General features: G+C 47.1%; 4 protein-coding genes across 4 annotated transcripts; 2 read left to right on the forward strand and 2 right to left on the reverse strand.

Annotated features, from left to right (window-relative positions):
* Positions 1-2,131: 2,131 nt before the first annotated feature.
* On the reverse strand, positions 2,132-3,070 carry LOC102570005 (olfactory receptor 1052-like). The gene has a single exon (XM_006263041.2). The coding sequence runs from the start codon at positions 3,068-3,070 to the stop codon at positions 2,132-2,134; it is 939 nt and encodes a 312-aa protein (XP_006263103.2).
* Positions 3,071-9,167: 6,097 nt separating this feature from the next.
* LOC102569770 (olfactory receptor 5AP2-like) lies at positions 9,168-11,898 on the forward strand. The gene is given in 2 exon segments (XM_014604866.3): positions 9,168-9,195; positions 10,988-11,898. Coding segments are annotated over 2 exon segments (936 nt in total). The 5' UTR covers positions 9,168-9,170.
* A 10,737-nt stretch (positions 11,899-22,635) lies between these two features.
* LOC102569541 (olfactory receptor 8U3-like) lies at positions 22,636-32,751 on the reverse strand. The gene is made up of 2 exons (XM_006263040.2): positions 32,730-32,751; positions 22,636-23,546 (listed from the first exon to the last, which is right to left on the reverse strand). Coding segments are annotated over exons 1-2 (912 nt in total). The 5' UTR covers positions 32,731-32,751.
* A 20,430-nt stretch (positions 32,752-53,181) lies between these two features.
* LOC132248276 (olfactory receptor 5AR1-like) lies at positions 53,182-54,134 on the forward strand. The gene is given in 2 exon segments (XM_059721318.1): positions 53,182-53,899; positions 53,902-54,134. Coding segments are annotated over 2 exon segments (951 nt in total).
* Positions 54,135-72,089: the final 17,955 nt, after the last annotated feature.

Genomic DNA, 72,089 nt, shown 5'->3' on the forward strand with positions numbered 1-72,089 from the left:
ATGGAGAGGCCTGCTGAGGGGTGGGTGGAGGCATCACCAGCTCAGCATCCCAGCTAGGCAGGAGCCCCTCAACCCCTGACCCCAGCCAGTGCAGGCCTGGTGCCATGGGAGCAAAGTTCCTGGCCAACAGGAAGAGAAGTGGGGAGAGTTGGTCCAGAGCAGCCATGGCAGCTGCTGCCATAAGCCAGACCTGGCCCAGGCTGGGTAGGGAATCAGGGAAACAGGCTGCCTGTGACAAGTGCCAAAAAGACTTCCTGCACCTGTGGAGGGTGTGGGGACAGAGGGCTCAGCCCGTGGCTGCCTATGGCAGGGCTTTCCCGGCCACCTTACCATGGTCACTAGGCATCTGTGTGTAAACAGCTTCTGATCTGACACCAGGCACCCCACAGCTCTTCAGTACATTGCATGATATCTTTGAAATCTTACAAACTCTCACAAAGAGCCTCTCTGCCTTTGCTCTCTAGGTCCAGCAGATGCATGTTGGGGAGAGGCACCAGACACTACCAGGAATGCACCTTCAGAGACACTGCCACTGTAGGCTGGTGGCCTCCAAATATGCCGCTTCTGCTAATATTGCAATCAAGACTGCACCCTCCTGCTGAACCATGTTATAGGAGCAGCACCCTCCTGCTGAACCATGGTATAGGAGCAGCTTATGGGCCTGGTGTGCCTAGGATGTCATGCACGAGTAATAAAGGGACCAAGAGGACTTTGCCTTCCAAGACAGGGTCCTTGCCCTAGAGGAGAGGTGCATTGCCCTAGTCAAGAGGATGCTGGACATACAGGAGAAGCAGGCTGCCATTGTGGCACAGGCAGTGGAAGCCATGGAGCTGGACCACTTGGTGCTGAACAGTACCCTGGTCCTGGAAGTCACCTTCATGCTGCCTGCCATCCAGCCCCTATCCCTGGCCCTGCCTTCCATTTGGTAGCTGCCTGCTGCCCAGCCCAAGTCTCCAATCCTGCTTACCATCTGGCAGCCATCTGGCAGCCACCCACCACCTGACTGCTAGCCCCAGCCCTGCCTCCAGTCCCACCTGTTGACTAGCAGCCCCCTGTGGTCCCATGCAAAGCTCCCCAGTGGGCTTTTGGAGTAGGTCCAGTGACACCAGCTGTGACCATGGGCCCCTGCCCCTGCTTCTGACTTGGGTCCCCCAGCCACTGGGCTGCCCACTTGGGCTGCCACTCACCACTTATTTGCCCACCATGTGGTCCCTGAATGGGAGATGACCCCAGCTGGACTCAGCCCCATGAAGGAGGAGGGGGATCAGGCTGGACAGTGCCCACCCTCACTCCTGACCATTCCCTGGGCTCCTGGTCTAACCTCAATATCCCCACCCACAGAATTCTGAATCCTGTTTTCTGACCCTGTTGGACCTCCTTGGAGGTTACTGTGCAGTATAGCTCAGTTTTGGACAATGGAGAACCAAAAGAGTCTAAGGGAGAGGGAGAAGAATGCTTGCACTTAAGGATGCATATAAATCATCCCACATGAGTTTGGGTACATGGTTTAGGTGCAAAAGAGAAAGGAAGTTCACACATCCCTTTCACTATGAATGTGTCATATTACATTGCCATGGAGAAGAGATGCATGAGGGCTTATACAGACCCTTGTATTAGAGGGAATGATGTTCATAGCAATTGATTTGTAGGTCTCCCACTATATCTATCACTCTATTATCTGAATACCATATATTCATCAATAGATTTTAAACTAAAAATTTACCCCAAAAGGAGAAAAGTTATAAATAACAACAACAAAAAATGCACAGGGTGAGAAAAGGGTAACTTTTTTTAGAATTACCCATTTGACTTATATATCACAGTTCCAATTTCTAAACTGTCTTGATCACTCAGCTGCATTTGAAAATTTTACAAAGCAACTCCCCCAAATTCCATTAGAACAGTGATCTCCCCAAGTCCCAGTCTAGTATTTAGGCAAATCACCATCTTTCTTACACTTATTTATTTAAGAGATTTATATCCTGCCGTATCCAAAAGTGTCAATCTCTAAATCACTAAAATATATAAATAGCTGACTCTCTCCAGTACTGTTTAGTTTGTGAAACTTGCTGAGCTCAAGGCTTAAGGTGCAAAACTGTAGCCATCACCAACTGAATACATACAACTGTGGTCACCAAAGGAAAAAAAATCTGCCTATCTGCTTTCTCATGGCATTCTTCACCTCCTTGTTCCTCAGGCTGTAGATCAATGGGTTCAGCATGGGGATGACAATAGTGTAAAACACAGAGACCAGCTTGTCTTGCTCCACTGCATCCATCCCTCCAGGCTGGACATAGATGAAGGTCAGTGTCCCATAGTAGAGCACAACGGCTGCCAGGTGGGAGGCACAAGTGGAGAAGGTTTTGTGTCTGCCTGTGGATGATCTCATCTTTAGGATAGTTGTAACAATATAGGCATAAGAAATGAGCACAATCATTCCATTCCCTACCACCACAAAAGATGAGAAGACATAGAGTACCACTTGGGACGTGTAGTTGTTTGAGCAAGAGAGATGCAGCAACTGAGGAATGTCACAAAAGTAAGAGCTGATTTCATTAGGGCCACAGAATGAGAGTCTGAAGGTGCAGCTGGTATGGACAAGGGCATTTACCAAGGCCATGAGATAGGAGACAGCCACAAGCTGAACACAAAATCTCTTGGTCATGGCAACTGTATAGAGCAGAGGCTTGCAGATTGCCATGAAACGATCATACGCCATCACTGCCAAGATATAACACTCAACCGTAGCATAGAGTGTAAAGAACAACATTTGGACGGCACAGGCTGGGTAAGAAATGGTTTTGCCTTTTACAAGGAAATTGTACAGCATTCTGGGGGTAATGCTGGAGCTATAGCAAATATCGATAAAGGATAGGTTGTTGAGGAAGAAATACATGGGAGACTGAAGGACTGGGTCAACATTAATCAGCACAATTATGCCAAGATTGCCCATCAGCATGAGTAGATAAATCAACAAGAAGAGGATGAAGAGAGATATCTCTAGATCAGGGCAATCAGTGAATCCCAAGAGAATGAACTCAGACACCTGGGTTCTATTCTCTGCTCTCATCTTTCCAGCAGAGTTCATCTGTGAAGATAGGGAAGAAAGACTAAATTTTAAGAAGAATTGATTGTCATAAATAGGTGCAATGTGAAAAAGATGACCTATATAAAAGGATATAGATAGTTATATTTGGGCTAGATTCACATTATAGGAGTCATTTTTTTTTTTTTTGATCTCACTAGTCAATAACAGTCTTTTGTTCAATATAGCTGTTCAAAATGACTTTATTTCAGGATTATCACTGCTATGTTCAAATTTCGAGCAGAAAAGCAAAACTGTTAACTAAAAATATTATTTTACAATAAACATAATAAAAATAATTGATTGATTGATTAAATTATTCTTTTTGCAAATATAAAGTAATAGCCCTGTCCCATTTTAGTTACTAAATGACTGCTATGAACCTGTTGCTTCTAACATCCATATTATTGTACTAGTTCCAATTATATTAACACATAGATCTATGCACCATGAAAGAATTCATTTCTGGAGCAGTCGGGTAACTAGGATGGACTAAGGAGAATATGAATTCCAGGCATCGGTTTAGAAGGTGTGCCAGAATGGCAATGCCTGGGGAGCCTGTACAGAGACAGTAGCAGCCAGGGACCATAAATTTCCATATTGAACTAATGGCTCTCACCTCAAACCCCTGTTCTCTGGTACTCAGTCCCTTCCCACTCCACTTTACCAGTGCTTGACAGCATCTCTGACTAGGGCACTGAAATTTTTATTTAACCTTCTGTTCTGCAGAATATGAATCATCATTTAAAAATAAGTAGCATCTCTTAACCCCTTAGAAAATCTTTGCACTGTGAAACAAATATAGCAAATGCCAAAAATAGAAGCAACCCAAACCAGACCAAAACAGATACTTCCTTCTTGGTTGGTTAAAACCTTGGAACAAAACTCTAAAAGAATACTTTTTTATGGGCCCAGCCACTTCCTTAGCAACTGTCTGTTGTCTGGTTACAAAACTATCTGAACAGTACCTGACACCATGGAAGGGAAAATGAAGATCGTGGGATTTTGAAAGCCATCACTCTGTTTGCATCCCACTGATGGGAATTTCATGCCAAAACACTATAAATGTACACTTGGTGAATAAAAGTGATGCCTACATAAGTTATAAAGTGTTGCTGTGCCTCCAGACCAAATGCATAAATCCTTTAAATGTATTTTGCTATATTTAGGAGTCATGTCACAGAAGATATAAATTAAATTAGTATATGCACTTGGGGGTTTTGTTTTACTTTGGATACCAGGACATCCTGGGGATTGACAAGACATTTGTTTCATCCTCATGCCTCATGCCATGGAATGCACAAGGTTACATGTGGAATTGGGCTTTCTATTTATTTAAATCTACACTGTCATGATAAAATGTAGCAGTAGGACAATGGCATTTGGAATTTATTCCTATTCAGGTTGCTTAGGGATGTGTGTCAACCTATTCTGAGTTTTCCAGTATGGTAAGGAGTGGTGGAAGGTTTTCTAATTTACTGGATACTTGATGGGAAGCATCTGAATTGTCAAGATTCTTCCTGTTACATTGTTTATTACAACAGCACCAAGGTTATTCATTACTTATGTAAAGCATAAGAAGGTTTATGCATGACTCAGGAGTATCATTTATTTGTAAACATTATTCCCAGCAAATAACTGTTTGCAATTCAATCTATATTATCTAGCACACAGCACACTATGTAATTTAATCATGTCTTTTTTTTTTCCATTATGATTTTTATTCCATATTTCTTCTATGTCTTGTGTGCACTACAATGGGAACAGTTTCTAAGAAAAAACAATTTACCAGAACTATGAGCCAATGGTGTGCTCTTATTTTTAAAAAAAGGCCTAACCATATACAGGGTTGTATTAACAGGAATATCATTTGCAAATCTAGAGAAGTAATTCTTCCACTGTATTTGGCACTAGAATTCTGGTTCCTGGAATAAAGGGTCCTGTTTTGGGCCTCAAATTTCATATGGGGAAAGATTAGAAAGAGTCCAGTGGAGAGCAACACAAATGATTTTAGAGGCCTGGGAAGCCATACTTATGAGGAAAGGCTGAAAGATCTAGAGTTATTTAGTCTGAAGAAGAGAAGAGTGAGGAAGAACCTGATAACAGTCTTCAAATACATGAAAGGTGATTATAAAAAAGACTAGCCAATTGCCCGTCAAGAATGACAGGGGGGAGGGAGAGGAGGCTGGGATGGAGTGCCGCCACCTAACATCCCATGCTGCCGCTGTTCAGCTTCTTGCAGGGAGTGGGTTGGAGGAGCTGAGGCCAGCACTGCTGGGCAGGGGGGACAAATTTGCATCCGAGTGGCGGGAACTCTTTTGCACCGGGGTTTTCCTCTGCAGCAGAAAACTACACCGTGCAAAGAAGCTGCAATTTGGCGGGAAATAATTCAGTGGTGCCAAAGCACACACAAAACAAAAATCACAACTTTGGGTTGTGACAGCTGAGTAGATGGGCCACACCTGGGACTGGTCAAAAGGAAGCATGAGTCCATGCTTTTCTGCACCTAGGAGGTTGCTGAAGTGTAGTTCATAGGCTCGTCTGTGAAGAGTGGTTTGTAAATTCAAACAAGCCTTGAAACTCACTAACCTCATCACCAAAAGCCAGTTGGATATGTTGGAAAGCACATTTTTCAAATGCCCTGTTGGAAAATACGTAGGAGACACCAACGAACAACTATGCACCAGGATGAGCGCACATCAAAAATCTATCAAAAACAAGAACACCCAACTACCTTTCTCCAGTCTCTCAGCCCTGATTGTCAAAGGGGATTTACAAACCACTTTTCACAGATGGGCCTATGAATTTCACTTCATCAACCTCCTGGATACAGAAACTCATGGACTCAATATAGACATTGGAATTATGAGACACTACAACCTGCTGGACATCTGATTCCCCAGGAACCTCTCTGCTTTTACCTGCTACATCCCCCTTCCCCGCCACCCCAGCTTGTCCCTCACCCCCTGACACCTCCATTTCCATTTTCACTGACTAGCTTTCTTGCCTGCATTGCATGCCAGCCTCTGACTTCTTTACTATTCCTTCCATCCAGGAAGAGAAGACACACCAACTGCAGATGCTCCCTCAGCCTGATGAAGGGGTTTTCAACCCTAAAGCATGCTAAGATATATTTCTCCACCTATTCAGTTGGTCTACTAAAAGATAATGGATTGACCCAAAGAACCTGCCTGCCTGGTGTCTGATTCCACAGCTCCATACCTTCCCTGCACTGTGGCCCATGTCTTGCAGATGGCATCCCAGGCAGCTAAGCTGAGTTCACCTGGAGCCTGACAATTCCACTGCAACCAGCAAGCCTCAGGCCTCTAAAAGATCTTAGGGGTCTGGGCTTTCCCCAGCCAGGAATGTGCATGTGTGTGGTTGCTGGAGGTTATAAGGTGCCCCCTACCCGCCTTTCATCAGGGAGGTCCTCAATCCTGGCATATCCTGGGGGCTGCCATGCTGCTGGCAATCCCACCAGGCCTCCCAACCCTGGTTGGGTGTAGTTTTAGGTTAGACCTGGGGCCTCCTCCTTCCCCACAGTTCCATCTCATACCTCCCAGTTCATTCTAGCATGGGAGCTCAGCAGGAACATAGTCTTCCCCTGCTGACTGGTGATGCAGTGACTGCCACCTCCAGCTCTGAGAGCAGAGCATTAAATGGTTCAGAAACCAGAAGCCAAAAGGAAATAGATGCGGACGGAGTGAGGAGGGTGGCACTCACTCCATCTGCACCTGGAGCTTGGGGAACCCCAGCAGCAGGAGGTTCCCCTTGAGGAACACCACTTGCTCCACCAAACCAGAATCCAAGCAGGTATGGTGGGGTGTCACTACATCCCCAGCAACGCTGAACATCCATTTGCTTGGAACACTGTTTGATGGACAGGACAGGTGTTCCCAGGCAACCATGGCCAGATCGTGCCAAATTTGGCTGTGGCTTGCCCAGTAGGCCAAGAGGTCACACGGAACCAGCTCCACATCCTTGGTGAGATAGGCAGCCATCAAGGCCTGGGTGCTACTTGCCTGATGTTGGGGTCTGGTGCCTCTGGACCCCACCATGGAAGCCATGCCCTTGGCCCATGTTGGCAGCGCCATGGTGGAGGAGGAGACTGGCTGGTGGATGGCTAAGCTGGGGCGGGTGGGGCAGCCATGGGGGGTGGGGGCTGTGGCATCGAGGAGAGGTTGAGGGCTTGTGCAGAGTCCCCCATGCAGCTTGGGGCAGTGGGGGAGCAGCAAGGATGGCTCTCCTGCCTGGCAGCACCCGTTAAGTTAGGGCTTTTTTCTCCCAAGTGCCAAGAGCTGGGGCAGGCGGGGCAGCCATTGCTGGGCTGGGAGAGTGGGTGGGGGATGGGCCTGTCCGATTTGGAGATTCAGAGATTCAGCAGCAGCTGAATCTCCAAAACAGATTTGGCTAAGTCAATTTGGGACAGTGATTCAAATCACTGAATCGAATCATTGTCCCCCGAATCAGCTGAATCTGAATCTGAAGTGAATACTAGCCACTTTGCACAGGCCTACTGGAGGACACAGCTCAGTAAGCTGACAAAAGACACAGCTGACAAAGCTCATTTCAAACAATGCTTTTATGCTCCTTCTCTGTTCCTCTGCCAGAGTACTGGGATTGGAAGGGACCTCAGGGAAGGATCACAGTCACTGGCCTACACATATCAATATCAGAGCAGTCTTTCACCCCTCTTCCCCCTCCCTCTCCTTAGTTTCTATTTCCCTGCAGGCCCGGCTTTGAAACTCAAAACTCTTTGAAATTTTCAGAACATTTTGAATGCCCTTGTTTCATTTTGAAATTCTTTTGAAGCCTTGTGTCTTGTTTCAGTTTCAGTGTTTTTAGCTCGAAATGCATCGAAACACCTTTGAAATGAAATGTCCATCAAAATTCTGCACACCCCTAACACAAATATGTTGATGGATATATATGCTGGTTCCACAGAATTATGTTGGTGTGGTGAAACTGCTTTGTCATTTCAAGGTTGTTCCCTGTGCAGTGTGACTTGGTTTTTGCTTCAGTAATGGAATGAGCTGATACTTTGGAATACTCATGTTCTACTACCATTTAGGCAGGCCTTCACTGACTGTTCCTGATCACCTTGATCTCCTTTGGCTGCTTAAACTAAAAAAGTCATTCTTTCATTCTCTGAGGAAATTATACTGTACCCAGCAATTATACTAGATATTGATTAAGTAAAACACATAATTTTTTTTCCCCCTCTGTTTGAATCTGATTTCTTTGGAACATGCTGATTGAGTTAAATTTAAATAATCTATGGGGGCATCACTTCTGTGGAAATTTTAAATTAAAAACCATCCAGGAAGTCTGTTTTGGTAAAGTTAATTTTTGTTCATTTATTTGTTTTCATATGACAACCTATTGTATTACAAGAGGATAGTATAATAGTTGTTGGAATTTTGATAGATGTTTATAATATTAAAGCATAAAAGTCTAGACCAGGAAGTAAAAATTAAATATTCCAGCCTATCAAACAAAACAGTTTCAGTTTTACTGAAGCAAAGGTTTCAATAAGGTGGAAACAAAATATCATTTAGATTTTTCTGTAACAGAAGTTTATAATTGCATTGCCTAGCATGTTTTAAAATTAGATTGTTTGCTCCCACTGGCAACCAAAATACAAACCTGAAATTTCAGAATCTCTTACAGAACAAATATTCTGGGTTGTTACAAGCTCCATTATCTCAACATTAGTTTGTATGTCATATATCAATGTATATGACTTCATATAGTTTTCCTTCTCCAAAAAAGGCTGCAGTTGAGGTAGAAAAATAAAATGTTCTCTCTCCCACTACCCCATTCCATGTTATAGCCAAGGAATTCCATGTCAGGAGATACCAGAAACCCCAAATGTGGTGTACAGTGGTAAAGGTCTGCCTGAATCCCCTAAAAATTCTGGAAGTCATGGAACAGCTGGGGACCGATGTGCCATGAGAGATGGAGTGCAGGACTGCAGAAGACCATGCAATTTAGGCATGCAGTGTTTTCACAAAGGCTTAGCGATGCAGGCTTAGTGATGGAGGAACCATCTGGACTTAGGGCACTGAGTTCTTTGTTGAGGATAATGGCTGTCAGCAATATGTCTGTAGGTAAGGTCTGAGGTACTTTGTCAAAGCTGTGTATGGACCATGGCTAGAATCAGCCTAGCCCTCTTACTTCAGGATCCTGGAAAGAGGTATGTAAATGCTTAATGCAAGGTCCATTAATTGTCCTACTGGAATCATAGGGGTTGCTTATATAACTAAAGTTGAGCATGTGCAAGATTTCATTGGACTGAACTGTGGGTACTTCTAGCCTATAGATGCAATATATACAAGGTAACAGGTCATAGATGTCTATTGGTCGAGCTGTGAAACAGCAGGAATGGCAGAGTGTACCACGGTGGTTCAGCACCAATGATATATAGGCAACATGTGATATGTCCTCAAAATAGAGCTGCAGGAAATACAAAAGCACACTGAAACTAGTTATGTATGGAAAGGCCTACAAAGCATAAGCTATGGGATGATTCTATTTAATACAATGAGCACACGAGGAAAATAAATAACAACTGTGCTCCAAAATACTTATCCATAGAGAGGAGAAAAATAAATTACTTTATTTTATTTCAATTGGAGTCGTGGGACTCTTCACCAGTACTAAAATAACCAATCACATATAACACATGCATCTACTTTGTACACACAGCATTGACATAGTCCATGAGGAAATGAGTGCTTTTTAGCATAGGTAGGTTCCACAATACTAAGTCTTTTCAGAGTAAACATTTTCATGTTTATACAGGGAAATTTTCACTTAGGTCAGAATGAGTCCTATGCACTGCCTATGTTCTTTCACATTGGACTTAAGTGCTGCTTGGATCTCTATCAAGGCATTATGTATAATAAGGCTGCTTGAGAATTCTGCATTGATTTTTTTTTTAACTAGTGGAAAATTGAGTTTTTTATTAAATGATTTTTTTTTTTGCAGAAAGTGTCTGCTTTCCTTAAAAAGTCATTTTATTTCAGAAAAGAGAAAACCTGAGGTTACAGCATTTTAACCTGTACTTTTGTGCATTAGTTTTTCAAATGTAAATATTCCAATTAGATTAATTTTCAGCCAAAAAAATGTGTGTGGAATGTAGGGTGTTGTTTTTATTTGTATTATTCCATTCCATTGTTTTGTTTTGTTTTAATTAAAATCAACAAAATATTTCCTGGCAAGGGATAAATTTCATCTCATCCAGGGACTTGTCTCTGAGTGGTGCACAGTTCTTGTTCTCCTACAGAGTCCTTCTGATGAAGGAGCAAGGGAAAGATGCCTTGAAAAAGTAGCCAATGGCCTTAGAGAAAGCCTGAGCAATCAACATTTTCTTTCTCATCCTCACTGCAGATTTCTTCCTTTTGTTCTTTGATGCAAGCTACCAAGAATTGCAAAAAGAACAGGAGAAATAAAGCAGGAGACTGAGAAGATCCATGGGGTTAAGAGAGGTGAATGCTTCTGGCTTGGGTTTTGGGACGGTTAAAGTAGAAAGAAAGAATGATGGATTGCAAATAGATCAAGTGCTTAAACACCTTGAAAGAGGGAAATTCATTCAGTGCTTAAACTTGGTGTAAGCATATGTAAAGGGATGATATTGAGAAAGGGATTACTGAAGCTGACTTTCAGGGAAAGTTTCCGAAGAGAGATTCGTAAACCTGTGAAACTGTTTCTCAAGGGCAGCACTGAAGACTGATGATTTCTGATTTTGGTGCATGTTTTAAAACTATACTAAGGATCTATTCATTCCTAGTTAGAGACATGTATTTGAAGTACTGACAGGCCAGTGGCAGTTCTGCTCTGATTATGTCTCCACAGGAAGCAGGAATGCTGAAGAAATGGCTGATGGAAATCTTACCAGAGTGACTGAGTACATTTTCCTAGGACTAACAGATTCTCCTGAACTGCAGGTTCCTCTCTTTGTGATCTTCTTAGTGATCTACCTTATCACCCTCACAGGAAATCTTGGGATGGTTGTGTTAATCAAAACTGATCCCCGACTTCATACGCCCATGTATTTCTTCCTCAGCTACCTGTCTCTTACTGATTTCTGCTACTCCTCTGCCATTGCTCCCAAGATGCTATTGTGTTTCTTATCTCAAAGCAAAGTCATTTCTTTCAATAGTTGTGGAGCCCAATTTTTTTTCTTTAGCTCCTCTGTGGGTATAGAGTGCCTCCTGTTGGCCGTGATGGCATATGACCGATATGTGGCTATCTGTAACCCATTGCTGTACACAGTTGTCATGTCCCAAAGAGTATGTCTCCAGCTGGTGGTTGGATCTTTTCTGGCTGGATTTGTAAACTGAACAATCCACACCATTTCAATATTTCAGTTGTCCTTCTGTGCCTCCAATGTTATAAACCATTTCTTTTGTGATGTCCCTCCTCTGCTGAAGCTCTCCTGTGCAGACACTTTTGTCAATGAGGTTGTGATATTCACCTTTGCTAGCTTAATTGAAATGAGTTGCCTCATTGCCATTCTCATCTCCTATGTTTACATCGTCTCTGCCATCCTGAGGACCCACTCTGCCAAAGCCAGGCACAAAACCTTCTCCACCTGTGGCTCCCACCTCACAGCTGTCATTGTGTTCTTTGGGACAACTCTCTTTATATATCTGCAGCCCAGCTCCAACCACCACATGGATCCGGACAAAGTAGTCTCTGTATTCTACACAGAAGTGATTCCCATGCTGAACCCTCTGATCTACAGCCTGAGGAACAAGGAGGTGAAAGACTCCCTGAGAAGAGGGTTTGGCATAAAAATATTTAGTTAATGAAATAATTTGAAACATTCATTTTAAGAACTGGCACCCTGGGGCTGAGGCAAGTCAGTAGCGCTGAACTGGCAGAGGAGAATAGGAGGCTAATTTATTTATGTAATGTATGCATTAATTAAACATGTAATTAAATAAAACATCTACATAATATTTATATGGAGGAAGAAGGATTGATAAATAATGTTAGGGAAAAACCTATTTCTTGCATTGGATATCTTATAGCTATAGTGTGTGAGATTGTGTGGGGTGGATTTTTGGTGCATAGTTGCTTGTGAATGAATGAGATCAGAGCTGATAACTCAGGAGACCCTTCTAGCCCAGTTCAAAAATACCTTGTGCTTCAGAGCACAACATTGGCCTTCTTCCAATCTTTGGGCACTTCACCAGAGCACCAGAAGTTCTCAAAGATCTGTCCCAAGAGCTGGGCTATGATGCTAGCCAGCTCCTTGAGTACCCTGGGGTGTAGATTGTCAGGGCCAGCTGACTTGAAGGTGTCCAGCTGCACAAGGTGTTCCTTCATGAGTTCAGCATTGATGGAGGGCAGGGTATCTCCCTCACCCAGGCCTCCCTGTCCTGTAATGGGCAGGGACGCCCCATGGGACTGATGAAAGACCGCCGCAAAGTACCCATTTAATAAGTTGGCTTTTTCCTGGGCGTCGGTTGTCACTTGTCCCCTCTGGTTTAGTAGGGGTCCAATATGCCCTTGCTTTTTCTCCAGCTCCCCACATATCTAAAAAAGGACTTTTTATTGTCCTTGATACTTGTAGCTAGCTGGAGTTCTGTCACAGCCTTGGCTTTCCTGGTTTGCTCCCTGCAGGTCTGGACCAGTGCAGAATATTCCTCCTTGGAGGTGGATCCCGTCCTCCATCCTTTGTAGGCCTTTTTTTTAGCCGCGGGAGGTCTGCTAGTTCCCTGGAGAGCCAAAGGGGCTGCTGTGCCCTTTTGCTGCCTTTCCCCTGAGATGGAATGGCATTAGTTTGTGCATCTAGGATCGCTCCCTTGAGGAGCAACCACTCTTCCTCAACTCCTCTCCCCTTGGGGTCATGGTCCCTTAGGGCCTCACCAACAAACCTCCTGAGCTTGTCAAAGTCAGCTTTCCTGAAGTCAAGTACTTCTGTATTGCTGATTGACTTGCCAGCTTTATGGCGGATGGTGAAGGTGATCAGCTTGTGGTCACTGTCACTCAGCTTCTCATTGATCATTAGGTCACTGATTAGGTTGTCCCCGGTTGCCAGTACCAAGTCGAGCAGCTCTTTACCTCTTGTTGGCCCGTAGACCTCCTGTGTCAGATAGTGGTCATCCATGCACAAGAGGAAGCTTCACAACCACTTGGATTTAGCTGAGCACTCTTCCCATGAGATGTCTGGGTAGTTGAAGTCTCCCATGACAATCATGGATCTGGAGCATGCGGCCTCAGCCAATTCCCTGGCGAACTCCTGGTCAAGCTCTTGACTTTGGGTGGGAGGTTTGTAGTAGACTCCCACCATTGTGTCCCCTGTGCCATGTTCCCCACAGATTTTAACACAGAGAGTCTCCAGCCATCCACCCTAATAGCCAATATCAGCTTGCAGGGATGCGTAGCTCTCCTTGACATAGAGAGCTATGCCCCCGCCCGTTTTGTCTACTCGATCTCTCCTGTACAGGGTATAGCCATCTATACCCACGATCCAGTCATGGGTGGAATCCCACCAGGTCTCCGTTATCCCTATGACATCATAATTATTTGCATTAAGCAGGAGGACAAGTTCCTCCTGTTTATTCCCCAAGCTCCTGGCATTCGTGTACAGGCAGGGAAGTGTCCCCTTGGGGGCCCTTGCCTTGCCCACAGATTGTTCCAGGGCTGTACCTGTATTTCTTGAATGCAAAAGGAAAGTTCATTCACTTGCAAATTGTTTCAATCTAGGCAAGTTAGACTAACCTGCAAAAATTCAATCAATTCAGGATCCAGGTTTTTTAATGTCTGTTCCTAGTTTGGAAGATTATGGGCAGAATCCTATTTCATTTCATGCACCCAAGTGATAATTACTAGGTCTGTGCAAAGCTTCAGTCCCTGATTCTATTCAGTGGAGATTCAGCCCTATTTGGTGGCTGAATCTCCAAATCTGAATCGAATCAGAAGATCCTTTAATATATTCAAATTTAATTGAAACCCTCTGAATTGATTTGGAGAGATTTGGAAAGATTTGGAGATTCGGACATAGAGACAGCTTTAAATGTCTTTTCTACATACCTCTAGGTAGCAGGGGCTCATGAATGCTGTGATACTGGGGTGCATGGAGTATCCCACAGAAGCACAGGGGACTCCCCAGCTCACTTGGCAGCAGACCTGGAAGTGGACCAGAAGCACTCCCAGTCCACTTCCGGGTTTGCTGCCGAGCATGTGGAGGCCCTCCCTGCAATTCTGTGGGACACTCCGTGTGCCCCAGCATCGCAGCGATCACGAGCTACACCTGCTACCTCAAGGCATGTAGAAAAAACTTTTAAAGATCTGTCTGTGTCCGACTTGCTGATTCTCCAAATCAGCATCAAATCTTCAGATTCAGATTCAGCTGAATCAAATCAGGGAGAGTGATCTGAATCAACTAATCAAATCACTATCCCCAATTCAGGCTGAATCTGAATCTGAATCTGAATCAAATAGGGCCCACTTCACACCCCCCTAATGATTACATGGCTGCATAGCTGCTACAACTTCTGTCATTTACGCATACAGGCAGTCCTTGGACTTACAACACAATTGGTTCCTTAAAACCATGTCTTAAGTAGAAACGCTGTAACTCAGAACAAATTTTCCCATAGGAAACAATGTTATAAATGGGGGATTTCTTCATGAACTAAGGCCTGATACCCTATTTTCACCAAAAATAACCCAGAATTTGGTACTCAATCATTTATAAATGAGTAATATAGCTACATTAATGTATTTATATTGTAAGTAGCAATCATATTGATTTGGAAGGACTTCTTTGAGGTTTCATAGTTGTTAGGGTCAGAAGGGACCTGAGCAGATCATCAAATCTGACCCCCTGCCATGGGCAGGAAAGAATGCTGGGGTCAAACAATCCTGGCAAGGGGTCTATCTAGCCTCCTTTTGAAGACCCCCAGGGTAGGAGCAAGCACCACTTCCCTTGGAAGTTGGTTCCAGATCCTAGCCGCCCTGACTGTGAAGTAGCACCTCCTGATATCTAGCTTGAATCTACTCTCCGCCAATTTATGGCCGTTATTCCTTGTTACTCCCAGTAGTGCTTGGGGGAACAGGGACTCTCCCATTGCACGCTGGTCTCCCTTGGCCAGTTTATAGATGGCCACCAGATCCCCTCTCAGCCTTCTCTTGTGGAGGCTGAGCAGGTTCAGGTCTCATAGCCTCTCTTCCTAGGGCTTGCCCTGCTGTCCCCTGATCATATGAGTGGCCCTCCCCTGGACCCTGTTGATGCTGTCAACATCCCTCCTGAAGTGCGGCGCCCAGAACGGGATGCAGTACTCCAACTGCGGCCTGACCAATGTCATACAGAGGGGGAAGATCACTTCCTTGGACCTGCTTGTTAATGCATCTGTGGATGCATGATGAAGTGCGGTTAGCCATCCTGACTGTGTCCCCACATTGGCAGCCCATGTTCATCTTGGAGTCTATAAGGACTCCAAGATCCTTTTCTGCCTCTGTGCTGATGAGAAGGGAGTTCCCCAGCCTGTAGGTATGCTGCTGGTTCTTTCTCCCTAGGTGCAGTACCCTGCACTTGTCAGTATTGAATCCCATCTTATTCTCATCTGCCCACCCCTGTAACCTGTCCAGATCCAATTGCAGCCTGTCCCTCCCTTCTAGTGTGCCCACTTCTCCCCACATCTTAGTGTCATCTGCAAATTTAAACAAGGTGCTTTTCACCCCCTCGTCCAGGTTGCTAATGAAGATGTTGAACAGTGTGGGCCCAAGGACTGAACCCTGGGGGACCCCAATGACCCATCTACCACCACTCTCTGGGTGTGGCCCTCCAGCCAATTGGAGACCCATCTGACTATGTAGGCATTGACACCACAGTCTCCTAATTTTTTAATGAGAATGGGGTCAGAGACAGTGTCGAAGGCCTTCCTAAAGTTCAGAAAGACTACGTCCACCATTACACCTGTGCCCAAGGATTTTGTGACCTGGTCATAGATGACCATCAGGTTGGTCTGACAAGACCTGCCTCTAATGAACCCATGTTGGTTACCCCTAAGCATACACTCCCCTGCTTGCCCCTTGCAGATGTGTACCTGGGTAATTTTCTCAAAGAGCTTCTCCAGAAACAAGGTAAGACTAACAGGTCTATAATTTCCTGAGTCCTCCTTCCTCCCTTTTTTGGAGGTGATTTTCTGGACTTTCTGAAGGGCTCTTGGTTAGATTTTTGAAGGGTTCTTGACTGGAGTTTTCTCAGTAGTCCGGGCTGTAGGTTTTTCTGGAGTCTTGTCTGCTTTCTTAAAGAAAGTGTCCAAGGAAGTTTGGACATATGTTCTCCAGAGAGATGGGTGATGCAGCGAACTTGTTTGCTGGTGTAGCATCGCGTTGGATCAAGTGTTGTAAAGTCAAAACTGACATCAGAAAGTTGAAACAGGGTGAAAATTTATAAATGTTGTGAGTGTAAAATATTGCAACTCGAAATGTTGTAAGTTGAGGACTGAATGTAGTTTCATATTTTGCTCTTTAGCAAAATAAAATTGTCCTGTGTGCTTACCTGCCAGAAGCAGGGGAAGGTATACCCTATCCCTTTTTAGCCAGCACACTAGTGATTATGGCAGTTTCCTAAAAAGCAGAAGACCCAGCCCGCAGCCCCCACCATGACCCACAGTGGGTTAAACTTTACACACACACACACACTTCTGACTCCTATATGCAGTTTTTAAAAGTGTTTAGAGACCTGAGTACCAAGCTGGTTTGTTTTCTACTCAGGCCTCTAATGGTTTCCATGCTGCTTCATGGTATCTGATTCAGTGCAAACATTTCACAGGACTGGGTGACTAAAAATGTACTAAACAATTCTATTGATGATCCACAAGACTCTGGTGAAATTCAGGTGATGGTGATAAGCAGACCATTTGACTTGGGAGGGGTTGGGGACACCTAACATTGATGGGCTTTATACTCTCTTTGTTACTAAACAGTGGGATGTTAAGTGATGGTAAAGATATAATCATAGTAACACAGTATCATTGTAGCTAGGGTCAGGAGGGACCTGAACAGATCATCTAGCCTGACCCCCTGCCACAGGCGGGTATTAATACTGGGTTCACAAGACCCCAGACAGGTGATCATCCAACCTCCTCTTGAATTTGCCCAAGATAGGGGTGAGGACCACTTCCCTGGGAAGTTGGTTCCAGATTTTGGCACCCCGAACTATAAACTATTGCCTTCTGATCACTAACCTAAAGCTATTATCCATCAGCTTATTACCATTGTTCCTTGTCACCCCAGGTGGTGATGGGGAGAAAAGGGATCGACCTATTTGCTGTTGATCTCCCCTGATGAGCTTGTAGGCAGCCACCAGGTCCCCCCTCAGCCTCCTCTTGCTCCTCTTGCTGAGGTTCAGGTCCCTCAGTCTCTCCTCATAGGGCCTGTCCTGCTGCCCTCTCACCAAGCGGGTGGCCCTCCTCTGAACCCTCTCCAGGATGGCCACATCCCTTTTGAAGTGCGGCGCCCAGTACTGAATGCAGTACTCCAACTGTGGCCTGATCAAAGTCGCATAGAGGGGGAGTATCACCTCTCTGGCCCAGCTTGAGATGCACCTTTGGATGCATGACAAGGTATGGCTGGCCTTGCTGGCTGCGGTCTGGCATTGGTGGCTCATGTTCATCTTGGAGTCAATAATGACTCCAAGATCCCTTTCCACCTCTCTGCTTTCAAGAAGGGAAATCCCTAGCCTGTATGTATGCTGTGGATTCCTTTTCCCAAGGTGCATCACCCTGCATTTGTCTACGTTGAACCCCATCCTATTCTCATCTGCCCACTTTTGTAGTCTGTCTAAATCTAGTTGCAGCCTCTCTCTCCCTTCAAGTGTGTTTACCTTGCCCCACATCTTAGTGTCATCAGCAAACTTGGACAGTGTGCTTTCCACCCCCTCGTCCAAGTTGCTGATGAAGATGTTAAACAGTGCAGGCCCAAGGACCAAGCCCTGGGGTACCCCACTGCTCACATCTTGCCAGGTTGAGTACAACCCATCCACCACTACTCTCTGGGTGCGCCCCAACAGCCAATTTTTTACCCATCCAACTGTGCAGGCATCAATGCCGCAGTCACTTAATTTATTGATGAGGATGGGATGAGAGACAGTGTCAAAGGCCTTCTTAAAGTCTAGAAAGACTATGTCCATGGCGACACCATCATCCAAGGATTTAGTTATTTGGTCATAAAAGGCAATCAGGTTGGTCAGGCAGGACCTGCCTTTGATGAACCCATGCTGATTGACCCTGAGCAGTCTGTGCTGTGAGCAGTCCCATATTAAAGATTAATACCATTTCTTGCCTACACACCTCTGACTTGCTGCTAGGGCTAGGGACAGACATTACATGTAAGCCAGTTTAAGTGATCATAATTTGGTTTAAACCTGTAATAGAACAGATGTTCAGTGCACATAAACTAGTTTGAAAATGGCTGAAACAGGCTTGAGATAAACCTGGTTGAATGTAGTATCAGACTTAACTGATTTAGCTCAAACTGGTTTATGCAATGTCTGTTCCAGACCTTACTTTATCTTAAAGTAACCTTGTTACTTTAAGATAAACCAGAGACCCCCAGCATTTTGGCATGCTCTCTGGCTGGGTGGGGGCACCCACCCCTCTCCTTCCTAGTCAGATCACTATCATGGCTCCTGCTGGGTGAGGGACTGCAGCAGCTGCCAGGCTTCCCCATCCCCCTCACATCCCTAAAATGTCTCCCAAATCAGAATGTCCTGTGGGGCCTGGCCATGCCCCTCTCAGCTCATCACTGGAAGGGAAGGGAGGGCTGCTCTAACACCACCCAGCTTCTAGCCTGAGCCACTGCAGGCATGTGCCTGCATGTTTGGGATGTCTGGGCAGTTACAAAGTGATTCAGCCTAGCCAGGTTAGACTAACCTGCAAATATTGAATCAATTCATGCTCAGGCTTTTCAAATGTCTGTCCCTAGCCTAGATGGCTGATGAGAAGAAGCATAGCTGGAAGCCTGGACACCTGGGCTCTATCTCTACTTGAGGAGAGGAGGAGGTGGGCTGGAAGCAGAGCATCCTGGGATGCTAGAGGACAGCAAATTGTTCCTTTTTATCTCCATGGACCAGGCTCAAGTTACCCTAACACAACCCACGTAGCACATCCCAGATTTAACTGTCTCTTGAAGTGGTGTAACTTTGAGACACTCTGAGGATATTCAGCAAGAGTTAATGAGCTTTAACATGCAGACACTTGTGTTTTAAGTGCTCTTAGAATGGTCTAAGTGTAAGGTGTAACCTCCCCCTATTACACATTACAGTTAGCACCTGCTAACTCTAAAGAATGCTAGGCTGTATGGGATGTGAACAGTAACATGTTAAATGTTTAACCCTCTTTGCGGTAACGCAACTGATCCCGGAGAAGCTGGTGGGAGCCCCTGGGAGAGTTCTCTTTTCTTTGTGAAGGGCAGGGCGCCCTGGAATGGGTTCGCCCCGAGAGAGGAGCCCGAGCCTTGGAAAGCGTCGCAGTTCCAGCGGCATCTGGCGAGCTCTCACTGGTCCTTGAAAATCCGGGGGAGAAGGTGTAAATCTCGCGCCGGGCCGCAACAAGTGAGGCCCTAAGGGACTGTGACCACAGGGAGAGGGGAGTTCAAGAAGGGTGGTTGCTCCTCAAGGGAGCGATCCTCAATGCACAAACTAAGTCTATTCCATCTCAGAGGAAAGGCAGCAAGAGGGCACAGCAGCCCCCCTGGCTCTCCAGGGACCTAGCAGACCTCCTGAGGCTAAAAAGAAAGGCCTACAAAGGATGGAGGATGGGAGTCACCTCCAAGGAGGATTATTCTGCACTGGTCCGGTCCTGTAGGGAGCTGACCAGGAAAGCCAAAGCTGCAACTGAACTCCAGTTAGCTTTGAGCATCAAGGACAATAAAAAGTCCTTTTTCAGATATGTGGGGAGCCGGAGGAAAAGCAGGGGCAACGTTGGACCCCTGCTGGACCAGATGGGGCAACTGACAACTGACGCCCAGGAAAAAGCCAACCTATTAAATAGGTACTTTGCGTCAGTCTTTCATCAGCCCCATGGGACGCCCATGCCCACTACAGGGCCGGGAAGTCCGGGTGAGGGTGATCCCCTGCCCTCCATTAATGCTGACTTCATGAAGGAACATCTTGAGAAGCTGGATACCTTCAAGTCAGCCGGCCCTGCCAATCTTCACCCCAGGGTACTCAAGGAGCTGGCGAGCATCATAGCCCAGCCTCTAGCGTGGATCTTTGAAAACTCTTGGCGCTCTGGTGTAGTGCCCGAAGACTGGAAGAAGGCCAATGTGGTGCCTATCTTCAAGAAAGGGAGGAAACTGGATCCGGCTAACTATAGGCCCATCAGCCTGACTTCTATCCCGGGGAAGATCTTAGAAAAGTTTATTAAGGAGGCCATCCTTAATGGACTGGCCAACGCCAACATCTTAAGGGATAGCCAGCACGGGTTTGTTGCGGGTAGGTCTTGCTTGACCAATCTCATTTCCTTCTACGACCAGGTGACCTATCACCTGGACAAGGGAGATGAGATTGATGTCATATATCTTGACTTCAAAAAAGCCTTCGATCTGGTGTCCCATGATTGTCTCTTGGAGAAACTGGCCAATTGTCGCCTTGGGTCCTCCACGATCCACTGGCTGGAAAATTGGCTCTGGGGTCGGACCCAGAGGGTAGTAATTGATGGAAGTCACTCATTGTGGTGTCCTGTGACCAGTGGGGTCCCCCAGGGCTCTGTCTTTGGACCCATACTGTTCAACATTTTCATTAATGATGTAGACACTGGAGTCAGAAGCAGACTGGCCAAGTTCGCAGATGACACCAAACTTTGGGGCAAAGCATCCACACCAGAAGACAGGCGGATGATCCAGGCTGACCTGGACAGGCTCAGCAAGTGGGCGGACGAGAATCTGATGGTGTTCAACGCCGATAAATGCAAGGTTCTCCACCTTGGGAAGAAAAACCCGCAGCATCCTTATAGGCTCGGCAGTGCTAAGTTGGCTAGCACTATGGAAGAAAGAGAATTGGGGGTCATCATTGACCACAAGATGAACATGAGCCTGCAATGTGATGCTGCGGCTAGTAAAGCGACCAAAACGCTGGCTTGCATCCATAGATGCTTCTCAAGCAAATCCCGGGACGTCATTCTCCCCCTGTACTCGGCCTTAGTGAGGCCGCAGCTGGAGTACTGCATCCAGTTTTGGGCTCCACAATTCAAAAAGGATGTGGAGAAGCTTGAGAGAGTCCAGAGAAGAGCCACGCGTATGATCAGAGGTCAGGGAAGCAGACCCTACGATGACAGGCTGAGAGCCCTGGGGCTCTTTAGCCTGGAAAAGCGCAGGCTCAGGGGTGATCTGATGGCCACCTACAAGTTTATCAGGGGTGACCACCAGTATCTGGGGGAACGTTTGTTCACCAGAGCGCCCCAAGGGATGACGAGGTCGAATGGTCACAAACTACTACAAGATCATTTCAGGCTGGACATAAGGAAGAATTTCTTTACTGTCCGAGCCCCCAAGGTCTGGAACAGCCTGCCACCGGAGGTTGTTCAAGCGCCTTCATTGAACACCTTCAAGATGAAACTGGATGCTTATCTTGCTGGGATCCTATGACCCCAGCTGACTTCCTGCCCTTTGGGCGGGGGGCTGGACTCGATGATCTTCCGAGGTCCCTTCCAGCCCTAATGTCTATGAAATCTTCAATGTGCATAGCTCAGACCTGTGCTAGAGGGTCCGTGAGTAGGAGCATGGCTAAAAACCACTAGGTTTGCTCTGTGCCTGCCTGGTTTGCCAGTTGTCTAGTGACCTCTAACCTACACTAGAATCTCTAGCATGGGCTCCAGCTTCTGCCCATGTCACCCCTTCCTGTGGCACCCTGGATTGGTCCCCAACCAGACTGGGTCCTACCAGTCCAAATTAGATCCACATTGCCCCTGAAGGCCTGTATCAGCCTCACATTACCTCTGCCATCCCAAATAAGGCTCCTGCCAGCCCAGACTGGGACTCTGTCAGTCCCTGCCAGCTTGGATTAGATCCACATCAATCCCACTGGCCCAAATTGGGGCCTATGGTGACCACCCACCTGGATTAGACCTGTACCATCCCTACTGAGCCCTTGGGATCGGCCAGGAAGGCACAGGCCCCACTGAGGGTGGCATGGGCTTGGTTTAGGTACACAGAGAGCTGCTAGATCTTTCTTTCTCCCTCCAGCAGTTGTGGAGCAGTTCCCTGCTGTGCTGCCTAGAATGGGGCAGAGAAAATCATTGCCTGTAAAGGATCCTTTCTGACACATTCAAAGGACTATAAAGAGTTTTCCCAGTGCTACCAAGATCATATCAATATAGTACCTGTGACTGGAACAGAATCACCATGTGGTCATAAACTCTGATTTGGAGTCAAAAGGACAATGAAATAAAGTATCTTCTATGGTAAATTTGTGCCTTTTTTAGTCAAAATACATATAGACAGATAACCAACTAGATTCAAAACATAAAGGTATTTTCTTTTCTATAACTGACTTTATTAATGAACTGTATTTGATTAATTGTATTAATTTAAATCTCCAGCCTTTTAGATATAACCTTCTTCAGAGCAGCCTTCACCTCTCTGTTCCTCAGGGTGTATATCATGGGGTTGAGCATGGGGATGACCACTGTGTAGAACACCGAAGCCACTTTGTCCGTGTCTAGTGAGTGGCTAGAGCTGGGCTGCAGATACATAAAGATCAGAGTGCCATAGAAAAGAGTGACAGCTATGAGATGGGAAGCACAGGTGGAGAAGGCTTTATACCTTTGTTCAACAGTGTTTATCCTCAGGATAGTAGAAAAGATATAGAGGTAGGATATAAGAACAATCAAAACAGAAGTGATCATATCAAAGCCAGCAAAGGCAAAGATTAGTATCTGTTTGGTGTGGATGTTGGAACAGGAAAGGGCCAGCAGAGGGAGGTCATCACAGTAGAAATGGTTGATCATGTTGGAGTCACAGAAGGACAAACGAAACGTAATGATGGTGTGGAATAGGGAGACACAAAAGCTGTAGATATAGGGACCAGCCACCAACTGAAAGCAAACTTTCTGGGACATAACAGCCTTATAGAGCAATGGGTTACAGATGGCCACATAACGGTCATATGCCATCACAGCCAGAAGGAAGCATTCCGTGATCATGAATGTCAGAAAACAACCCAGCTGTGCAGCACAAGCATTAAAAGAAATTGTTCTGTTCTCTGCTAAGAAATTAACCAGCATTTTGGGAGTGATGGTTGAGGAATAGCAGAGATCAACAAAGGCCAGATGGCTAAGGAAGAAATACATGGGGGTGTGGAGTCGGGGTTCAGTTTTGATTAGCACAATCATCCCAAGATTCCCTACTAGGGTGACAATGTAGATCATTAGGAACAACACGAAGAGGGGGACTTGCAGCTCTGGTTGATTGGTGATTCCCATGAGAATGAACTCTGTCACTGTGGTGCAATTATCAGCCATGTATTCCATCTTTTTTAATAGTTTTCAGAGGCAAGACCGAAAACACTAAAGTAGAAATGGGATTGCAGATCAAGATGCAGCTTTTTTCATTTTCAAACTAAGAATCAAGAGAATGTTTTTGCAGTTATCCTTACAAAATGTCATTAAACTATTATGGTGTGTGGATTATTAACCTTTTAGCTGCCAATTGCTTGATGTCTTTCTGCACTGTAGATATGAGAAAAAGAAGTCATCTTCTTGGCATTGTGGATGTAAACACCGTAGTGTGGATGTAGTACATCTGTTACCTGAAATGTGAATATGAAAATAGTATCATCTTACTAGCAAGTTGCCTGTCAAGAATGACGAATACATTTCAAATAAGAAAAACAAACAGATTTTACTTGTTATATTTATTAAATAAATATATAAAACTTAAGTAAAATAGGCTGAACATTGGAAGATAGCAATCCCTTTCACATTCTGTGACCCAATATCCCACTGGGCTTGATTACCCGATCTTCCTTTGGGTCGCTTAGAGGTTGGGTAACCGTCCAGGAGATTGGATTAGATCAGGAGTTGTCAACCAGGGGTACATATACCCCTGGGGGGACTTGGGACTGTCCCAGGAGTTATGTGTGGGTGGGCAGGGACAAAGTGCTGCCACTCACCACCTTGCACTGCCACCACCTCCCAGAAGCAGGCTGGGGAGGTGTGGGGGGGGCAAGGCCAGCGGTGCCTCTTTGTGGGCTAGACAGCCCAACTAGCCAGATGGGGGGGTGAGGGGGGAGCTTGCATGTGGTGGCTGCTGCCGCCACCCAACACCCTGCACTGCCACTGCTCCACAACCAGCTTCATGCGACCTCCCTGACTGTATCCGGCCCCACGCCACCCCCCAATCCGCTTCACATCTGGTCCTGTGGCCCTCCCCCCCCCCCGCTCTGCACCTGGCTGCTGGGGGTACTTATCAAAAATGGTTGAAAATCCCTGGATTAGATGGTCTAATGATCCCTTAGTGTGGAAGCCCTGTGTGCAGCACTGGCTGGAGCCACACCCCATTGGGCGGGAGCACCCTGCCTGGTCTCCCCACCCCACCTGCTGCTGCTGTCTTTAAAGTGTTATGGAGAGACAGGAACACAGACAGATGAACTAAGCTCTTTATATATATAGATGAAATGGAGATGGTTTTGTAGCTATAGACAACAATTTTGGGGGGTGATTTATTTTCTTTTCCTGAAGAAGAATGTTTTGCATTAAAAAGGTTGTCTAGCTTTCACAACTGTGAACTATGCAGTTTGCTCAATAAAAGCTAATTTATCATCCAAAAACATCCTTGCCTGTCACACAATTCTTGGGTCATCATGGCAACTGTGGAATGCTGAGGGGGCGATGGACCCCAAGGGGTGCTGCTGTGTGCGTTGGGTCAGACATGCCACTAGCCTTCCAACTGTCTTTACTTTAGCTGCAGAGGGTTAGCCAGAGATCCATGATCTGGACTCTAGCCTCCCTGGGCACCTGATCTGAGGCATACTACTGGACCCCAGGTCCTCCCTCAGGGCCTGGGGCTCCCTGTCCAGGGTCTGCGAATATCAAACTTAAATCAATAAAACTTTAACACAAAATGTTGCATTTATCTGTGCTCGTTGTATGCAGTCTCTGCTGCTCACTCTCTGTATGGTGGGTCCAGTGTGCCCCAGAAATCCAGGTCTGGGTATTGGCAGGCTGCAGGGCTGTTGCCAGTAGAAGGGAATACCTCTCCACCTGCTTCTGCCCCAGCCCCTCCTATGAAGCCACTGTCAGCTGCTTTTAGCTCCCTGTGCCTGCGGAGCCAGGCCCTTCCACCCCATCTGAGCTGCCAGGTTCCCAGTTGCCCATAGCTGGGGAAATGTCCCCAGATGTGTAATTGGGGCTGGCAATTGCCATTGCACCCACCATGCAGGCTTCTGGCTGGTCTGTGCAGCCATAGCACAGCTGCACCTGTCTTAGGGAGGCAGGGTATAGGAAGGAAATGATCCCATACCAGAGACGGCTCAGGCATGCTTCTTCCCACAGTGATGGGACTGGGCCCTGTTACAGCTACAGCATGACTCTAACACAACCATGATTTTGTAGCTATACAAAAGTTATTTCTTTCACCTGTCCATACCTTATAGATGGCATAGATGATACTCACCTGTATATTCTGCAATTATTATCTTTTTGATAGAAAACAATTTTCCTTATGGTTTGTTCTTTAATTGTATAAAGAAAAATAATATAGCAACATAAAATATGTTTATAATCCTGTAGCATACAATGAAACATAATTTAATAATTTATTTCTATGCCAAGCATTATATTGTATCAGCCTGCCTAGCATTATGTCACAAAATGTATTGATATTGTTTGTTTGGGTTGCCACTCCATTGAATTTTAATAAAATATTTGCTATTTTAAACCCTTGTGTTCTTTTCTGTCTTTCTCTGATTCTTTCTTCAGATCTTGAAATCTAAAAGATACCACAACCACTCCAAGTAATGACTTGCTGTATGCCTGTATTGGTCATGAATTGAACCCAAGCTTTCTATGAGGCAGGAAAAATGTCTCCGATCTAATAATGCTAGAGCTGAGAATCCAGAGGTACACTGAGATGGGAATGTCTGAGTTTTGACTTACATTAACTCCTCAGCTGTTTAGTGATATCCAAAGCTAGTTTTATTGATCACTTACACATCATAACTAAAAACACTAGACCGATTTGAATCATAACTTTTTGGTTAGGGTGAAATGCACTGACCCACTACACCAAAAGGAAGAAAGGCAAAAGCTGGTACTGGAACCAAGGACTCTCTATTCCTTAGCTACTAAACGACAAAGCTGTCATGTTCAACATAACCAGTAGGTGGGTGAAGGTGAAAGAAATTCCAGAAGCCACAAAAATGCCATTTTTAGAAAAAAAAAATGGCTTCCAGAAAACCACCTCCAAGTGTATAACAGAATTTTTTACATCATTCTTGATATTATGAAAAGAAATCAGGAAACATGGATGTGATATAAGTCCTCATGGTTCAGGGAATAAAATGGCCTCTAAGTACTGTGAATTTGGAACAATTTTGCTGTATACGTAAGATTACAGCATTGTGATATACCAGGTGATTGGTTCTTGCTTTTTCTTAAATAGCTGATAATAATCCCTTTTTGCTAGATATTTCAAGTAGTGGAAACTCCATTGTGTAGAACTGCTACTAATGATTATAGAGAGGTGCTATTCTTGTCCAAAATCAACCTTTCTGTTTTAAACACAAATTTAGTTTCCTCCTCCCATCCACAGATTTTACCAAACTGAAGCTGATGATGATAAATCTCTCAGAGAAAAGGAATGATATCACTGAGAAAAAATAGATAAATTAGAGAAGGTCTTTGAGACATGCAAGAATATATCATTTAAGTACTTCGTCCTGCAGAGACTTATATGCTTGATTTCAACTAAATGCTCATATGTTTAAAGTTAAGCTCATGCAGGGTCTTTGCAGTTTATGGAAACTTGTTAATTCTAATTTTTTTCTAATAAGCTAATTTGAGGACCCTAGAAAAGCATTCACTTTAGATCAAAGTATTAGAGTACTGGAATATCACTCAGTGATGAGGGGAAAAGTGCAGTGATTAGAAAGTGCATTATAAGGAAGTTCATTATTATCATAGGAAATTAACATTTTCAAGAAGAGAACAAAACAAGGGTGATATTGCCATACCTTCTAACTGCTGTTTGCTATATGCATAGCCTTGCTATCCCTCATCTATGCCTGGAGGGATTCTGCTTGATTCAGAATGCCCTTAGCATCAGTTGCCCAACTTACTTGTGCAGCATCTTCTCTCAATGCGTGCATGGGGTTTCTGCTTGCAGAATGTTTTGGTAGTTATATATAATTCTTCATTCCTTTGGGATTTGGCACATTTTAGTCTTAGCAAATAGTATCAAAAGGGTTTGATGTAAACTGGGGGAAAAAGCCACTCCCTGTCTGTCAATAGGTAATTAATTTGTTATTATTTTAACTATTTAATAAAGGAAGGCACAAATACAGACAATGATGGTTTCCTGGAAGATCAATGAGAATGTCAAACCCTACACAATGGGTGTATCTACACATTCACTTAATGCTATCTGGACTTACTTCACAGTAAGTTACTGCGCAGTAAGTCAGCCCTCAGAATGCATCTACACACACAACTTTTTGGGAGTAGATTTAATCCTTATAGGACTGAGTAGCTTCAGGGCTGCTCCTTCCCTGCTTTGACCTTCTGCAGCAGCCAGGGGGAGCTGCAGCCTCTGGCCACAGATGCTTGAGTGCCAGGGGGTTCTGGGGAGAGAAGGGCTCAGCCTGGCCAGGGTCTCCAAGTTGGGGACACACAGGTACAGCCTGGCAGAGGTCTTGGGTGGAAGGAGGCAGGCAGGGACAGCCAGACAGGGGATGCTGTTCTGGGAGCCTGTGACAGGTGCACCATGGACTCTCCCCATGCCCACCTGCAGCAGTGGCAGATAGAGAACCATGTCTGCAGACCATCTTCTCCCCCACCCCCTGTGGTAGGACCCCTGGGCTGCTGCCTGTAGACCCCAGGCCCATGGTGCAACCCTGCAACTACATGCACTCTGGACAGTTCACATTGAACAACCTTCACTTCCCTCCAAAACAGCACACCCCCTCTCGCCCCCGCATCCCTAACAACACAATCCCTCCCACCCCCCTCCCCAAAAACACACCCTTGAACCCCAATGCCCATCACGAATAAAACACCCCTCTTTCCCATGTTACTATTTACAGCAGCATGGTTGGTGTATGGGGGGAAGGGGAATGGTGGGCTGGCAGTGCCTATGGCATCAGCCTGGGAAGAAGTGCCTGGCACCCTGACTTCTGGTGGCACCAGTCCAGGTGTGGACACTGTGGCAAGGCCGGTGGCCTGGGGGCTTGGCCAGGGGTGAGGGTGGGTGCTGGCCAGCCTGATCCCCTTCTTTCTCCTTGGGGCCAGGCCCAACGGGGGCCATCTCCCACTTAGGGGTCACATGGAGGGTGAGAGACAGCAGGGAGCCAACCTAGGTTGGTGGCCCAGATGCCAGGGGACCTGGCTCAGGACTAGGGGCAGGGGACCCTAGCCGCTGCACCCACCATAGGGCCTCTTCCCATGCTGACTGGCCTGGGGCTTAGGCTGGGGCAGGTAGCTGGGCAGTGCATGGCTGCCAGGAAGGAGGTGGGGCCAGGGCCAGTGTCTGGGCAGCAGATGAAGCTTACCAGGGCCAGGATGCTGTTGAGCACTCGGTGGTACTCCTCCATAGCCCCCACTGCCAGAGTCATTATGGAGGGCTGCCACTCCTGCGTGGCCACTATCCTCTCAAAGAGGGCAATGTATCTCTTCTTGAGTTTAGGAGCTGGGCACATTATATCTGCTCCTCTCATTCCTTCTCCTCTTCATGGGCCCCTGCTCCTGCTCACAGGCCTGCCTCTGCTGCATGTCTCTTCTGCTCATGCGCTTCTTCTGCCCTATGCCAGGCCTGTGAGTGACCACCTAGTCCAGAAGGAGGGTGTGGTTTTGTGTCTGCTGCTGGCAGAAACAGTGCATTCGGAGGGCACTGGCCATCAGAAGCACCGTCTCCAATGCCACATCCCTGGGGCAGCTGGTGCCCCTCCCCTATAAGCAGCTGCTGGACTTGCAGAATAAGGACAGAGAGGATCTTTGTGAGAGTTTGTAACATTTCCGAGATAACATGTATTACACCAAGGTGCTGTGTGCTGCCCAGCCTCCAACTGGGGGTCATGTGTGCACAGGTGCCTAGAGGCCATAATAAGTTGGTCAGGAAGCCCTTACCACAGGTGGCTGCTGGCCAAGCCCTCTGCCCCTGTGCCCTCTGAGGGGGCCTGTGGCCTGCTTGGTACATGCTACAGATAGCCTGCTTTCCCTACCCCCTCTCCAGGCCAAGCCAGGGCTGGCTCCTGGCAGCAGCTGCCATAGCTGTGCCAGACCTACTCCCCTACTTCTCCTGTAGGCCAGGCAGTTTGTTCCTGTGGGGCCAGGACCACACTAGGGTTGGGGGGTGAGAGGCTCCCGCCTGGCTGGGATGCAGAGCTGGTGATGCCCCCACCCACCCCTCCTTCCAGTGGGCCTCAGCAGACAGTGTGGCTGCGGCAGGACCCACCGCTCCCCACATGTGGTCTGCACCCTGAGTGTGACTCTGCTGAGAGTCCCTGGGAATGTTTGAACAAACTTAGCGCATGGAGGACCCCCCCCCCCCCCCCCCCCCCCCGTGGGATGCTTCTTTCACCCCACCATCTCAGCATTCACGAACTGTGCCTGGTACCTTGAGGTATGTAGAAAAAACATATAAAGCTGTGTCTATGGCTGAATTGTCAAAACTCTCCGAATCTCTCCTAATTGAATTGGAGGCTTCCAATTTGATTCAGAGAGATTAATGGGTCTCTTGATTTGATTTGGATTCGGAGATTCGGCCTCCAAATTGGGCCAAATCTCCAAATCAAATCAGCAACCAAAGCTTCACACAGCCCTAAAAGAAACCCCCAGTGTCCAGGAGCAGGCAGCAGAGCCCTCTGGTTTCAACTGGAGCTGTGCAGCACTGTTGCTATCCAGACAGGTCTACCAAGGACACCCCCAGGGGCCAGGAGCAGGCAGCAGCTAGCCTCAGGGCCCAGAGGGAAGGCCAGAGGGCTAAAGGCAAGGTAGGGGCTGCTCCTGCCCATGGCTGGAGGGGTTCTCAGCCATAGTGCTCTGCCCCTGGCCAGAGGCTGACCCCCAGTGGATTTACTGACCGGGAGCAAATTTTTGCAGCAAATTTGCTCCTGGTCAGAATCTACACAAGTGCTTTTATGTGTTAGCTATTGTACATTAAATCTAGTATCTGTGGGTGCCTGTACACGAGCCAAGAGGCTGCTTCAACGCACTGCAATTATAGCTCATTGGAGCAGACTCAATTGAATCTCCTGGAGCATGCTAATTAGAACTCTCCAGCCAGCCTCTATGTCTCATGTATCAGCATCCATGCACTTCATTCGATGACCTTTAGATAAAGTGCCCCCGCTGCCATTTTGAAGAGCCAGGATGCTGATACACAAAACACTCTGGGTGCTTTAAGTAAAGCACCCCCCTTCTCCCTTGGAGCATGTGTAAATATGCCCTTTATTTTCAGGTACTCAAAACATGCGCATTAGATTAATCTAATGTGCATTAATTTAGCTCACAGTTTTAAGTGACACTTTAATATGCATTAAATTAAATTAGTTTAATGCACTTTAAAGTCTCGTGTAGATGAGCACAGTATCAGTTCACCAGGGATGTTGAATCAGATTCTCTACTGGTGGGAGTGGCTTTATTTAAAACAAAATTTTACATCACTTGATGATCTAGACCACTTGTGAGTAGCTATTTTATAAAGATTTCAAAACTACAAAATCTTGGTAGGGATGTTGTGCTCACAGTAACAGAAATATAAGTTAAGTAATACAAAGAAAGAATGATTGAGATAATTCCTATATCATGTTATGTGCCTAGAAGTCTTGTATGTAGATTTTTAAAAAGTCTGGAGGGCAAGGAAGTAGGAGCTCCATTACCAGGAGAAGCTAACAGACAGCAGAATTGAACAAGGATAGCTTGGTTGGTGGAACATCAAAATCATTAACAATGAGACAGTGGGCACATCTGGGCAAGTATGCATGTGTGGTTTGCAGCACTGAAGTCCCATTTATGGTGCCAGAAACAACACACGCTACACATGCAGGCATTTGCCACACTGCTAATTTGCAGCATGGCAAGTTTTTCTTCAGCCTGACAAAAAATCCTGTGCCAGAAAAGAGTGGGGCAGTGCACATGGCAGCAGTGTGTGCTGCCCAAAACTGGAGCCTGGCTGGCCAAAGCCATGCTCTGGCTGCTGCCCCCAAGGTAAGACTTCTGGGGCCAGGTCATGTGCTGGCCCCAGACTCCCCTTGCCTACCTGGAGCATTTTTCCCCATGTTGACCCCACATGCAGGGGTGTGCGCCAGGGCAAAAAGCAGTGGCATGAATTTGTGGCCCTGCTTTTTTCCCTTTGGCAACCACAATCCCTTGCTTGTGGGCACACAGCCAGCATGATTAATAATGGTGGCATAAAGTGTTTAGAAGAAAGCAGGTAGACATGGAGGAGTCTCCTGCTGCTGATCATGAGATGACTGATCTCACTGCAGCTGCTTCTGAAAGTGGCTACGGGCACTTCTGGGACTGCTCCACTCCCCAGCTGGCACTTGCAGGGGAGGAACTGGTGCACCTGCCTGCCCCTCCACCTATCGCCTAAGTGTCAAGTGCAGCCGATCAGCACACTCTCAGGGGATGCACATGCATCCCCGTGCACCCCTATGCATTGCCACTGCAAGTAGATTATAATGAGCCATGAAGTCAGTTGACTCCCTCATTGCTGCCTGAATAGAAATGATTCTGTCACTGCCAGGTTGTTGGTTTTAAACTTTGGGTGGACCAGGAATCACAGTGGGGAGGTGTGACTGCACCACTACTCTCTCTCCTCCACTCCTACCCCACTGCTAGAGAAGAGATGATCTCTAACTAGATTATAATGCCATTAACTGGCCATGTATTTAATGGAACTGATCAGCTGTGTGTTATAGACCTTATATTGTTAATACCTCACAGGGCTTTGGATGGAGAAGTGATGTTGGCAGAAGAATGACTAATTAAAGGAAACCTAAATCAAATTGTACTTTCAGGACAGCAGGAGAGGATTGGGCAAGTTGGATAGGGTCTGTGAGATACATGCATGCTGTCTCTTTTATGATAAAAATCATAGCACTTTCCCTCAGCAGCTTTTCTCAGTATTAGAGTCAGCAGATGACATTTATATAAACAAAGCTATCAAAATGGAATTATAGGCAGTCCTCGGACTTACGACACAATTGGTTCCTGAAAACTGCGTCTTAAGTCGAAATGTTGTAACTCGGAGCCAATTTTCTAATAAGAAACAATGCTATAAATTGGGGATTGTTTCCTGAACCAAGGCCTGATACCCTATTTTCACTAAAAATACCCCAGAATGTTGTATTTGATCAATTATAGATGAATAATATAGCTACATTAATGGATTTATATTGTAAATAGCAATCATATTGGTTTGGAAGGACTTCTTTGAGGTGACTTTGCTGGACTTTTTTAAAGGCTCTTGGTTGGACTTTTTGAAGGGTTCTTGGCTTGAGTCTTCTCAGGAGTTTTGGCTGCAGGTTTTTCTGAAGTCATGTCTGCTTTCTTAAAGAAAGTGTCCAAGGAAGTTTGGACAGATGTTCTCCAGGGAGATGAGTGACACAGCAAACTTGTTTGTTGGCATGGCATTGCATCGGATCAAGCATTGTAAGTCGAAACTAACGTCATAAAGTTGAAACAGGGCGTCAATTTATAAACGTTGTAAGTGAAAAATGTTGTAACTTGAAATGTTGTAAGTTGAGGACTGCCTGTACTCTTGATGTTGATAGGTAGATTTAATTTGTGTTCTATCTTATGCAGCACTGTGTCTGAAGTTCTCCAAGGAGCAGATTGTCCCAAAGGCCAAAGCAGTAGATATAGGTGCCCCAGGAGCATTATTCCAGCAGAGAAGAGCCCAGTTCTTTGTGTGGTTCAGATTCCAGATAGTGCTAGGTAGGTCATTCCAGTGGTCAATTCTGAAAAATACTTGTTTTTGATCCATTGTTTTAAAGCAAGTGTAAGCACTCAATCAAACACGTTGAATGGACAGCAACATGGAAAAATATCCTGTGTTGTCTACAGTGGAAATTCAGGTAGGAGCAGCAGTGGCATTTCCACACTATTCCCATGCCTTGTTTCACTGAATAATTTCAAAGATGAGAGGAGAACTCAAAATCTCCTAAATCCCTGGCCTCTTTGTGACCTTGGCAATGAAAGAACCAGTCCATGGATCTTGTGCTGTAGCGAGCTGACTGCTATTGAACCCTGGACTTGGCCATGGAGGAGCCATGAGAGAACCTGGGGTGGCCCTGGAAAGACAGTTCTAGTGGTTGCAGTGGGAAGAATCTCAGAACTCTTGAAAGCAGAGAGTGAGGTGATATGATCCTTGGGAAACAGGAAATTTACAAGTAAAACATGACAGTAAAGTGAGCTTTGGTGTCTTCTTAATTGATCTAGAGGCAGAATTTATGGTGGAGGGAAGGGCCCTGGACAAAGTTGTAAAAGGTATGTTCAACTGGTTATGTTTGAATCCCATCAGTCGTATCAAATTATTTTAGTTGTTTAAAGCTGAGCTATGGAGCTGAGTGAAATCTTTTTGTAAGCTGTTTTTCGTTGAAAAAATGCAAGTTTGTATTATAGATTCATAGATCCATAGATGTAGGGTTGGAAGGGACCTAAGTAGATCATCAAGTCTGACCCCCTGCCCTAGGCAGGAGAGAAAACTGCGCTTATATGACCCCAGCTAGGTAATTGTCAAGCCTCCTCCTAAAGACCCCCAAGGTAGGAGCCAGCACTACTTCACTTGGAAGTTGGTTCCAGATCCTAGCTGCCCTGTCCAGCCTGAATCTACTCTCAAAGAACTTATGGCCGTTATTCCTTGTTACTCTGGGAGGTGCTTGGGTGAACAGGGTTTCTCCTATTCCCCACTGGTCCCCCCTGGTAAGTTTGTAGACAGCCACCAGGTCCCCTCTCAGCCTTCTCTTGTGAAGGCTGAACAGGTTCAGGTCCCATAGCCTCTCCTCATAGGGTCTGCCCTGCTGTCCCCAGATCATGTATCAATCAAAGTATTTCACAAATTTCCAATTAAAGACGTCTCACTTTCTTTCAATTTTTCATGTCAATTATTTGTTTTGGCTGAGGGGAAAGAAAACTCAGAAATACTTTACAAAATAATTGAACTGCTTCATTTTGTCATTTTGGAAACAAAACATCTAATTTTTTGATTTCAGGATATTTGTTTTCAAAATTTGCTCCAATTTTTCAAATCTCAAATCAAGACAAAGACCTAGTTTTTTGGGTTTTTTTTAATAGAAATAAATGCTTAAAAATATGGAAAATTTTTCATTTCAGGTTGTTTTAAACCATTTCCTCCAGAGCTGAGGCAGTGAACCAAAACAATGAGCTTGTTGAAAACTTTACTTAGTTATCTGTAAAAAATGTGATAACATTGCTCACAGTGCCTTTGCAGTTGTGCAAGGTTGTCTCTTGCTACGTAGAATTATTTTACTGCAAGAACTAAGGTGCTTGGGGAAACAGAGAACACACCATTTTCAGGACCAGCATTACCAGTGTTTACAAACGTATGTTGGTAAATGAGACAGATGCTGAGTTGGATAAGAAGGGAGTCTAGGTTCTAGAGGGGACCCTTGCTCCCAATGGGGAAAACCATTTTTCAGTGCTGTTCATTCAATTTGATTAATATTAACTGCACAGTGCAGCTTAAATTGGGCTGGAAAGAGCTGGATAATAACTATCCTGTATGGCTATGCAAAGCTTCGGTCCCTGATTCAATTTGGTGGAGATTCAGCCCGATTTGGTGGCCGAATCTCTGAATCCGGAGATTCAGACATAGATACATCTTTAAATGTTTGTTTTACGTATGTCAAGGTACCAGGCAGCTCGTGATCGCTGTGATGCTGGGGCAGATGGAGTGTCCCACGGGAGCACAGGAAGCTCCCCAGCACACTTCCAGGTCTGTTGGGGAGCTCACAGAGGAGTCCCCCTCCCTCCCCCCACTTGGCAACTGGTGTCTCCTGGGTCTGGGAGGGTCACCCAGGGTCCCCCTGTGGCCAATTGCCAAGCCAGGAGGGGGTGCGGGGGGGGGGGGGGGTCCACCAGCATGCTCCTTGCCAGACCCAGAAGAGGAGGGGAAACAGCCAGCCCCATGTGGGCTCTGGGCACCTGCACCAGGAAGTACCAGCCACAGGGAAGGGAAGGAGCCATTTTCCCCTGGCACTGAGCAGCAGTTTGTTCCGTGCCGCTGCTGCTCATTCCAGATGGGTGAGCATGAGGCATGCAGGTTTGGGGCTGTGCATGCTGGTCTCCACTTGTACTGCAGAGCTGGGGTGAGGCAGACTGGGAGCAAGCAGGTGTATGGGAGCCAGTGACAGCTGGATGGGAGCACAGGGTCCACATTGGTGTCCTGGGACCAGAGCCAGTGGGGCCCAGAGCGGGATGGCAGGAGCACAGGGTATCATCTGGCTGGGGCTCTATGGAGCTGGGCCAGCTTCCTTCTCTCCCTGCTGGCGCAGCCCAGCCTGGCTCCACAGACCCTCACCAGCCCACATCCACACTCCTGCCATCTCGCTCTGGGTCCCGCTGTTGCTGGCCCCACACTCCTGCTCAGCTGTTGCTGCACTCTGCATGCCCACTCGCTGCCCCTTCTCCCTGCCTGCTGCAGCCATTTTCCCACTCCCTCCCCCTGCTCACCAACCCAACCACCCGCTGGCAATTCCAGCACCACATAGATTCATACATTCATAGGTGTTAGGGTTGGAAGGGACCTCAATAGATCATTGAGTCCAACACCCTGCATAAGCAGGAAAGAGTGCTGGGTCTAGATGACCCCAGCTAGATGCCTATTTAACCTCCTCTTGAATACCCCCGGGGTAGGGGAGAGCACCACCTCCCTTGGGAGTCCATTCCAGACCTTGGCTACTCTAACTGTGAAGAAGTTCTTCCTAATGTCCAATCTAAATCTGCTCTCTGCTAGCTTATGGCCATTATTTCTTGTAACCCCCAGGGGCATCTTGGTGAGTACAGCCTCACCAATTCCCTTCTGTGCCCCCATGATGAACTTATAGGCAGCCACAAGGTCGCCTCTCAACCTTTTCTTGCGGAGGCTGAAGAGGTCCAGGTGCCCTCGTCTCTCCTCATAGGGCTTGGCCTGCAAGCCCTTAACCATACGAGTGGCCCTTCTCTGGACCCTCTCCAGGTTATCCATATCCATCTTGAAGTGCGGCACCCAAAATTGCATGCAGTACTCCAACTGCGGTCTGACCAGCGCCCAATAGAGGGGAAGTATCACCTCCTTGGATCTATTCGTCATGCATCTGCTGATGCACGATAAAGTGCCATTAGCATTTCTGATGACTTCGTCACACTGCCAACTCATGTTCATCTTGGAGTCCGCTAGGACTCCAAGATCCCTTTCCACTTCCGTGCCTCCAAGCAGGTCATTTCCTAGGCAGTAGGTATGCTGGACATTTTTCCTCCCTAGGTGCAGCACTTTGCATTTCTCCTTGTTGAATTGCGTTCTGTTGTTTTCTGCCCACTTGTCCAACCTGTCCAGATCTGCTTGTAGTTGTTCCCTGCCCTCCAGTGTGTCCACTTCTCCCCACAGTTTTGTGTCATCCGCAAACTTGGACAGAGTACACTTCACTCTCTCGTCCCAGTCACTGATGAAGACATTGAAGAGTTTCGGTCCAAGGACTGAGCCCTGTGGGACCCCACTGCCCATACCCTTCCAGGTCGAAACCAACCCATCCACTATGACACTCTGGGTACAACCCTCTAGCCAATTCGCCACCCACCGGACTGTGTAGTCATCCAAGTCACAGCTTCTTAACTTGTTCACCAGTATGGGGTGGCATACTGTATCGAAGGCCTTCCTGAGTCTAAGTAAACAACATCAACCCCTACTCCAGTGTCCAGGTGTTTTGTAACCTGGTCATAAAAAGAGACTAGATTAGTCAGGCATGATCTACCTGCTATGAACCCATGCTGGTTTCCCCTCAACATAATTTGTCCTGCCGGGCTCTCGCAAATGTGAGCCTTGCTAATTTTTTCAAAGACTTTGCCAAGGATGGAGGTAAGACTGACTGGCCTATAGTTGCCTGGGTCCTCCTTCCTCCCTTTCTTGAAAATGGGGACCACATTGGCCCTTTTCCAGTCCTCCAGGACCTGCCCCATGCACCATGAGTGTTCAAATATTCCTGCCAGTGGCTGTGCAATTATGTCAGCCAGTGCCTTCAGTACCCTCGGATAGAGCTCATCCGGGCCTGCCGACTTAAAAGCATCCAGTTCCTCCAAGTGCCTCTGCACCATCTCAGGGTCTACGCATGGCAGTCTGGTGCCCTGCTGCTGCCTCTCTACAATCCCAGTGAGAGACTTGTCTTGCCCCTCGCTTAGGAACACTGAGGCAAAGAACTCATTGAGAAGTTCAGCCTTGTCCCCCCTGTCCGTCACCAATTGCTTCTGCCCATTTAGTAGAGGTTCTATTCCTCCCTGGGCCTTCCTTTTACTCCCTATATATCTAAAAAAACAATTTTTTGTTATCATAAACTTGGGATGCCATCCTCAGCTCCATGGTAGCTTTGGCCTGTCTAACTGCCTCCCTACAAGTGCGAGCAGCGGAGGCATACTCCTCTTTAGTAATCTCTCACCGTTTCCACTTTTTATATGCCCCCCTTTTAGCCCGTAGGCTGCTCTGGATTTCTCTGGTCAGCTAAGGAAGCCTCCTGGCTCCTTTCCCTCTTTTTCCCTGCATCGGGATCATCTCCCTCTGTGCCCAAAGGATCCTTTCCTTAAGGTACAGCCACCCTTCCTGGGCTCCCATCTCTTCAAAACTCTTACTCTGCAGTGCATCCTTGACTAATCGCCTGAGTTCATTGAAATCAGCTTTCCCAAAGTCTAGCACTTTCACCCTACTAGTTACCTTACCCACTCGACATCTTCTGATGAATTCTATTATTTGGTGATCACTGTCCCCCAGGTGACTGCTGATCTGTAGGTACCCTACCATGTCATTCCCCGTTGCCAATACCAGTTCCAGTATGGCATTCCCCCTAGTGGGACCGTTACCTCCTGCATCAGATGGAGGTCCTGTACACAGGATAGGAACCTGCATGAATGGTGGGACTTTGCTGTCTGCGTCTCCCAGCAGATGTCAAGGTAGTTTAGGTCCCCAATGACTACCGCCTCCCTAGTTTTTATGGTCTCAGAGCGCTGCCTCAGGAGCCCGAAATCTATTTCTTCCCCTTGGTGTGGGGGTCTGTAGCAGACCCCTACCACCAAATCCCTTTCTCCTTGACCTCCATGTAACCTAACCCACAATCCTTTTACTTTCTCCTCCTCCGATTCTGTTTTGATAAGGGTCGATGTATATCGCTAATTGACATAGAGCGCAACCCCTCCCCCTCTCTTCCCCACTCTATCCTTTCTGTACAGCTCATAACCTTCAATGTGTACCGCCCAGTCGTGGGAAGAATCCCACCAGGTTTCTGTTAGCCCTACTAAGTCGTAGGTGTTTTCTGCAAGCAGGAGCGCTAGTTCATCCTGCTTGTTCCCCGTGCTCCTAGCATTAGTGTATAGGCACTTGAGCCCTGTGACTAACGCCTTTGTTGTCCCCCCGCTCTGATGCCAAAAGGGCCCCTCATTGCTTACCTGCTTATTGCTTACCTGTGGTGTACTGCTGGCCGCCCCATGGATTGCAGGTACCCGATGTTCTCCTTCTTCAGGCCGGGCTGTCCTTGTGGGTGCCACATGGTTTGGTGGTCCACGGCTTCCCCCGCCCTCATTTTCCCCTCCCCCTGACAAGCCTAATTTAAAGCCCACTGGAGGAGATCTGCCAACCTAGAAGAGAACACACGCGTACCTTTGGGGGACAGGTGAAGCCCATCCCAACTGAGCATGTCCCTCGTCGTGATGTGCGGGTCATTGTCAAGGAAGCCGAAGCCACCATTTCTGAAGCCACCAGTTGGTCTCTCTAATGCAGTTCTCGTGTTGTCTTCCACATCCACTCACTGGTAGGACAGAAGAGAATACCACCTGTGCACCTATCTCCCTCAGCACGCTGCCCAGAGCATGGTAGTCCGTCATCAGGTGATCGGGGCTTCTCCTGGCCGCATCATTAGTACCCACATGGACTAGGACCATGGGGTAGTAATCGGTGGGCTGAATCACAGCCCGGATCATTCCCATCACATCCCGAATCTTTGCTCCGGGCAGGCAGTAGACCTCTCGTGTTGAGGGGTCCTGGTGACAAGTGGGTCCTTCCGTACCTCTCAGGATGGAGTCGCCTATGACGATCACTCGATGCCTCCTCCTCTGGGTCTGCTTGGTTCCCTCGACCTATTCGGAGAGTGGAGAATGTGGTGTTGCTTCCTGCCCACAGGTTTCCTCCTCTCCTTCCATCTCCTGCAGCGCTGCCAGGGCCTCATACCTGTTCTCCAGTTGGACTGGAGGAACTGGTACTGGTATGCTGTGAGCAGCCCTGGTCCTGGATGTGACCGTCTGCCACTCTGCCGTGGAGGGCACCTCCCGGGGTGCTTCTTCCTTGGGTGTCTGGTCCTGTAGGGAAAGAAAATAACTGTCAATTTCATCCTCCGCCTCCCTGATACCCCTCAGCCTGCTAACCTCCTCACAGAGCTCCCTCACCTGTGCCTCCAGGGCCCTAAGATGGGCACCTGCAGGACAGGTGTGGGGGTCCCCAATCTCTGCCCCCCCAGCCCTTCTGGGATCCCCCACAGGCCAGGAGGCAGAGGGACACCAGCCCTCCCATGTGCTCAGTCTGGGTGGAGGCCTCAGACCAGCCCCAGGTAGGCATGCCCCGCTGGGCTGCATTGCTGGGTCTGCAGGAGCCAGCCCAGCCTGGCTCTGAGGACTGGGGTGACTGTCCGCGGACCTCCCCTGCCTCTCTCCCTCACTCTCCAGTATGGGCAACTCTTGCTAAGGAGCTGCATGGAGCCTGGGTGAGTGGTGTGGGGCACCCAGGTGTGGGGACTGGCTGGTGGGGGACATAGGGTGGGTGCCAGGGCAGGGAGCTTTGGCCACTGGAGTCACTGCTGCACCTCAACGCAAGCCCATTGGAAGTCTTGAGGCTGGGTGATGGTTGGCTGCCAGGGGCCAGGTGGGACTAGTGCCAGGGGTTGGATAGTGTTCAGGATGAAGGAGACCACCAGGGCCAGGATGTGTCCAGCACCGGGAAGTCCTCCTCTGTGGCCTCAACTCCCTTGGCTAACATGATGGCTTGCCATGCCTAGGCCTTTAGCATCCTCTCTGGAGAGGATATGCCTCTCCTTGAGGGCCAGAAACCGATCCCTGAATGCCCAGTCCTCCCGGGCCCTCTCCTGGTCCCTCTCCAGCTCACATGTGATGTTCTCCATGTTCCAGGCCCATGATTCCACCAGCCATTTCTGCATCATGGCGACCAGTTGGCCCAGCAGCAGGGTCTGGTCCTGGGTCCACCACTGCCGGAGATGGCACAAATGGCAGGCCCCAGCTGAGGCTGGCAGTGACTTTGAAGATGCATCCCCATGTGCAGCTGGTGCCTTTCTCATGTGTGCAGCTGTTGGACCTGCAGAGCCAGGAGAAAGAGGCTGTTTATGAGAGTTTGCAACATTTCTGAGACAACATGCACTATACTAGGGGACTGTGCACTGCCTGACCTCAGATCAGGGGTCATGTGCAAAGATTCCCAGGGACCATGGTAAGTTAGTTGCGCAGATGTTGGAATAGGTGGCCACTGACTGATCCCCCCTTCCCCACTTGCTCTGCAGGGGCAGGTGAGCTACCTGGTGTTTGCCACAGGCAGCCTGCCTTCCTCACCCCATTCCCAGGATGGGACAGGCCTGGCTTCTGGAAGCTCCTGCCATGGATGCTTCAGATTATCTCCTCCCCTTCTTCTCCTTCAGGCCAGGCAGGGCCCTTACATGCTACCAGGTCCATGGTGCCTGGATTCAGGGGGTGAGGGGCTCCTGGCCAACTGGGACACAGAGCTGGTGGTGCCCCACCCACCCCACAGGAGGCATCTCCAGAGAGGCACCCCTGGGCAGGCTCCACCCACCTCCTGCATATGCCCTGCACCCCAAGCATTCCTGTGGTGAGAGTGTCCCAGGCATGCCACAATGAGCTGTTTCAAAGCCCAACCCACTACACCTTGCTACTGCTAGTCACCATGGTGCCCCAGGAACACACGAGAACCTTGTGTGGGACCCTGACATTCGATGGTACAGCAGGTAAGCCTGTGTTTTCCTTCAATGTCTGCTGCCTCCTGAAGGGGTGCCTGTGCCTATGCTACACATGCCTGCCCCCCACCTCCCACCGCAATTAAGGATGACATCACCATAGTCATTGATGCCTTTCCCCACATGTGAGAGGCCTGTGGCTGCCTAGCTTAGGTGGAACTGACTGCTCAATAGTTTTGCACTTTCTCCCACTGCTCTGTGTGCTGTTGTGGGGGATCTCCAGGGTCTAGGTGCAGCTCAGCCAGTCTGGACAGAAAGGCAGGGAAGGGGCAGGGGCAGGGGCAGGGGCAGGAAGAGGAGGGGAGTGGAGTGGAGGGAAGGATTTCCTCCTACTGCAGAGCTTACCAAGTGAGTGTGGCAGGTGTGCCCAGTGGCCCGAGTCTGACCCTATGGCAATGATGAGGTGCAGCTCCTGCCGGCATCCTGGGGTGCAGGAGCATAGTACCTAGATGGCCTGGAAGAGGGCCCCTCCTGGGAGGAACTGGAGCTCATGATGGGAGGTGCTGTCCCTGGGCTGGCATCCTAGGCAGGACTCTGTACCCGGAGCTGGTGGGGCAGACACTGGCCCTGGCTGCCAGAGCTGATGGACAATGCTGGGGGCAGGGACCATGGTGGGATGTCCCCTTGGTGAGCCAAGGGGCCTTCCCTCATTAATGACTTGTCACTGCTCCCATACTGTAGCAGATGCTCCAGCAAGCTGCCCTTGCTGGAAAACATGATGCAGCTCCACCCAGGGTTTTGAGGTGCAAAGATGTGGTCCAGCTATCACACAAAGGGCATGGTCCTACCGACTGGCAGTTGTGGTCATTGATAAAGTTGTGGCAGTTGTGGTCATTGATCCAGACCACTGCACCCATAGGGCCTTGAGCTTTATGTGGCACAGGTGTGCAGACTGGTCATGTCCACACTTCCACATGTAACCCACAAGGGCCTCATAGATATGGGCATTGGAAAGCTCACCCTGGGCATTCTATTCCATCTATTAGATGCCTAAGTGGACTTAGGCACCCAAGCACAAATCCATTCCGTCCTGTTCAAGCCTGGAACTATGCAAGGGTGGGGTCCCAAACAAGTATTCCTCTGGGGAATCTGTTTCAACAACTCCAGCACCTAATTCAATTCAATGCATTTACTTTGGGCTGAACAAATCCCTCAGCCACTAATTATACTCTTGCAGGCATCCTTGGTTTCAGCCCTGATCAGCTTGGGCACCTGTACACATCACAGGGTTTAATCCTCATTAAATTAATAGATTAATAAAAATTTAAATAGTTTATTTTAGAGTGTCCGGTCAGTATTTGTATGTACTAGGCTTTAGAATGAATTAAGCCCAGTGTGCAATTTCCTGTAAATTCCAGCAGGGGGAGCTGCATACCAATCTACTCCACTGCTGTCTTCCCTACTGAATTACAGCAAGGGGCACATGTAAACCAGTAATACACCCCTAATCCCCTCCCTCCTGAATCCTGAAACAATCCCCCCAGGGAGCCTCATGCTAACCCCTGCCTTAATTCCCCCTGCCAAGCCACAGACACCCCAAAATCATATGAACTCCCACCCCTTCTGAACTCACCCACTCCAGGTGAACTCCCCCCCCCATCCCTTCCCACTCCCTCTATACCCCCTTAAAGGGTTCCCAAAAGGCCCTTTTCCCCAAGAGAGGGATTCCCATGGTAACCTGAGGTCATCACAACCCCACCCCACCCATCCCCAAACCCACCCAAGGGGAGAGGAACCCTCCAGCTTCCCTCACTCATCCAAATAGGTACCCTGCCACTTGCACTCCCCTAGGCTCCAGTCTTCAGCAGGCGGCCTGTGGAAGGGACCCCCATGCCTAAGTCGTGTGCATCCCCTCCCACACCTCCAAACCATGTGAATTGCCGTGTAAGAAAATTAATGGAAATGTAAATATAGATATATGTATAATTTTATTTATAAATGTATAAATATAAATTTTGATGGGGTAAGGAGCGGGTGGCCTGCCCTCTCCTCATTCTCCTCCACATCACTGGTGGTGGTTGCAGCTGGTGTGGGAGGAGAATGTATGCCACCTGTAGTGGTGGTGGTGGCGGTCCATGGACCACTAGGAACACAGGGTAATACATCATGGGGGGAGGGGGCAGGTAGACCAAAAACTCATTTCCCTCTGACATTTTGTTTTCTATGTTTCAGGACTACACTTCCCAGTATCCCCCAGTCATCAGGGATTGGGACAGTTTTCATGGAGACCCCTGCTGCAGCTGTGCTGTGATGCCGTGAATACCTGAACATATGCACATGACTGCTTGGCATGTGGCATGGCTCTCTGCAATGTTGGGGTGGCTATAGTCTGCACAGCCTGCCCTCATTTTTCCACCAGACCTAATGGCATGGTGTGTAGATGCATCTCAGCACATTGAGAAACAAGATGTAGTAAACAGACAAATTTCCTTTACTCCAAAAAGCATTCTTTGCACACTTGGATATAGTCTTAAAAGGTGGCTAAGAAGATGGCTGGATAGGAAGTTGGCTGGATAAAGAATTAAATGCCACAGACATCTTTAGGAGGATTATTGTTCTCCCAACAACCAAGGAAAATGCTGCCCCACAATCCCCTCCCAACCAAAAGCTGTGGACTCCTGCAGGCAGCTCATACTACCCCCCCATTCCCTCCTGGGGCCAAGGAGAGTTTTAATTAACCCTTTAAAGGACACGGTCCATCCAGGGAGGCTAGGCGACTGGGTGTCAAGAGTGGAGTTTTGCGTGCCCTCATCTCCCACCCCAGCTGCCAGCCTGCAAATAATAACCCCCTTCCCCAGGGCAGGCAGCTGCTCCCTCCCCTTCCCCTTATGACATGCCACAGTCCTCAGTGGTGTCTGACTACTCAGGTCACCGTGGGGAGCTGCAGCTGCCCTCATGGAGACCCCTGCCAGATCCTCCACCCCCAGGCTCCCCCACCCTCATCAAAACCTTCTCCCTGCCACTACAGACAAAAATGTATTGAAGTCAAGCAGATGTTTTCTGGTGTAAATAGATAATAATTTTATTTTTATGGGGAGAACCAGTCAGTGCTAGTTGTTGGCAGTATACATAATATGTGTAGCTAAGCAATACCACACAAGGGCCCCTGAGCAGCGTCTCCATGCTGATATTTTTGAGTGCCATGTGCTGCCTGCCTACATCTCTGTTTGCTGCTTCCCATGCTTCATCAGCCCATAACTCACTGAAAACCTTCTCCTTAGATTCACAAATATTGTGGAGCATACAGGCTGCCACTTTAAAGACTGTTATATTTTCTGGCTCCAGCTCAAGCCTGAAGTTCAGTGCCCTCCACTGTGCTTTGAGGCGGCCAAAGTCACATTTTACAGCCATCCTGCATTTGAAGAGATGGTAGTTGAAAACCGTCTTCTGTGGGTCGGTAACATACCCTTCATAAGGCTTCATGAGCCAGCGCTTGAGGGGGTAAGCAGTGTATGCTATTGTAAGCCAGGGATGGTAACACCACAGATAACTGTCAGGGACTTTGGGCACATATAGCATGTCCACACATGCAAGCATGTGCATTTGCAGCAGCTCAAATAGAAGTGGTGCAAATTTGAGCCAGGGCTTTTTGTCTCAGTGCGTGTGCTTGGACATGCACTTTGTAGTGGAGCAAATCATACCACTTTGGGCAAAATAATCCTGCCTGGCTCCTCCCAAATCTGCAGCCAGGGGGAGCTAGAGTCTGGGGCCAGCACCTGTGCTGTCCCCGGCAGTACACAAAGCTGCCCTGTCAAGTAGCTCAGGGCTACTCATTCTTAGGAACTTCTGGGGCCCAGCCAATTGGTACCTGGGGACACTACCCCTTGTGCCAGCTGGACTGCTGAAGCAGCCCTGAAAGTTCCCTGCACACTTTACCCACTGCAGCAGTCTGGCAGTGAGGACTGCTGCCTTGCTGTGACCTACTGTAGACCTGCCAGACCCAGATGGGGACTGCACAGCCAGTAGAGGCATCTGCCCCTCTGAGCCAGCTGCCAGTGGACTGTGGTTGCAGGGTTGGCCTCTATACAGAACTACTGCCATGTGTGCCCCTGCCTGGCCATCTGGGCAGCTATCACCTGGAAGCTGTTCCAGGTGTGATGGCTTGCTTTGAACTGTCAAAGCATGTCCTCCTGGCCCCATTTGGCCTGGAGACCAGCCACAGCGAGCTGGGTCTAGGGTGCCATTTCTGAGCAGGCAGGGTTCTGCCACTGGCATCCCTAGCAAGAACTGTGGTGTTCCCTATTGGAAAACTGAAGAATCCCTGATAAAAAAAATCCCAAGGTCACTCTGTAAAATATCCCCAAATCCATGTTCTTCCACAAGTAAAACAAAAGACCGGTATAAAGAGAGAGAGTGTGTGAGACAGAGAGACAGTGATCAGTTGGACAATGTTTTATTGATATACCCACAGTGTTAAAGCAATTTGGAAGACTACCAGTGTCTCTATCATCATAATAAAGTGAACTCTAAATATGTGTTTAATGAATTCATGAATACATGAATATATATTTTGCTGCCCTGCCCCCCACAGGGGCTATGACCCCTAGCTCAAAGGAATTGATTATTCCCCTGTATTCAGCACTGATGAGGCCACATCTGGAGTACTGTGTTAAGTTTTGCGCCTCCCACTACAGAAAGGATGTGGACAAATTGGAGAGAGTCCAGTGAAGGGGGACAAAAATGATGAGGGGGCTGGGGGATATGACTTATGAGGAGAGACTGAGGGAACTGGATGCCTTTTGTCTAGAGAACAGAAGACTAAGAGGGGGTTTAATAAGCAGCCTTCAAGTACCTGAAGGGGGTTTCAAAGAGCATGGAGCTAAACTGTTCTCAGTGGTGGCTGATTGCAGAACAAAGAGCAATGGTCCCAAGTTTTAGCAAGGGAAGTTTAGTTTAGATTTTAGGAAGAATTTTCTTACTAGGAGGGTAGTAAAACACTGAAGCAGGTTACCCAGAGAGGTTGTGGACTCTTCATCCTTGGAGGTCTTTAAGACTCAGCTAGATAAAGCTTTGGCTGGGATGATCTATTTGGGGATGGTCCTGCTTTGAGCAGGAATTTGGTCTAAATGACTTTCTGAGGTCCCTTCCAACCATAATTTTCTATGATTCTATCAGGACCTAGGATTCCTCCCACCCCAAATCTGTTACTCTGGGAGCCTAACTAGGCTGCAGAGTTAGTGTAATCACAGTGTGTCACAGCAGACTTGATTGAGTCTGCTGGAGCGTGCTAATTAGTGTATTCCAGCAGCTTCCACATCTCATGTGTTCAGGATCTCCACAATGCAAAATGCTGAATGAGCTTTGGTTTAAGCAACCCTGCCTCCATTTGAATGCACGGGACACTGAATACATGAGATGGTGCAGGCATTTTCAATTAGAGCATCTCTTAGAACTTCCCTTGCTGAAACTTGAGACCATTGCTTCTTGTTCTTTCACCTCTCACTGCTGAGAATAGTCTAGATCCATCCTCATTGGAACCACTCTGTAAGTCTTTAAAGGAAGCAGCAGGGGCACTCGGCAGTGACAGTGGGGGAAGTGGCAGTGATGGGGGAGTAGCAGCAGCAGGTGGGAGCACAGGGCTCATGCCTGGTGCCCAGGGGCCGTTGGAAACCCAGGTTGGGGTGGCAGCAGCATGGAGCCTGGGCATAGGGTCCGTCTGGCTCCATTGCTTGAAGCTTGCATGCAGTCTGCCCAAGCCATCCACCTCTGGGGAGAGCCCTGACTGGTGGAGATGGATGCCCGGTCCTGCTCACTGCTACATGTAGGACATGGAGAACAGTGAGGAGTTCCGTGTAGTGGAGCTGGGCTGGCTATGCCCCTCTCCTTGCTTCCCTGTCTGAGCCTCATGCTCTACACTTCCAGGGCTCCGTGGGGCTGGCCCTTCATGCCACCACCACCTGTGAGTGGGGACTTGGGTGGGAGTGTGGGGAGCTGCATGCCATGGTGGCAGGTGGGGCTGGCCCCCCTCGCTGCCCCCACATGCAGCACCAGAGACTGGCACACTTCAAGGACTCCAAGGACCCCTCATAACCCACACCCCTCCACATGCACACCCATCCACATATACCCCACCCACCATACCCACACTGCACCCCGCCAAACTCCACCACACGCACACATCCACTCCCCAGCCACCTACCTACATACATTCCCTTACCCCCTCCCCACACACAATATACAAAAGTAAGAGGTTATTTTGAGCTATTATGCAATTGCCTCTAAATACACTATGCAAACAAATATAAATACAGGACAAAAATATTTTAAAATAACATTAAAATGAATTATAGTAAATGTTTCATGTTTTAGGATATGATTTGCTTTGGGGTTTGTTTGTTTGTTTGTTTGTTTTTCACTTTCAAGATGATAGCACTCTCCTTCCCAAAAGGAGTATTTGCAGAGCATGGGCAGGGACTTCCAGTGGCAAAGGTCAGGGGTTTGAGGTGCATCTTCTGGTCTGAAGATGGTGACCAGGGTGTGGGGCACTCATCAACCGGACAGGCTGCCCTTGCAGCCCTCTACAGCTCACCAAAACTCATTAAGTGGCCCTCCAGTGGAAATAATTTCTTGCCTCTGCTCTAGTGACAACTCATGGGTACAGCCCCTTGTCCCACCCCTGCTCACAAACCCTCTAGTAGCAAGTCACAGCTGTGCAGGTCAGGGAGAGTCAGAGGAGGTTTTTTAGCCTGACAGATGACTCTTCCACTAAGCTGATTAACATTTCTTCAGTTTTCACTGTGAAGTCTGACAAGACCCAATACCATTAAACTGATTGGGGACCTTGGGATGATCTTGTTAATCAGAGTTGATTCCGAGTTTCATACTGCTATTACTGTTTTCTTAGCCAGCTGACTATTTTTATGCCTGCTATTCCTCCATCATCACTTCTAAAATGATGGCAAGTTTCTTAAAGGAGAGTAAAACCATTTTTTATAAGGCTGTTTGGTCCAATTATGTCTGTTGCATGTAGGGTCAGCAAGTGCATCCTGCCAACAATGATGATGACATATGACCATTACATGGACATCTATAACCTACATCTGTATACCTACATAGTCTCCATGTGCAGGAGGTTTTGTGCCCAGCTCAAAGTTGCCATATATGCAGCCAGTATTTTTGCACTTATTAGTGATAGTGCTTTCACTATTACCATATCCTTTTTTGGGTCCAACAAGATCAAGCACTACTTTGGTGATATTCCACCCCTTTTAGAACTCTCTTGCTCTAACACCCATGCTTATGAGAAGATCTTTGCCTTTGTGAGGATTACCTGCCTTACTATCACAGTGACCATTCTTGTCTCCTTCATTTGGATCTTTTTCACTACCCTGAGAATCTGCTGTGTTGAGGGCAGATGCAAAGACTTCTTCACTTGCTGCTGCGAGCTGATTGCCATCACTATCTTTTGTGTACACTGGGTTGGGACTGTAAGTCTCCAGGTAATCACCAGTGTTTTGTGGCAGATTTTGTTAATGTTGTTATATGATTCTGTTAAACTGGGAGCATACAGGGAGCTAACACCAGCACATTGCTTGACAACAGCTATATTCAGAATGAAGACAGCTTCAGGTCAGGTCCAACAAACCGAGGACCTGCCTCTGTTCCACCCATATCTCCTCCTCTCTCAAGCTCTGCCTCTGTTTACTTCATTAGCATGGAATTGCCTATAAATTTAACTCATTTACGTGTCTTTTTGCTATGAGCCTAAAACTTTGACCTCTGCTTCCTCTGGTCACTTGCTGACTCCTTCATCTCCTTCATCTCCAAGGTCTTACTTCTGCTTTATCTCCTGATGATAGCTGGTGGGCTGCATCTTGTTCTTCTTACACAACGAGTCATACATCCTTACAACACTATGCCATTGTTAGGAAAATGCTTGCCTAAGCATCTTGCAATTTTACTTTTAATATATCATTCTGCCTTGTATTAAGCAGCTCTGCTAGCCACAGGTTAAGCCTTTTATTCAGCTGGAGATCTAGTGCTCCCCAAGATCAAAATATTGGTACCCTAACAGTGACAATGAGCTTTACTAAGTTTATTATCTACAAATAAGCCTAGACTCTAACATCCATGACAAACCGGTCCATTTGCAGGCATGTACAGGCACGAATATAACCTCCAAACCCAGTACAAAGTATTAATGGTGACAAGGCCCCTTTTTACACACTGATGAAACCAACTTCATGTTTACAGTATGCATTCACAGATTTCTTCATTTACTGAAACAATGTTAGGGACATCATCCTCATTCTACTTCTCACTAATTAGTGCAAATTCTCACCAGATAGGGACACCTATTTGCCATGTCACTGTGATCTTTGTTTTGATGTTCTGCACTGGCTCTATCAATTCATTCTCTCCCTGTTGGTCTTGGAAGTACCTTTAAAACTAATGAGTAACTTTTCCAGCTTTTCTGTGCAAGTCATATATGGTAGGCCTAGTTTTGTATTCATGAACTTCAATTCATCCTGTTATCAGGGCTCCTGTGCAAGTTATATATGTATTCATCAATTGTTATATTAATCTTTAGACTAGCGAGGTATACAAGGGCAGAGTGGCATTGGTGTTGTACACAGTGGTGATGTCCATGCTGAGCCCCTGAGCTACAACCTGAGGAGCAAGTATATGCCAAACTCTTGTCTAGCATGGTAGATGTACTGAATAACCTGCTCTTAGCAGGGGGCTAGATTAAATGTCCACTTGAGGTCCCTCCTAGTCCTGCTTTTCTATGCAGGTTTTTTTCATAATTTGTATCTCATTTTCTCTCTGAATTAATATTAGTATTTGGGTTAGTTCTTGCACACAATACCTGCTGGTTACAACTGAAGTCAGTCAGAAAAGTGTTTTTTTTTTCCCTAGGAAAAATGTTTGAAATGTTATTTCTCATGCAAATCCAAAGCAAAAGTGAAAAGAGGGAAGAAATAAACTTGGTAATTTGAGTCATTTCCAAAAGCAGGGAAATGAAGCATATCAGATGCTACAGAAAAGAATAAATGCCTCCCTATATTACATTGTTGTTTTTATAAATAAATAAGAAATAAAGGGAAGTAGACACTTTCAGGAAAAGTATTTAATTAGCTGAAATTCCAATATCCACTGGGAAAAGAAATTAGTAGAAATATATTACCATGACTTGTTATAAAATCAGGTTTCTGAGTTGTTAACACTTTTTTTTTTCCCCAGAAAGGAGAAACAGCAAAGGAGACTAATTTTTAAAAATATATAAATTAATATCCACTGAGATGTATACCCATTGTTCTCCAAAGACATAATTATCTTATGGGATATCTGATGAGCACAGCAAAATTATGCTTTGATCCCAAAAGATTTCCAAGCAAATAAAAACTTCTAGCAAGAGTTCACCTCCACACAAATCCTTCAATTTTTCATATGGAAACTGTTTGGACAGATTAGTCATATTTCCATTCCACAGGTAAGTAAGCTCTGGTGTCCTTAGGGATGCTCACTATGCAACTATGTTGGATTGTAAAGTCTTTGCTTGTTGTTTTACCTCTCCATGCTGCAGTTTCCTCCAGTGTCAAGAATGGTACTCATCTCCTTTGTAAAGCATACTGAAAATTAGGAGTAAAGAGGACTCTATATGAGGGTCAGTTAGAGGGCAATGCCTCCTATTTTCTATTTTTTTTTCCCTCAAACAAATATTTAGGAAAACAGATACAACTTGTACTGAATTTTTCTGCATCGCCAGTGCCAATGTGCAGAACAGCATAGTCCCCTTCTCCATCAGTTCATCAGTGGGCTTTTTTACCAGTGAACAAGGGTATACATCCTGACAAAAATCCTTGCCATTGTGCAGCCACTGTTACACAGCCTTCATCACCTTGCTGCCACCCCAAAAATGTCACTCTTGTAGTTTTGTGCTTCATCTTCTGAGTTGTAGGGGAAGGAGGCAGCACAATTCATTTAAACAATGAGCTTGCCTCTGTGGCTCTCAAGATGGTGGCTGGTGAGCATTTAATGCAAAACCAGCACCTCAGAAATGTCTAGGTCATGCTCCACATGTTTCAGTTTCTTCAGTTTACTGTGGTTCCCCTAGGCAAGAAGTCAACAAGAAGAACACCCTCCATGCCCAGGTCTGTCCTTAGAGATAAAAATTAGGAAGCATTACTTTATGACTATCTCTTGTTATTGTTGTTTTTATTTTGGAAAATATAACAGAGCAAAATGCATGTGGGAGAAAAGATAAGAGGAAATAACTGTTCAGATCCTAAACGGGATATGAAGTTAATCGGTAAAGCCTCAATTACACAAAAGCCCTTCTCTCTTCCCCACTCACGGATGTGTCTGTTGATCTCAGTAGGTTAGCATTCCCTCAAGCTTTCCTTATTTGACTATTCAATAGTAGTAGACACAGCTATATCAGAAGTGTCCCAGTGACTTCATTTAAACTATTTTAAGAACCGTTTATTACTAAGTATATGACAATGAATGGAATTTGGCCTAATATATGTGTGTGAACTTGTGCTGTATACGGACACTTTTCCAGAGAAAAAATACTGGGTGCTAAAGGTTTTTAATCTAGTAGGGAAAGGCATAACGAGAACTAATAATTTAAAATTAAAGTAAAAATGTAAATATAGAAATGAAGCACATGTTTGAAAAGGATGGTATTTAACTAATGGAAGAGATGATTCAGGCAAGTACAGGATTCTCCATATTGTGTTGTCTTCAAATCAAGACTGGATGCCATTCCAAAAAATCTGTTTTGGTTAAAAATAAATTACAGGGTTCATTAGAGGCATAGCTGGATAAAATGATATTGCCGGAGCTATACAAGAAGTTAGAATAGATGTTTTAATAAGTCCTTCCTTACATGACCATCTATGAATCTATGTGCCCAGTGTGGTTTTGAGCACTATTTTTATGTCTTTAGATGCAGATGGAAGTGCAGCTCCTGGGTTTAAATCATGGTGCTTCACAGAAAGCATCATGAGCTAAATGGAACCTCCTGACCCAACAGACCTTATCTGTTGGGGAGGGAGGTCTGTTCTGAGGTTCCCCAAGTGGTACTTGAGTGTAGCGTGGCGTGGATTGGAGCCTACCACCTACAGGAGGCTCCAATCCACCTGCCCACCCTCCAGCACCAGCTAGGAAACCCGCAGAACAAACTCCATCCTCGCCTTACACGCCCCCCCCCCCCCCCCCCACTTCTGTAAAAATCACAGGGAGCAGTTCTGGGAAGTGTAAGCAGAGCCCTGCTCACTGGGTGCAGGCAGAACTTAACGAGGGCACTCTGCTTTGGAATGCCTTCATTTGAACACTCATGAAATGAACCCTTATAAACCCATATTGCTAATTGCTATCATTTGTGATATTGTCATCACAAACCCTTTAGTATCATTATTGATAGTTATGAATGAGGATCAGAGCAAGAAGGAGAGAGTGAAAAGACAACATCTTAAAAATATGCATGAAACCTTCCAGCCACACACTCCCTGAAAGAGCCAAACAAAAAACTCCAAAAATAAAAAAAAGATCCAATTCATGGATTATAAGTATACCTCCTTTATTAGGAAAGCGAGCCTGGAATTCATTAATATAACATTTCTTCACCATTTAGTTCTCATCACTTACAGAGATGAAATATCACAGTGCATGAACCATGGAATCTGATTTGGTATAACTGGTTGTTACTTACTCCATGCAGGTAAAATATTTTGGAGAGATGGCTGAGAGAAACCATACTGTGTTGGTCACCAAATTCATTTTCATGGGGTTGACAGACAACCCAACAGTGCAGGTCATTCTCTTTGTGCTGTTCCTATCCATTTACATCATCACACTGGTGGGAAATCTTGGGATGATTCTGCTAATCAAGATCAGCCCTAAACTTCACACTTCCATGTACTTCTTCCTCAGTAACTTGTCTTTCCTGGACATTTGTTATTCCTCTGTGGTGGCACCCAAGACAATAGCAAGCTTCTTGGAAGAGACAAAAGCCATCTCTGTGTTTGGGTGTGCAGCACAAATGTACTTTTTTATAGCTCTGGGGACCACAGAGTGTTTCCTGTTGTCTGCAATGGCCTATGACCGGTATGTGGCCATCTGTAACCCACTGCTCTACCCAGTTGTTATGTCCCCAAGAGTCTGTGTCACAATGGTGGTTGGATCGTATACACTTGGACTGTTACATTCTATGGTGCACACACATTTTACGTTTCATTTGTCCTTCTGTGGGTCTAATAAAATCAATCATTTCTATTGTGATCTCACTCCTGTCTTATCACTCTCCTGCTCTGATACTCACATCAATGAAATCCTGATATTTAACCTTGGGGGACTTATTGAATTAACCACCATTCTGACGGTCCTGGTCTCCTACACTTACATCCTCAGTACCATATTGAGAATCCGCTCTGCTGAGGGCAGGAACAAAGCCTTTTCCACTGTGCCTCCCATCTGACTGTGGTCTCTATATTTCATGGAGACATTCTCTTCTTGAATGTACGACCCAGGTCCAGCTATTCCCTGGACACAAGCAAAGTTCTGGCAGTGTTTTACTCAGTGGTCATTCCCATGCTGAACCCCCTCATCTACAGTCTGAGGAACCAGGATGTGAAGGATGCCTTCAAAGACATCATGAAGAGAAAATGGTTTATCAATATATTTAATTCTTAGCCTTTTCTTTTTTCCACCTTTTTAAAATACAGCAGTAGTGATTTAATATTCTAAAGGCAATATATAATTGGTCTCTCTTAAGTATTGATTTATGTGGCTAGTGGGAAAGGTCCAGTCTACTTTTGACAAGCCCCTTAGAGCTTAATTCTTTCTTCTTAAATTAAGTTCACAACACATACTGCTGTTTACAAACATCTAATTTATCTAAATACTAAAACACAGCACTTATCTATTTTGCCTGGGAAGCAGCAAAGAGGTGGCTGCTTACAGACATTGGTACAATTTTACCAAAGCAGATGCCTGGACTATACAGACTGCAGCCCTCCTTCCGACAGTAACCACTTTTGGATATTTCAGAGCAAGGTGACACGCTGCATTCAGAAGTTATAGAATGATTTAGCCTTAGAAAAATTTTCCTCCCAACCTCTTCTTGGGTGGGGATGATTTGTCTTATGTTTCAGCACATAAAATAATATCTCTCCCTTAAATCTCTTGTAGTGTTGCATTTGTAAATCATTGCTGCTGTAAGGCTGGCTTTCAGTGGTAAGGTGTATTTATAGAAATGGGTATTTCTATTTTCTATTTAAATGTCCACTCTGTCAATTAATCCTATAAACTATTGCCCTTGAGTCTATCTATTGGCAATAGAGTGCACAGGCTAATTGTGTGAAAAATATTTTTTCTTATATTAGTTTGAATATATTGCTTTACACTATCAAAACAGTTGTATTATGAATAAGTGTATTCAGAAATTTCCTATCTACTTTCCTCAGCTAATATACTACTTTTGTATGAATATCATGTTTCCTGTTTTTTTTAAAGCTCATATCTACTGCCAGCAGTCTTCCTGCACAATTGGAGAGTTCTAGAAATGTAACCTACGTGTTCACACTGAAAAAAAAAAATATTTTATTGCAATTGTATTCATTTTTGGAAATTTACTTGTATTACATGAGAAGGAAGGATTTCTTAGGATGATATATTTTATTGGACTAACTATGTACTCTGGATAAAGTTAGACAGACTTTATAATACAAGACTTTTTATTGTAAACAATACAACTAAACAATACTTCAAATTTAAAACCTCACTTTCAATTAAAAAATAGAACATTAAATCAAATTGCATTTGGCTTTTTCTCACCTCTCATTGCTGCTAATGGCAGCAAACTGTTCCCGTTTCCTGCAGCCCTGAAGTTGGCCCCTGCCATCACCATGGGGAGCTGTAATCTCTCCCTGGGTGCTATCCCAGGGGCTGGCAGGGAGCACCAAGCCAGGAGACAACTATCTTCCGGCTGGGGTTAGGGCATTTCACCCTGTCCACAGGGGGCTTCCTGTTGCTCTGGTAGGGACAATCTATCTGTGCCCTACTCTGCTGTCAGTTGAGATTACGTATCTCTGAAGAGACAGTCATTACAATAAGAGAGGGGTCTGAAAAACTCACCTCTCAAAGAATCTGCCAGAGTGCCAGTAGAAGTATAAGCCAAGGGCAAAGTTGACCAGACACGTCTAGGGATTCTTATAGGAAGACATGAAGCTGGTTTTCTGAAGTCATGGGTGGACACAAGGGGTGGCATTGTGTTCCTTTTTATTTCTTTGGTCACTTTCATGGTCATCTAAACCCCCAAAATGATGGTGTTTGGTTAATTTGCACAAACAATTACAGTGCATAAAGAAGACTGTGTACAGTGTGTGTACACTGTGTACAAATCATGGCCTCAAACCTAGGGGTTTAGCCTGCCTGACACAGCTGCTCATTCCAGTTTTACATGTTCCCACATGAGCAGATAGGTGAGACAGATGTTTAGAACCTTCCATCAGGGCCTGGCCACCCACCCACTTCCTGCTCCTAAAGTGACTGGCCAGGGTCAGCGTCAAGACCATCTCGGGGGATAGGGTTTGGGGCATCCACCCTTGGCCCCATGCTTTCAGGGGCCCAGAGGAGCTGTGAAGAGTGGCTGCAGTGACTCCATGCTGCTCCCAACTTCACAGGCAGCCATTTGGCACTGCCTCCACCACTGAATCTGGCACTGAATCCAGCGCCTCCAGCTGCTCGGTACCCTTTCCCTCCTCACTGCCAAATCTGCTGCCAGCTTTCTCACATCATGGGGTGAGGCCTCACACAGGTTGATTTGCCCTGGACACCGTACCCTGCTTGGGTCATCTCTAGTCAGCTTCGTGCCTTGCTATTGTGTGGGCCGGGTGCGAACCCGGGCCCTGTGTCACGCTGCATGCAGGCTGTGGCCAGCAGCCCAGGCACACCAGGTCGGAGAGGGCGGGCGCCGAGCTAGAATTAGGCACAGACATTTAACGGTTGATTTTAAGATTGTTTACTTACACCGAGATGGTCGCGGTGCAGGCTGGAAAACTTGCTTGAGTTGCGGTTACAAACAGAAAGAACACGAACAATCACGTGGAGTTTGCTAGGCTCCACACAGACAGAACTCTGGATGTCCAGGACAAGCACGCCTCAAAATAGAAAACTCGTCGATACGTCTTACAGAAAGTTTCCGCTCGAAGACGGGAAGAGGTGAGCGGTGGATCAGGCCGCCAAACTCCTCTGAGTAACGCACAGGGCATCTATGACCCTGCCGTGCACCCAGAGTCCCCACGAGATGGATGTGGAGTCCTCTTCGGCTTGGGCAGAAACCGCTCAAGCCTCTTATACGGCTAGCAGGCCAATCTCTAGCCGCCACGTGGGAATAATTTAGCACTAGCCAATAGCGGGACACGAATTTGCATTCGAAGAGTGGGAACTCTTTGTACTGTGCATTTCTGTGTTGCAAAGAAAATGCACCCTGCAAAGACAGCTGCAAAGTGGCGGGAACTCTCTCCTTTGCACGTGGGTTCTCTGTGCAGCAAAACTCCACCGTGCAAAGAAGCTGTAATCCCACGGGGATAATTCTAGTGCCGAAGCACACACAAAAAATCAGACCTTTGGGTCATGACAGCCACAAGAACCCCTGGACTAGAAGAAGACGCATCTGGGCAACAGGGTTCAATATTAATTTGGGTGACTTTGCCCTTGGCTATTGCTTCTACTGGATCTCTGTCATGTTCTCTGGCAGGGCAGGAGTTTTCTGGACCCCTCTATGGCTTTTCATAGATCGACATCTGTGGCAGAATGCCATCTCTGTCTCTCCACAAACTCTGCTATCAGGAGGATGCCTAGTCTGACAATTTGGTTACCATGGCCACGGCAAAGGCCAGACACCTAAAGGTGGCTGCTTTAGAGCTGCAGGTGCAACCCAGGAAGAAAGAAGGCAGGTCGAAGGAAATCAAGCACCTGCTTGCAGCAGAGACAGAAAAGGCTCGAGTGCTGGGACGGCTCATGGCGAAGGAGGTTGATAAGAGCAGACAACCGGAGGAAAAATTGCAAGAGATGCAAAAAGAGATGGCTGAATGGAGGATCAAGCCTTCTGAACCCAGGATAGACCAGATGAGGGAAAAAAAGGATGTCCTACTGAAGCTAGAGATAACCAAAAGTCTCATTGGAGATGTCCAGAAAGAAGTCCAAAGCCAGGTGGACCAGATAGAAGAGTTGCAAGAGGAGTTGGAGAATTGGCAACTGAGATGCAGGCAAGTTAAACAACATGTGGAAGAGCTGTGAGGTGAGCTGGTTAAAAGCTGTGTCCAAACAGAGGAAACAGGGAAGGTGATATCCAAAGAGATGGAGAAAACCAATGTTTATATGGTGAGTCAGGAGGTGTTACAAGATCGGAAGCAGTCCCTCAAAACAGAGGTAAAAGCCAAAACTGAGGAGTGTGCAGAGTTGTGGGCTCAGTGGCAAAAGGTGAAGGGAGAAAAGGACCAACTATGGGAAGAAATACAGTCCCTGAAGACTTTTTAGAAGAGGGTGCAGCCAGGGAAACAGCATTGCAGGCAGAGATCGAGCAATAACCATTACAGGATGCTCAACAACAGAGATAGAATAACTGCAATAGGCATGCAATTGGACAAACATGCATCCGGGCTAACGCAGAACGCCAGGAGCATTTGCGAGAACTTGAAACCTTGAAAGGGTTCTTGATAGAGACCGAAAAATGTGTAGAGACTGCGTGGCTCATATGCCTAAAGGTCCAGGAAAACCAAGAACCACCCACAAATACTGGGCTAGGAAGCCCCAGGAATGAAAGGGCAGTAGAGCAGCAGGAAAAAAATAGAATGATAGAGGGACCTCCTGAAACAGATTGTACAACAATGTGGGAAGAAAGTATCCCCACAGTCATCAAGTACCTGGAGCAAAAATAGAGTCACTGGGTAAGCCAGTATGTAGAGGGAATGAACTACTTGGGAGAAAAACTAGACAGACTTGCCAGCAGGTATGATACTGGGATATGGACAGTGCCAAAACATAGGCACAACACATGGAGGTAGATAAGGGTGATATGGCAGCTGTGCAGGAAAGTGAGTGGTTCAGGGTGAGAAGCAAGAACAGTGATCCCAGCTACCAAGGCCACACCCAAAAGGGGCAACATCCAAAACAAAAAGACCAAAGACCAAAGATGGCCCAGGCCCTGACATATAATAGACCAGATACAGGTTCCAAAGGTGAGAGAGTGGCAGAAGCCCTAGGTAAAGGTGGGCCTAAGGGCCCGAGATGAGGAGAAGGGGCTAAAACCCCAGGGACGCTAGGGGGAAAATAGAAGTGCACTCCAAGCTCCACCTTAAGGACAAGCTACCAAGCCCCACACAGAAGCAGAGGCCATACCAGACCCAGACCACAGGCCGAGCTAAGGAAACAGAAGGTTCCTCAACACCAACGGTATTCTGGCCAGAGGAAGAAAAAATAGGGGGGAGAAGGCCATCTGTATATGTTTGTAACCTCCCAAGGTAAGTCAAATGGTGGACCCTGAGGAAATTAGTTGAAGCTAGAGTTGGGGGAGTAGCCTTTGTGAAGGTGTATACAGGCCTGGCAGAAGACCCACTGGCCAGGGACAGATAGAGTTTTGTGGGGAGGAATATGCCTAGAGAGCACTAAGGGTGCAGTGGGAGCTTTGGGAAGCCTCATGGACTGGCAGGAAACCAGAGGGAGAAGGGACTTTTTCTAAGGGGCCCAAAGAAGAGGAGATCTGGGGTACTTGATGAGAAAAGGGGAAAAGGTACCCCAAGTAATAGGAGACAGCCCTCCCAGGAGGAGGGAGGACGTTTCCCTTTCATGTTGAAGAGCTATAGAAAGGAGAAAAGACAGGCCTAAGCTGCACCCTACCAAGGTTGGCTAATGTCGGGGGACTACCTGTGGTGGGATAACTCCTATCAAATACCACATGGTGCGCCTTTGAGGAAAAGGTGAGTAGGAGGCTCCTGAAAACCTCCGCCTCCTGTTCCAGAGCTGCTGGGTGACTGAAGAAAGGCTGATAAGAGCCCAAAACAGATGCAGTACCCAAAAATGCAAAGACCCTCCCGGTGAGTGTGGGTTTTAACAGGGGGAGATGTGTTGCAGGGCACTAGGGTGCCCTGCTCCTTTAAAGAACTGAAACTGCCAGGGGAAGAGTCCTAGAGGTGAGTTGGAAGCCCTAGCTGTGGGTTACCAGGGCAGCCAGTACAAGCTAGTGGCCCACACCTGCCAGCGGTCAGCTGACCTGAAGGGGCAGGGCCTGTCTCATATATAAACCCCAGGGCTGAGGCCAGGAAGGCAGTTCTCTGCCAGCAGCCAAGGGGGAAAGAGGTCTCCCAGAACAAGCAAAGGGGAGAGGCCTGACTGCAGAAGCAGCTTCTGATACTGTTGAAGAACGAAGCATTCCCTGGTAGGTTTTGAATGATATTAGAGCAGGGTGGCTTGAATTTATGTTACGGCCCAGGGGCTTGTTATTTCATAGATTCATAGATGCTAGGGTCGGAAGGGACCTCAATAGATCATTGAGTGCGACCCCCTGCATAAGCAGGAAAGAGTGCTGGGTTTAGATGACCCCAGCTAGATGCCTATCTAACCTCCTCTTGAAGACCCCCAGGGTAGGGGAGAGCACCACCTCCCTTGGGAGTCCATTCCAGACCTTGGCCACTGTAACTGTGAAGAAGTTCTTCCTAATGTCTAGTTTAAATCTGCTCTCTGGTAGCTTCTGGCCATTATTTCTTGTAATCCCCGGAGGTGCCTTGGTGAATAAAACCTCACCAATTCCCTTCTGTGCCCCCGTGATGAACTTATAGACAGCCACAAGGTCACCTCTCTACCTTCTCTTGCAGAGGCTGAAGAGTTCCAGGTTCTCTAGTCTCTCCTCATAGGGCTTGGCCTGCAAGCCCTTAACCATATGAGTGGCCCTTCTCTGGACCCTCTCCAGGTTATCCACATCCCTCTTAAAGTGCGGCGCCCAAAATTTCATGCAGTATTCCAACTGCGGTCTGACCACCGCCCGATAGAGGGGAAGTATCACCTCCTCGGATCTGTTCGTCATGCATCTGCTGATGAACAAAAATGTGCCATTAGCTTTTCTGATGGCTTCATTACACTGCCGACTCATGTTCATCTTGGAATCCACTAGGACTCCAAGATCCCTTACAGCTTCTGTTCCACTGTCATTCCCTAGGCAGTAGGTGTGCTGGACATTTTTCCTCCCTAGGTGCAGCACTTTGCATTTCTCCTTGTTGAATTGCATTCTGTTGTTTTCTGCCCATTTGTCCAACCTGTCCAGGTCTGCTTGTACTTGTTCCCTGCCCTCCAACGTGTCCACTTCTCCCCACAGTTTTGTGTCATCCGCAAACTTGGACAGAGTACACTTCACTCCCTCGTCCAAGGGTGAGTGAAACTGAATTGTGTTTTGTTTATTGTTGTATAAGACTGGTGGTTTGGTTGAGGCTATTAGGGGATGGAGGAGGCCTCATAGGGGGCCCACGGCAGTGTGGGGACCCTGGCACCAGAGAGGGCATGGCATTTGGGGTGCACAGACTCCAGGTGCCAGAGAGGGCGCGGCCCTCTGCAGGGCTGCGGAAAGCCCAGGGAGGACAAGGGGGGTTGAATTACAAAAAGGCCCAGACCAAACTAAGTTGGTACCATCTGCGAGGCTTGGGGCATGGTAAAGGGCTGGTTAGAGCCACACATAGCCCATGAGACTAGGGTGCCCTGAAACAACCGTTGTGACATCTATTTTGGAGCAGGACCCACCAGAGGTCCGGAAACCCACAGGGTCCAGATAATCAATGAAGAACGTGTCCAAGAGGACTTAAAGGCAGCCTCACTATCATTCATACCATCAAAGACGTGGTGGGTGAGAATAGAAGGTGCCCATTGGGCCAACATGGCACGGTAAGGGGGCCTTGGGGAGATCACAGCCCTCCTTAAGGACCCCAGCCCATGACACACCCAAAGGTATATTTCCACAGACTGTACCAAAGAGGCTTGTAGAACCTAAACCTAAGACATTTTTGATGTTGATGTTTGATTTTTTGTTTTGTTAATTTGTACAAAGAATTGCAGTGCATAAAGAAGACTGTACAGTGTCAGATCATGGTCTCCAAACCAGGGTCTTAGCCTGCATGTCACAGCTGCTCATTCCAGTTTCCCACATTCCTGCTTGAGCAGCTAGGTGATACAGATACTCATAACCATCCATCAAGGCCTAGCCACCTACTCACTTCCTGGTGCTGGAGTGACTGGCCAGGGTCAGCATCAGAGCCATCCCTGAGAGGGCAGAATTAGAGCAATCACCCTGGGCCCCATGCTTTGGGTGGTCCTGTGGAGCCAGGCAGAGCAGCTGCAATGACTTTGTGCTGCCACGGACTTCACATCCAGCTGCTTGGCAACCCCCCTGCCACTGAATCCGCCACCAAATATGGCACCCCCGGCAGCTCACTACCCTCGCCCCTCACCGGCTTCCTCTTGTCTGGGGGTGGGGCCCTGCACAGGTTGTTTTGCCCTGGACCCTGTACCCTGCTCGGGTCATCTCTGGTCAGCTTTATGCCTTCCTATAACAACCCCTGGACCAGAAGTAGAAAGGTCTGGGCAACCAGGTTCAATCTGTTATATGGGTGACTTTGCCCTTGGCTACTGCTTCTACTGGATGTCTGTCATGTTCTCTGGCAGGTCAGCAGATCTGCAGACCCTTCTATGGCTTTTCATCGATCTACATCTGTGGCAGAATGCCATCTCTGTCTCTCCCCAAATTCTGCTATCAGGAGGATGACTAATCTGACAATTTGGTTACCATGGCCACTACAAAGGGCAGATGCCTCTGGTCCCATTGAATTCAGGAAACCATGAGTTGTAACGTGAGCTGGATACATTCCTGAGGGAGGGGAAAACCTGCTCCCCCTGCCTATGTGACTGGCCTAGCACACCTGGGTGGAGGCTTAAACTCCCTATTGTTCTAAGCAATGTCATCATGCCTGGGAGGGGGCTAGAGACCCTGCCAGTTTACCCAGCAACCAGTGATGCATTTCAAATTGTTTGGCTGGGAGCCAACAGTTGCCACTCTTCATTGGATCAGGTAAATGAGGTCATAAGAGCTATATAAATCAACGACTGCCCGGGAGGTGGGGCAGCAGCCATGGTGAGAACTCTGAGAGAAGCTGGACCTTCTGAAACTCGTGCTCTCTTTCTTGAAACTCATGGTCAATGAACTGCTTGCCTCCAGAGGGAATCTCCACCTGCCTCTGGATGTTATTTGTGAGTAAGCTACTTGAGATCTAACTAGATATATAGCTTGCAGTAACACTGATGTGTGATCAAAGGCTACCGTGCCACTATTTTCTCTATGGGATTTCTCTGATATTGCTCTACCCTGTACCCTATTCCAAACCTACTCCTTGTAACTGATAAAGTTCTCCTTTGCACCTAACATGGCATACTCATTGGGAGAGGGTCTAGATTATGCCTTGGGGTCCCCTTGGTTCGGCTGGTTAAGGGAGATCACTATTTGTGCTTCAGACTGAGGGAAGCACTTCAAATTCTTGTAGTGGGTCAAGTACTCTCAAGTACTACTAGACCTGTGTTTCCCAGAGGTCAGAGGTCCAAGATTTGTCCAGACTCTGGGTGGTGGTGCAGTTACCCCCAGGCTTGTGGGTGTGCTCCAGGAAGGGGTTCATCCAAGCGTGAGGTGCCCCCAGGGAGGCACTTGGAGCCTGGAAGGTGGCTGGGTGCAGTGAGGTAGGTGGCTTAACACAGGAGTCTCCCATACTGGTCCACCACAACATCTGTATAACATCTATGATGTGTTAGGTGCTAAAAGCATTGTGCTTTGAAGTCAGAGAGTTGCAGATTCAAGCCTTCTCTAGGAAAGGGGCACTTGAACCAAGTTTTCTAGCATTCTGGGAAATTGCCCTATTCATTCAGCTGTTAGGGCTAAAATAAAGGAAGACTCCTCATTCCAAGCCATGCCCAACCAATGTATAGCTGTACTGCGCATGTTCAGTCTCTATGTGCAAGCTTACAAATGTATAGCTTAAAGCTAGGGCCAATAATGGCCAGGTAGGTGGCTAGAAAACTACCATTTTGATGTACAAAGGGAAATAGAAGTCTACCCAAAGGGCTCAGATATAGAATCAACAGCTTGTTCTACAATAACTGGAATAGATAAAGAATTGACACTGGCACAAGGACAAATCTCAATGAGAATTGGGGAATGCAATAGCCTAAGATTGTTTGCCTTCCATCTTGGCCCTGTAGTTATCCTAGGTCAGTGCTGTGTCAACTCCAGTGGTTTGACCAAGTACTGTGGTTCTGTAGATTCTTCCTGCCCTGGAAGAAGTTCCCTTTTTCTGCAGATATTGTAATGCTGGCAGGGTGGAGGTGGCAGCCTAGAACCCTGCTGCTAAAGTGGCATTCTAATTCCCAAGGGCTATTCTTGGGAACCAGAGGTCTCAGATAACCAAGAGGAATCATTCATGTATTTATGCACCCAAGAGATTTTCCTAGTGATCTATGTCATCCCCCTGGTGTGGAATCTCAGGTCTGACTCTTTTCACACTTGCATCTTTTTTTTCATCTGGCTAGTATTCTTTATTAGCTGCCCCATCACCCCGTAATAGATTAACACATTCATTTTGTAGATTGTGTATGCATTAAGACATATAAACTAGTTTTAAGCACCCTTTAGCCATCTTAAACCTGTCCTGGAGTGGCATAACTTTATCTCTGACGTGCACTAGTCACCTTGAGTTCCATGAATGTATCACCACTCCCCAGAGATAAGTCACCTAAGTTTTTGCCCTCCAGTGTTGCCCTGTGGGGACAGGCCAACTCTCAGGATCTCTGTATTGCACTGTTAGACAGGAGTGTGTGACACAATTGCACATATACAAACACAGAAATCAATTAGGTGTGTGAGCGCACACACACACACGCGCGCACACACACACACACACACACACAAAACTCAGGCACATACACATCCAAACTAGCCTAGGCACATGCATAACTATCACCAATACAAACACATACACTATACACCCCAAAAGATGGACACAGATCCCTAATTTTTATATCATGCACACAATGACATATATACACACACTTACCAGTTCACACACATACAGCCCACCTACACATACACACAGGTAAGTTCCTAACTTGGATGGTACAGTGTGTATGTGTCTGCTTAGGGTACCTAGGATACTTGGGAGAAGGTTTAGGTGAAAGAGAGAGTTAAAGTGTAGGGAATGAAAGTTACCAGAACTGAGATTAGAACTAATGGCCTACAGAGAAGCTGGCTGAAGAACTGAGGCTTTGGGTTACTTAAGATAGACTGGGGCTGGAAACTGAGACAGACAACTGAGATATTGGGGGTGGGGGGTGGTGAGATAAGTACAGGTACTCCTCACTTAACGACTTACCTGTCTAACGACCGCACAGACTTATGACCAGATCTCCAAGCAGTCGGTATTGTGGAAACGGCGCGCCGCAGGTTCAGCATGGTGGGGTGGACAGCTCCCACGCTCGCGGCCTGGGCAGGGCGCACGGAGTGGACTTTCCTCGCCGGGGCCGGGGCAGCTCTGCCGGCTCCCACCTGTCTGCAGGCGCGACGGCAGCAGTGCGGAGGTCCTGGAGCGGCCCCGGGGCCGGGATCGCTGGGGCCGGGATGCGTGCACGCCCGCCCGCTGGAAGGCGCCGGCCCGGAACGTGAGGGCAGGGCAGGCTCTTGCTCCGCCGATGCCGTTAGGACCCGCCCACCCCAGCCCGGGGCCTCGCAGGGGCCAGGGCAGCAGCAGCGCCGGGCACCCCGCTCCAGAGAAGGCAGCCCCCTCCCCGGCCGTGCCAGTGTAGCCACGGGGTAAAATGCCTTCGTGCCCCAACTATGGCATGGATCTGACCCCGAGCCAGAGGTGCCAGAGCCTCCAGCCAGGCCGCTCCCCGCCAGAGCACTGGCACAGCCCAGCCCAACCAGTACACAGTGCCCCCACGGAAGGCTTGACACCCCCAGCCCAGGTCACAGCAGCCGGGGGAGCGATGCCTCCGGCCCCACACGACAACAGCTGGCAGGGCACAGAGCAGCCCCATGCATGGGTCTGGAGGGTGGGTTTCAGGGCGGTGGTTAGTTCTCCCTGCTGGGGCCGAGCTTCCCTCCTCCTCCCTGGTGCCAGCTCCTTCCCTCTCTCAGCATCCTCTTCCCACCAGCCCTGGCTTCAGGGGAGCACTTTGCTGCTCAGAGCCGGACTGTTTCCACAATACGTATGAAAAGTATTGTGGAAACGGCAGTGCGGCGTCTCAAGCCAAGGCATGCAGTATCAAGGGGCGGCTCCTCGCTTATCGACCAATTCGCTTAACGACCTAGTTGCAGGAACGGAACTCGGTTGTTAAGTGAGGAGTGCCTGTAGTGGCAAGGAGACAGCCAGGAAAGAAACGGAGGCAGAAACCTGGTTGCTCAGGAGAAAAGGCAATGAAGTAAGACAGTGGCAAAGAAACAGGGTTTGGAGGCAGAGAGGAGCTCAGGACAGGTGTTGGAGGTGGCAGTGAGCCAGAAGCAGGAGAGGGAGAAATGAGACAGAGATTGGCGAAGGGCTAACCATAGTAAAGCAAAACCCAACTCAGGGGTCCAAATAACAGGTTTATTAAACAGACAACATGCTACACAGCCCCATGAAGTTATTGGTTTGCACATGCACACAGACACAGACACACACACACACACACAATCACTTACAATGGCAGCAGGAGAAAGAGATTCAGTGGAAGGGTTGGAGTCCAGGCAGGGAAGAGAAGCAGAGTCCAAGTCCTTGGTTGAAGAGGGGGTGGGGGTTGATAGTTACCTATCCAGGCTGGAAGGAGTCCTTGTCCAGTAGGTGTTGTCCAGAGGGGGCATCGCTGGCAGGGCCTCTGGGTGGGTAGGTGGTGTGGCATAGTGCTGGTCCAGATGGAGAGGGTGTCCCAAAGAGTCAGTCCTCACTACCTCTTTTTATGGGGGAGACTATCTCTGATCTCCTATAGGGAGGGCCTGTCCAGGCAAGATCAGTCCTGTCCCAGAGGGCTCCAGGTGTTCTTACTGAGCATGTGCAGCCTGGCACAATGGTGGTTTGCCTCATCTTTTGTGTCTTGAATGCTGATGGGTGGTTCCAAGGGTTGGGTTGTTGGTTCAGGTATTGGTGGTGTTGATGGTTCAAGTCATTCAGAGGGAGCTATTTTCAGACATACTGCCATTTGTCTCTCAAGCACTCATCCTCATTCATTCAGGAACCAAGTTACATAGGAGAGGTAGGTGTGAGTCATGGCTTACACAACCGGGCCTGGGAACAGGATGGAGACTTGACAAACAAAATGGAAACTTGACATGACTTATGTTACCTTACCTATGTAGGCCTAAATCATATAGTACCAGTGAAACAGTAATATAGAACAGTAAAAATCAGTATAAACATAATAATTATACAATTTAAAGAATGAGAAAAAACAAATACAACTTGCTACCAAAATAAAATGTTGACACTTATCCTATGTCTTAGCTCACTTATACTTATTTATAGGGAATAGAGAGGGAAAGAAAGTCAGAAATGGTTGAGGAAGGGGAGAGAATGCATTTTAAAAGGAAAAAAAAAAAAGAAAACAAAACTGGGGTTTTTTCTACACCAGCATCCTAGGATGCTGTCCCTCCCCCAACCCTCTTGTTCTGTTAGGACAACTCACAGCTGTAGCTCTTACTCAGGTTCCTGTTCACCAGCCCTTTAATGGCAAGTTACAGTTGTTGCAGGTCAGAGACTGTCAGAGAAGACTGTACATCAGGGCTGTGTGAGGCTTTGGACAGATCTTCAGATCCAGAGAAGCTTTGGATGGTTTGGCGTCTGAAGCAGCATGTCTGGATCGAAGCTCTGGCTTTGCTAGGCTTTCCAAAGCAGTTTGGAGTTTCCGAATCACTTTGGAGCCGCTTCGGAGATCCGGCCATAGCGTATAATAGGGAATCAATGAAATATCTATATCTTTGTTGTTTTTTTGTCTAATTTGGATGAAACTTGCAGGGGTGGTAGCAAGGTGGTAGGGGTGGTAGTTTAAAAAAGATTGGTGCAGGGGATTGGGGGAACTGCACCCCAAATTCTTGAAAGCAAAACTCCTGTCACATCTATGTGTTACAACACAGGTGTGAGGTTTGACCTAGAAACTACTATGCAAAGCCTAAGCAAAAGTGAATGTTATGTGATGAATGCCCATCTGCAATGATAAGGAGCAGACAGTCTTAGATAGAGGAGGCTTGAAAACAAAAGCAGAATCAGAAGTACTGGGACAAAGAGCTCATTAAAATACTAAAAATCACACCCCTAGGTGGGGAAGAAATATGCTAATGAAACATATATGTATGTTAATGAGATACATAGCTAAAACACAGGTATAGAGACATGCTCAGTAAAGAACTCCTTGCGTCACTCCTTTATAGCCAATTAGTAAACAAGGATGCTTATGAAGGTTCAAACCCCTGTATATAAGGGGCTTAGTATTGAATATCTGGTGTGCTTGTTCTGTGAGATTATTCTGCTTGCACCTTTTATTGCTAGCAATAAATCTTCTTTATACTTTCACCCCTGGTATCTTTATTGGCCTTTGCATACCGGGCACGAACCCAGACTTCAGCTGGGGCCTAACAGTTTTTGGCACCCCAGATGGGACTGCCGTAGATAAGCTTTGCCCGGACTAGCTGACGACCAGCTGATTTGCTCTTCCTTATCAAATGTCAGGCGCGCCCCGGGATTTCTTTTCCCTGTGAGACTTTTGCTTCAGGAGGAGCTGGATCGCTGAGGAGGCAGTAGCCTAACGGTGCAACGCCACAGAGTGAAAGTATCAGTAACAGGCACCTGGGTGAGAGGGTAGAAATGGCATAAGGCCTACCGTCAGTACGTCTGCCTGGGATTATTTCTGTAATTATTCTGTCTGGCCCGAGTACAAAGACCAGTGATTTTTTCCCCTGTGAGGACAAGGACTAAGAACAGATCCCTGGATCCCAGGTAAGTCGGACGGTCAGAACCGGGAAGGCAGCCCTGAGATGGGTACTATTAACAGTAAGGTTAGGAAATGTACCCCCCTCTCTTGTGTATTGGGACATTGGGCAGAGTTTGGTGGGGATGCTATGACTAAGAAGAAAGCTAAATTCTTCTGTGAAACTGCGTGGCCACGCTATCAGCTAGATGAACAAGAATATTGGCCTCGGGAGGGAAGTGTTAATTATAATACCATCCTACAATTGATTTTGTTCTGCCGGCAGAATGGTAAATGAGAGGAATTGATGTGTGCACAAGCGTTTATGTCTCTTTGTAGAGATAAGAGAGTTTTGGAGGAATGTGGATTGGGGGAGGGAGTTGGGATCTGTGAGATGGCTGTGGCTCAACCAACTGCAAATCCTGTCCTGGACTGTCCAGAGCCAGAGGCTCCCCCCCCCTCTGCTGCCTTTACCTTATTCTCTTCCTCTTCCCCCTCCTCCTCCTCCTCTTGATTCATCTGATTCCTCGTTGGCATCTGCTCTTCCTGCTTCTTCCCCCCCCCCCCAAGGCAGAAGTTGGGAATACTCCCCGACTCAGGGATCTGGAACAGCGCCAACCATGGCCATCAGGTGCTTGGCAATCTCCAGACTCCCCGAATTCTCCTGATATAAGCCCGGGAGGAGGATGGAGGGTACAGTTAGAAGCAGACTCTGGGGTTAAGGGAAAACATCACAGGGAATCTGATCCTGGCCGTGGGAAGGGAAATGGGGTATTTCCCCTAAGAGAACAAGTGGTACCCGGGCCTCTCGAAGATGACGGTGAGCCAACCTATCGTCGAACCTTTGTGCACATTCCTTTCAATACATCAGATTTGTATAATTGGAAGAACAATAACTCCAGCTTGAGAGAGAATCCTGAAAAGGTACAAAACCAGTTTAAAACGATTTTCAAAACCCATAACCCAACCTGGGCAGATGTTCAGTCTCTTTTAGATATCCTGTTGACACCAGAGGAAAGGAGAATGGTAGTGAACAAAGCTCGTGAGTACGTGGAAAAGGAAATTACTGCAGGGAACCTGCAAGGAAATAGAGACGATCATGTCCCCATCCAGGAGCCAGATTGGAAACCAGACCAAGATATGACCTCCATCCGTGCCTATTGAGAATATATCCTCCGAGGATTGAGAGATGCTGTGAAAAAACCTCAAAATCTCAGTAAGGTGTATGAGGTTCAACAGGAGACTAATGAGACCCCGAGTGCTTTTTTGGAAAGAATTTACACTACTTTCAGGCAATACACTCGTGAGGATCCGGAGGATGCATCGAACGCTCGCATGGTAAATATGATCTTTATAGGTCAGAATGCACCAGACATTAGAAAGAAATTGCAGAAGGCAGACGGAGCAACAGGTATGCCTATTTCCCAACTAGTAGACATTGCTTACCAAGTATTTACTAACCGAGAAAGTGTTCAGGAAAAGAAACAGGACAAGAAAGAGGAGAGAAAGATGAAAATGCAGGCAGCCCTAGTGGCAGCTGCAATCACGGGAAAACCTAGAGATGAGGGATCCTGGAGACAGCCGCAGAGATGGGGTCCATTAGAGAAAGATCAATGTGCCTTTTGCAAACGAAAAGGACATTGGAAGCGGGAATGCCCTTATCGAAACGTTGGGGAAGGTGAAAAGAAAAAAGAGGAGAGCAGTGGATTGTTCGCTTTTGGAAGGGATTCAGATTGAAGGGGACCGGAGGCCTGGGAGGGAAAGATAACCCAGATCCCGGTGTCCCCTGACGAGCCTCTGGTTAAAATGCAACTAGGGGACAGAGATGAATTGGTAGTTTTTCTTGTCGATACAGGTGCTGCCCATTCTGTCTTAACTCAAAAACTGAAACCTTTAAGTAAAAAGACTGTGCCGGTGGTAGGGGTTACAGGGAAGGCAGTAACACGACCCTTCCTACAGCCAATGACCTGTAATCTTGGGCAGGACGAAGTTACCCATCAATTCTTGTACATGTCAGACTGCCCCATTCCCCTTTTAGGGAGAGACCTCCTCTGTAAACTGCAAGCTACGTTGTCGTTCCAGGGTGGGCAAATGTTTTTAACAGTGCCTCCTGAAAAGGGGTGGCATTTGCAGGCTTGCCTTCTCGGCCTTCTCCGAGAGGAGAGTGCACCAGATATTCCTCAACCCCTGCTCGATGTTGTTGTTCCATGGGTATGGGCAGGTCACCGACCCGGGAAGGCTAAAAATGCTGACCCTGTGAAGATTCAACTTTTGCCAGGGGCCCAGCCTCCATGTGTGAAACAATATCCAATGTGGATGGAAGCCAGGAAAGGACTGAAGCCGTTAGTTGAACGGTTCCTGCAGTATGGCCTTCTCCGTGAATGTACATCAGCTTTTAACACACCCATCTTGCCTGTGAAGAAGCCTAAGAGTAATGAATATCGTTTTGTCCAAGACTTGAGAGCTGTAAATAAAGTGGTTGTGAGTATATACCCGGTCGTGCCTAATCCGTACACCTTGCTATCTGCTTTGAACCCAGATCATAACTGGTTTACGGTTATTGATTTAAAAGATGCTTTCTTCTGTATACCGGTAGAGAGGGGATCTCAGGAAATATTTGCATTTGAATGGGAAGACCCAGATACTAGCATTAAGACTCAGTTGTGCTGGACTGTTTTACCCCAAGGATTTAAAAACAGCCCAACCCTATTCGGCAATGCATTAAGCAAGGATTTACGCAGGCTAAAACTGCCATGGTCCTGTGCTCTTTTGCAATATGTGGATGACTTGCTTTTAACAGCCACCACTGAAGCAAGCTGCCTGGAAGGAACAATTTGCCTCCTTAATTTTCTGGGTCAACAAGGATACCGGGTATCCAGAAATAAAATGCAGCCCATATTCCAGAAAGTAACATACTTGGGATTTGAATTACAGCCTGGTCAGAGAGCCCTGTTGCCTGAAAGAAAAGAAGCTATATGCCGGCTGGCACCCCCAATAACAAAGAAACAACTACAAGGATTTTTAGGTACAGTAGGTTTTTGCAGGATTTGGATTCCAAATTTTGGGGTTATTGCAAAACCTCTGTATGAAGCAACACACGGAGATGAAAAGGTTCTTGAATGGACTGAAGAGTGTGAGCAAGCATTCTGCCAGTTAAAGCAGGCTCTCATTGAAGCACCCACCTTAGGACTACCAGACATGAGTAAGCCTTTTTCCCTTTTTGTGCATGATGGAGGTGGGGTAGCCATGGGGGTCTTAACACAGAAATTGGGTAGCTGGCAACGACCAGTGGCATATTTTTAAAAAAAATTAGACTTTGTGTCATGTGGATGGCCTGCTTGTCTCCGGGCTGTTGCTGCTACCTGTTTGCTAATACAAGAAGCTGAAAAATTAACCCTAGGCCATGAAATGACTGTATATGTGCCTCACGCAGTACTTATAGTCCTGGAACAGAAAGGAGGGAACTGGTTAACTCTGGGACGAATGGCTCGATATCAGGCCATCCTCCTAGATAAGCCTGAAATAAAATTGGCCATTTCTCGCAATGTAAATCCAGCAACACTGTTGCCATCTATGGGTGACACACCAGATCTTGTGCATGATTGCTTGCAAACATTGGAAACTGTTTAT

Source organism: Alligator mississippiensis, chromosome 2, assembly GCF_030867095.1.
Source record: "Alligator mississippiensis isolate rAllMis1 chromosome 2, rAllMis1, whole genome shotgun sequence".
Classification (NCBI taxonomy): domain Eukaryota; kingdom Metazoa; phylum Chordata; order Crocodylia; family Alligatoridae; genus Alligator; species Alligator mississippiensis.

Excerpts from the sequence above, each read along its gene's own strand:
- LOC102570005 (XM_006263041.2), bottom strand. The coding sequence starts at position 3,070 with ATGAGAGCAGAGAATAGAACCCAGGTGTCTGAGTTCATTCTCTTGGGA.